The 72,089-nt window shown below is 42.5% G+C and overlaps 1 protein-coding gene across 4 annotated transcripts; it reads right to left on the bottom strand.

The window, feature by feature from the left end:
- Positions 1 to 23,983: 23,983 nt before the first annotated feature.
- LOC147905588 (Transducin/WD40 repeat-like superfamily protein) lies at positions 23,984 to 69,432 on the bottom strand. Of its 4 annotated transcripts, XM_087380755.1 has the most exons (7): positions 69,319 to 69,401; positions 68,961 to 69,168; positions 42,123 to 42,611; positions 34,751 to 34,972; positions 34,496 to 34,580; positions 34,048 to 34,158; positions 23,984 to 24,589 (listed from the first exon to the last, which is right to left on the bottom strand). In XM_087380755.1, the coding sequence occupies exons 2-7, from the start codon at positions 69,075 to 69,077 to the stop codon at positions 24,207 to 24,209; spliced, it is 1,407 nt and encodes a 468-aa protein (XP_087236881.1). In that variant the 5' UTR covers positions 69,078 to 69,168; positions 69,319 to 69,401; the 3' UTR covers positions 23,984 to 24,206. The 4 variants fall into 4 exon arrangements, with proteins under 4 accessions (XP_087236881.1, XP_087236896.1, XP_087236888.1 ...); XM_087380770.1 differs by lacking the exons at positions 68,961 to 69,168; positions 69,319 to 69,401 and adding an exon at positions 69,424 to 69,432; XM_087380762.1 differs by lacking the exon at positions 68,961 to 69,168 and having other exon boundaries at positions 69,319 to 69,417.
- Positions 69,433 to 72,089: the final 2,657 nt, after the last annotated feature.

Here is a 72,089-nt window from a genome sequence, read left to right as displayed (position 1 = left end):
AATTGTTATGCAATGTCTTTTAAGTGAAGAGATTTCCAAATTCTCCTTAGTTTATGCTCTACAATCATTGCATAATAGAGTATCAATCTAGCAGATTATGCTCCAATATCCTTGGACACAAAATGTCTTTCTTTGTGAGGCTTTCAATAATGCACCACATCCAAGAGATACTACTTCTGTTCCTATGCACATGCTTGCCTATGTGCAAGTGCAATGGGATCAATTACTCCTCCAAGTTGGTCTTGCTAAAGAGACACGGTCTTTGCTTCTTAGCTATACTTTTTAGCATAATGCACAGCCCACATATTAAGCCTAATTGAACCACTAGTATATAGTGAATTCACTTGTAATGTGTGGGCTGATTATGCCTTCCCACGTTTAGATCATGTTCCTCTTTAGATGTAGCTATCTTTTTATGATACGCAAAATGGCAGATTACCATATAAAAGGTTGCTTGGCTATAAATGGTTATTTGTAGCATGAGGCATACAAAGATATGGTGTGTGATGCTATTGCCGACTCCCTTTATTACCCATATGTAGCATGTTATTCATGAGTATGGCAAGAACAACATGGATACTCTCAAAGAGGATGTTGCCAAGACAAGCGTTGATGCAAGTCACACAATTTTGGGAATTATCACACCTATGTCTAGGCTAGAGATTTTCTACAACATAATGGCCACAAGAAGAGTGAGAAGTGGGAAACTAAGGCCAAGTAGAGGGCATTTATTGATAAAGGCTATTCCTCCAAGGATTTTCTTAAAGGCTTTGATTATAAGAGTAAGTTGGCTACCTGGCAATTACATGTTCATCTTGACATTGTTCAATCAATCCTGGTTGCCTACCTTTAGTTTTATTTGCAACTAATGATAATTGCCAAGAAGCATATCTCGTGCTTCATGTTTAATATAATGGATCTTTTTGGCAATTATGTCATTGATGTAAAGCCCTCATACTAATTTTTGTGTATCACCTTTGCTCAGCAAAAATGCACGAGGGTTGAATATGCATATTCCAGCTCACAAGGGAAGAATTGAAGGACAAATTGATGTATGTGTGTGTGTGCACCTATGGGCTTGGAGTCCTATGCAAGGAGTGTGTGAGTGTAGGTGTGCTAGAAGGTTCTAGTGACTTGGAAATTAGGTATGTCAGGTTGGTGTGATGTGTGGATTTGGAGTAATCATAGGAGGTGACTGATTGAGATAATCATGGAGATAATTGTGGATCTGGGATCTACCAACATGGAGGCAGTTGCCTATATATGTAACGACTCATGAATGAAGTTTTGTTCATTGTGTTTCATCTTTGCTTCATTGTTCCATCTATGAACCAACATGTGGTATCAGAGCTTGCTGAGAATCCTAGTGCCTAGGAAGAGAATCCACGAGATTCTTTGAAGATTCCCTCTTCTTCCCCAAATGGAGTTCTCTTCTACCTTCCTTCTTGAAATGCCTTAAGCCTATTCTCCACCTACAAGCCACCATTTCTCCTGCCCTTTTAGCTGTAGTTTCCCCTCATTAGGGCACACTTCCACTTGGGAGGAATTGATGAAATAGAGCTTCTACAGCCCATGCTTGCTTCTTGCTTCGTCCCGCTCCATTTCTATAATTTTAGCTTGCTGGAGCCACCATTCCTAAAATGCTCTAAGGTGCACTTAAGTGACCCTATGGGCTACTTGCTGGTGAAATCTGAGAGCAAACAGTCAAGAATGAGGACAAACTGAAGAAAAACCAGTCAGGTTTAGAGAAGACATGGCTTTTACAATTGAAGAAGATGTTGCTGCCCCGGGTGGTGTGACGTGCCATTTTGTCTGAGATTTGTACTGAGTCTTCTCTTGCTAGGTACCTTTGATTATGCAACAAATTCCCTAAGCTTGATGCTGTGTGGAGTGAGGTATCAAGCCTCTAAATTTCCTCTGTTTTCTGCATGCATTTCTAGACTTTTTTTAGTTTGATGCTGCACTAAATGCTAAGGTGATGCTTGAGGAGTTAAAGTACATATTAGAGATTTAGAGATTCCTTTTTTAGTTCAAAGCATGTTTTTTGAAGTTCAGTTGATTGAGATTTCTTGACAACTTGCCAAGTTCTCAATGTTCTTCAAATGCTAAGAAGACTATAAGGACAAAATACAAGGTAAAGAAGACCCCTGTTAAGAGGTTGTGGGAGAAGCCAACTGGTTATGCATATGCCAAACAACTAGGTTTTTTTGAATTTCTATCTAGCAATTTGCATCTATATGGTGAAGGTGATTTCTTTGTTTAGAAAGATTGATCTTTTGTAAAGGGATTAGGCACTGCAATTAAATTGGTAAGACGTTCCCAAATGGCCTCCAAACTCAAGATACATAAATTTGAGGGAGAGGGTTTTCACACTTGGCAGACCAAACTAAAATCTATTCTCATGAAAAAGGGAATATGGAAGGTGGCTAATGGAAAAGAAACTAAACCGACAACTAGGGAAGGAGAAGCTTTATGGCTTCCTAAAGATGAAAAAGCACTAGCCATAATTGCTCTTGGATTGAGTGATTCTTTTATCCACCACATTGATGGCTGCTCATGTTGCATGGACTCATCTTGAGCATGTTTTTGGAGCATAGGGGAGATGTTCTAAGTTTCGCTTGCTCATGAAGTTCTTTGATTTAAAATTGGATAGAGGAGAATCCATCTCTTCACATCTAAATTCAATGAAGAGCATATTGACTCAGTTATTCATAAACCATGGTGCCATACTTAGGATTTGTGCGATAAGGTCCACATAACTTAGGGTGGACACCTTCCCTTATAGGTATCATGTGTACTGCCACATCTAGTGAAATCCCTTTCATCTCTTTGTATGACCATGCTAGGCAGTCATGGTATTCCATTAGGAGTGCTTTGAGTTTGGTTTCATCTTCCTGTCGAAGCTGTTTCCCAATGAAAACCAGTTTTTTTTCCTCCCCTTCAAGGGCAAGGTTTATTGTGCGATTTTTTGCCGGTCCCTCATAGATTGGAGTTTAGCATCAAGTTTAATCTTGATGAAGATATTGTAATTGCTATCTTACTTAGAAGCCTAACTAAGGAATATGGCACTATTGTCACCACACTCACCAATATATCAGAGATTAGTCTGGTGGAAATTGAGGCATCCCTCTTGGAAGAGGAAAGGAAAATCAAACAAAGAAGTGATGATAAAGAACTTGGGGCATATTTGGCGAAAAGCAACTTCAAGGCAAAGAGCAAAATGATGTGCAACTTTTGTGGAAAACCTAGACATTTTGAAAAAGAATGTTATGCAAAGAAGAGATATTCAACAAGCCTTGTTGAAGAAGCAGAGATAGAAGAAGAAGAACTTGAGGATGTTAAAGCTCTCACTCCTTACAACACCCAAGTCAATTCTGACAACGCTGAGGACCCATATGTTTTCTAAACTTGTGTGTGTGAGGTCAATAATGGTTCTCTGCCATGGATAGTCCATCCTTAAATGATTGTTAGTCTTGAGATTTTTCTCATTGTTGGACTCATGGGGATTTCCATACATAGTCATTGTCTATCTCCTAGTTGTAAACCAAGAGTCCTAGGAGTGAGTCACAGGTTGGGGCCATGTGTGTTGCCACATGATGGTGGGCAAGCCATGGAGCATACCATGTACTACTGCTGAGGGATGAGGTCATCAATTCGTGGGGGGGAATAAAGGACAATTTGATGTATGTGTGTGTTTGTGCCTATGGGCTTGGAGTCCTATGCAAGGAGTGTGTGAGTGTAGGTGTGCTAGAAGGTTCTAGTGACTTGGCAATTAGGTATGTCAAGTTGGTGTTATGTGTGGATTTGGAGTGATCATAGGAGGTGACTGATTGAGATAATCATGGAGATAATTGTGGATCTGGGACCTACCAACATGGAGGCAGTTGCCTATATATGTAACCACTCATGAATAAAGCTTTATTCATTGTGTTTCATCTTTACTTCATTGTTCCATCTATGAACCAACAAGCATGATGCTTTAGTAAATGCAGAGTGATTAGTCATAGGTATATATGATGCAACATTTGCTTTTACAATTGTCTACTACAACTTTTGGTCATTGGTGGCCTACCCAATTGGATTTTCTCTTAGGTCACACTAATCCTAATCATAGGGTAAAAATATGTCCTTTTGTCCCTCGCTCTCTGATTGGAAGCATATACTCTCTCACCCACAATAGACATCGAAGTACAGTTGAATTACCATTACTACGGTAGCCTTTTAATCCTTGGAATATTAAGGCTCAAATTAGGGCTATCTTTATCATAGTGGAGGTGGGTATTGAAACCACTTTTGTTGTCTTTGTAGCATATCAACCTAGTTATTTCCCTATTTATAGCCCTTCTTTGATGGCCTTCCTTCTTATAGAAGAAATATGTAGTGTTGAGTTTCATTGTTCTAATTGTTTGATAACTTCTTCTACCCTCCCTCTCTACTTGGTTGACCTCTGTATCTCTTTTTCTTTTGCTGAACTAGTATTCCTCAATGGTTGCATTTTGGTGTAGTATTATCTTGACCTACATTTAGCATCGGTATGCCCATCAATTTTGCACTTGGTGCATTGTACTTCTCCTTTTTTTAAGCTCTTCTTATTCGCAAATCTTTGAGAAGATTTTCAAATCATCCCTATTGTTTTGGGTTCACTAATAATTCTCTTGTCTACCCGATTTCTTTATGTAGCAATTCATCATTTGTTCTTATTAGATTCGTGATTTCCATGCTCCTCAAGTTTGCACCATTGGTGAAAGCAATCATTAAACATGAATGGAGCATTGCTTGATTTGAGGTGGTGGTCAAAGGATTAGTGTGCAACCTCATTTTAAGTACTACACCATCTCCCTAATTTTAACTTGATTCGATCCTAGATCTTCTTTGCGGAACTTGTCGTAAAACCTCTTCAAAAAAACTTCTTTAAATGCATTCCATGTGCTCAAATGAAGAGCCAAATACAGGTCAAACGATTCAATAGTTGTTTCTACAAACATCATAGGAAAATACAAGTACTCCCCCTTTATAGTACATTATTACATTGCAATTCTCCACCATGATCCATTGCACAAAACTCTAGAAATGGGAATAATGGTTTCCACCTCTCCTCTTGTGTATCTCATTCTTACTCCCTCCCATATTGCTCCATAGCTACCCTGATTTCTTTGCCATTCTTGCAAACTAGATCTTACAGTATTGATCTTACAATATTCCTTCATTAACACATCCAACATAGAGATTCCACCTCTCCTCTTGTGTATCTCATTCTTACTCCCTCCCATATTGCTCCATAGCTACCCCAATTTCTTTACCATTATTGCAATCTTGATCTTACAATATTACCTCCTTAACACATCCAATATAGACATTCCCCAACAAGATCAGCAAAAATTTTGGCTATGAATCGTACCCAACAATGTGATTCCTTTTGCTCAAAGGAATGCACCTATTCTAGATGGCCTGATAGAAGAAAGTTTTCATCATAGGATAGATTTACTATATCAATGGCTTCCTTTAAATATAGACGTTCATGAAGGAGACATACCAACTATGAATGCTAATTTATACATGAGTGTCTAGTGCATACATTGTCAACCAACTTAGACTAACTTTGGAGAAGAAGGATACTTATAATTTATGCTAATTTATCCATGAATGTCTAGTGCATACATTAATTTATTTGCAAGATGTAGTACCAGCAACACCACGGCATTTGACACACCCATCCATCCTATCTACACACATGTTCATGAAAGCACATTGAAATCTATATGATGGCTACTATATTGCAAACACTCTCACACTCATCCCACAAAAGCTATGTAACAACTATTCTTGGAACTATGTAATTTTCACACCCTTTTCTATAGACTAGTCCATTCCCTTACAATTGAATCACTACTAACTCAAGGCTAACTCTTAAGTACTCTCCCTCCATTGATCTTGGTACATTATCTACATTGGGTACTCTATCATTGAATTCATTAATCTTTGATCTTTCTATAGTTTGGTCTATTTGACTTGAACTTTTGGTTGTGGTCCATTTTGTCCTTTGTTTAATGCTTCAATTTGGCATATAATTCATCCCTTCATTTATGGGTTCAAAATCTTATGGCAAGGCCCTTCAATCATTTGGCCCTCCATGGATTTATCCATGGCTAAATGGGAGAGAAAAATAACTTAATCGGTTAAACATCTTTGGGAGAAGCTAGATCCCATTTAGCTTGTGTTCAGAGACGAGGTGAAAGTGGTAGTGGAGAAGATGGAGGACAATAGGAAACCCCACAAGTCTTAACATATAATATAATATCCACATTTCTCTATTTCAAAAAGATGACTTACAAGGTTATATACATATCCCTATTTAGAAATATTTTACACACTTGAAATAGTGTCTTATATTATATGACATGACCTATCCTACCACTCTCCATTTACACTTGGCTCCTTGACATGTGCATTGCCCCAATTATGCATAAAGTTCTTTTTTTTCTTTTTCTTTTTTTACAATTTACATTCTTAATACCCGCTCTTAAATTGAACTTTGTAAGAGTTCAGGGTGGCATGCAAAAGGGAAAATCTATATAAGATCAAAACTACAAGATCTAATGCTACTAAGAGTGAACCTCAAATAGCTAGAGAAAAAGTGGAAGCTCATGGAGCAAGCTATCACTCATTACTCCCCTCTTAAGTTGCATTTGTAAGAAAGGGCGGAATACAAAAGCTACTAAGAGTATAAGTAGAGAAAAAGTAGAAACTCATGGAGCAAGATATCACTCCCCATTTTTACACCCCCTCTTAAATTGCATTTTGAAAGAGAAGGGTGGCATACAAAAGGGAAAATAAGTATAAAATCAAAACTGCAAGATATAATGCTACTAAGAGGATACCTAGAGCAAAAGTATAAACTCATGGAGAAAGGTGCCACTTGTTACTCCCTCTCTTAAGTCATACGAGGATTGGAAAACTTTAAGTCAATATCTAAAGTGATACCTTGTTAATGCTCAATGGCTTTGTGAAAATGTTGTCCTCTTGTCCATTTGTGGCAAGTTAAGTTCTCCAAAGAATATCTTTTCTCAAATGAAATAATGGCATGCATTTCTAGAGAAATTGTGTTATATACATGAACATATTAGTGAGGGGTTAAGGCTTCCACTATCCCTTTGTACCTTTCTAGCACTTTATAAAGTATGGATGCTATTCACTAAAGATTGCCATCTCCAATAGCTTCCCTCAAGATCAACCTCATGATCTTAAGAAATGAATTCTATATTGATACTTCTACTAGATCGAAGTTCTTGATGTAGGTGTATCATCCTTCTTGTTTCTTGACAATAAATACCAAATCATATAATACTTGTCTTGTAAAATACACGGGAATATGTGAATGATTCGCTATGCTAATAGGGCCCCCCACTGAGGAAAAATCCCCTGTTAATTAATTAGTTGGTGTGGGGGGAGAGGTATATGATAGCTAAATATTTAGGGGGAGGTCTTCAATTAAATAAAGGGGGAGGGGGAGGGGCAATAATTAGTCTCACTTGTGGGAAGGGGAAGAGCTTGAATTAAATAAAGGGGGGAGGGGCATTAAAGAGGGAGGGACTTGTGAAATTGGGGAAGGGGGGGACAACTTATGAAGAGGAAAGGACATCTTAAAGGGGGAGGGGATTTATAATACTATTATAAGGAAAGGGACATAGAATATTACTTTATATCTAAGGCTCACATGTGGGAAAAAATAAGGTTTTGGGTTCAAATATTTTCTTGAACCATTGGGGAAGCCCCCCTTGGACATAGTCTAAGCATAAAATAAATTAAGTCATGAAGAAACATGGGTTAATTAATGCATAAATAAATTAAGCCATAGAGAAACATAGGTTAATTAAATCATAAATACATTAAGCCATAGATAAATATATGTTAATGGTTAATTAAGCCTCCATGCACCAAAACTAATTAATGAATGGGTTAGAATAGGAGAGGTGAATAGGAGGTGCTAGATCCTGCCATTCCCAAAGCAAAACCAAGATGGGATAAGAAAAGAAAAGTATGCCTATCACTTGATCAAATAAAATGTACAAAATGTTGTACCAAAAATTGTGAAGCACTCCCCAATGATGAGGAGGTTGAAAGCACTGCAAACTACATCAATATTTGGAGTAAATCTGACTTCCTACCCCATGGAATCTTCAATGAAGGTACTATTGGTATTGATATTTCAATTGGCAAGAGTTGTGACATTCCACTTCATGTCGAGGTAGCAAGGAAGTTTCACAGCAAATGTGCTAAAGCCCAAGGCTTGCAAGTGCCTCCAAGTCAATGAGAGCCACATCATAATTTGCACTATGGTTTGTTACCTTGAAATCAGTGTCAGCCTTGGACTTGTACTTGGGATGACAATGATCCTAGCCAATACTTCAATCCATTGGGGCCTAAGCGGGCATGAGAGGAAAGTTGTATTGTATGTTTTGTAAAGAGTGCAAGAGGGAGTAGTGACTCAACATGCCTTTTCTTGGGTGGTCGGGCTGTAGATTTTTGTGCCAAAGGCACTGAGGGCTTAGGTCCTTGCTATTGCTGGAGCTCTTCCTCATCCATATGATTAGGAAATGATATTAAAGAGGTATGGGAAGATGATGGATTACTGGTAGAAGTGGTGGGATTAGAGTTTTGGGCCTCAAATGTGCCTGATAAATACTAATAATCTCTTCTTCAAAATCAAACAGAATCGTCCATTCCATGTTAAATGGGATCTTTAGAAGGTGATCAACAGAAACATTCATTTAGATGACATTTAGATGTTTTTGGTTTGTAGGTATTCAACAAGTCTAGAGAGATTTCGACAGCATAACAATGTAACTGCTAAATTAGTGTCTCAGCCCCCCTGGTGATTTTCTAGGCATGGTAGTGAATCCTAATGGTAAGGTTGACTTTGCATGGAAAGATTATGAAAGAGGATATCATCATTTCTAATGAGGTGCATGTGTTTCATATACAAAGTAGGTGGAAATGGACACATATTCCAATTTTGGTTTTGTACTGCATAGGAATGGCATGCAACAAGAATGTTTTGGTGGACATCATAGAACAATTCAATTTTCATTTGCAAAAGAAAAACACCTACTGTATTCCTTTTTGCCTCTACATATTTATGAGTGGTTTACATATCGACCATGAAGGCATCTACTTTGCATCCTCTTTGGCTACTTTTTGAATTAGATAATAGTATATTGGAGGGTGAGTGGCTTTAGTTTTGCCAAATATGGATTGGATACGTATTCAATATTTCACCTTGGTGGTTTTGTTTGATGGATCTTGCTCACATTTGCTTGCTTGCTTTTCATCAATCGCTTTTTGGTAATCCTCTCTATTGCTTTAGACATAAAAAAATAATGCATATTTTAGCATCACTCGTGCTATTTTTGCAATATGTTTATTCTTTCTTTTTGGAACCCCCCTTTTTTCCAGTGGTATACTTGCAGGAATACATCCTCTGAATTCCTTGTTCTCTTAGTAATCACTGAATTCATATGAGAAGTACTGTCCCCCTCCATCAAAACTTAATAATTCTATCTATGTATTCCTCTTTATTTTTCCACCATGCCTTGAAACTTAGGAACTAGTTGAGACCATTGCGTGGCAAGTAGATTTTACGTTATGCCAGCAGGTGCAATGGATGAACAAGTAATTCTAGGGAGGACATGGTGTTGGACAATCAATTGCCACATTGACTAGCGAGAACAAATGGCTATCCTAACTAACGACGAGCGCACAATGGTGGTCTCGATTGACAACAAGACTTCCATTATGACATCCTTTGAAGTAAGAAAGGTCGACAAGCAGCCGATGGACCTCGTGGTTCCATAAGCTGTCTCCACCGTAGCAACATCAAAGAAGGATGGTGGTCCAACCCCAGCTACATCAAGCATACACCGAGGCAAATGCTCACTTTGGCTCCCAAAGGACTCAAACACCGGGTCTTGTTCCCAAGTTCCACCAAGAGAGAGCCCAAGTACAATCCAGTCTACCCTCTCTCCCGTTGCATCCACAAAAGCTAAAGTTGCACCCTCGAGGGGAAACAATGCACGCGGACACCAACAAATAAAGGTTCAGCAAAAGTGCCACTCCAGGTGGATACCAAAGCGATTATTGGAAGCTCAGGGACTCTATCAGGGCAATAGGTTCATATGGGTACACAAGGCATACACTTTTTAAGGCGGGACCAAGTGCTGGCTCTTTCCCATGGCTTCTACAAGAAGAGCAGGGTATTCTCAGTATGAAGGGTTCCGAGGCTTTTTTCACCTATAGATATATCGGTGTCATCATTTGTAGTATAAGTGTAGCTTTGAACCTCGGGTCGTATTTCGGTGAGAGACGTAGGCTTAAGTGGGGTGAGCAAACATAGAGCATGCATGTGTGAAAGGAATGCACATCATCATGATTGGGATAAGGAAGGCTTTGGGGGTTGAAGGGTTTAGGAGGAGTTTTAAGGGTTAGAGGGAGGTTCACGGTTCAGAAGGAGTTTCCAAGGTTTAGAAGGGGGTCCAGGGTTTAGAAGAGGTTCCAGGGTTCAAAAGGAGGATCCAAATTTTAGGACTAAGTACATGGTGGAAAACTCATCTCCCTCATAGATCATGGAGGTCGAGGGTTGAGGGACTAAGGGTTTAGGGGGAACATACGAGTTTAGGGGGAGCATGCAGGAAGAAGGTGTAAGAGCATGGGGCGGGGAAGAGGGAGGAGAGGAGAGGAGGAGAAGCGAGAAGGGAGGAGGAGAGGGAGGAGAAGGGAGGAGGGAGGAGGAAAGGCAGGATGTGGGAGGAGGAGAGGGAGAGGAGGGGTTGCAATGTTGGAGGAGAGGGAAGGAGGAGTTGGAAGGTTAGGACATGCTTTTGGACATGGAGTGCAAGAAAGCATGGACACTTGGAGACAATTACTTGTTGGAATACCAAAGTAGAACTCAACACAATGCCCCAAAGAGTGTGGGCTTCATTCCATTATGGGGTAGTACAAGGTGGAGACCTTCTCTCTCTACATGTAGGAATTATAAGACATTCTCTCTCTACATGTAGAACTTGCATCTAGAAGTTGCATGTAGGAGTTGCAAGGTACATGTAGGAGTTGCATGTTGCATGTTGTATGTAGGAGTTGCATGTTGCATGGAGGAGTTGCATGTAGGACTTTCATGTAGAACATGCATGTACAAACTGCATGTAGGAATTGTATGTAGAACTTGCATGTTACATGCATGTAGGAGTTGCATGTAGAGCTTTCATGTAGAACGTGCATGTTGGATTCCTAAGAGAGATTATTCCTAGCCTTATGCAAGTACAAGCAGAGCTTTGCCGCTACTCTACACACACATTCTGTGCTACCTAAGTCCATGTTAGCATAGAGACAACACCGAGCAACGTCCTACATTATCTACAGCCTAGAGCCCAGGCCTAGAGCCCAGTAGTTACACAAGAACCACGAGACACACCCTTGTGCCCCTGAATTATTATGTTACAAAAATCAATAATTCGAGCTATTGCAGTTACACAAGAATTTGTCCCTAAAAGGGGGGTAGCAACACAAGAACCTGTTGCACTCAAGGCAAAGATTGAAGCTCGATGGGTTTTGAAGTACCCTTCTCTACAAGCAGCTCAGGATAACCTCTTACAAAGATAACATACATGGTAGTCCCACAAGTACCTACCTCCAAAGCGGGGACAACCCTACAAGAACCTGTCAATGTTTCTACGATGCTAACATCTGAGGCACACGACAATGCTCTCACCAAGTCACCTGGAAATCAATGGATTCCTCATGTCTATGACTAACTCCAAGTGGTACTCCAATCAGTTGAGATCAGTACCATCAAACGTGCAATACCACTTCTAGAGGCTTCATGCACATTCTTCACAAACGCAATAAGCAAGTACGCCATCGAGAGATTCCCGGTACTCCCAGACCTAACACTTCTAGTCCATCGCCCATGCACGAGGTCTAGGTGAAAATAGAAAGTTTACATCTTAGGTAAGAATAGAGTAGGGTCAAGTGAGTCTTCGTCATTCAATGGTCAATCATCCACCCCATAACAGTTTAATCCATATCAATCAAGTGACTAGGCTTCATGTGTCCACTCGCACATCATTCACTAAGTCAGTCACACACCAACACATGACCATGGTATACTGCTTTCTGAGCTGGTTTATTCTTTCATGCATGTCATGATGTACTTCCGCGCTTGAGCTTGCTCTTGCAGTTTTCATTCATACCTAATGAAGTAATCTTTTTGAAAAAAAAAACTATCATATAAGTCATCATGATGACTCACATACCCTCCTCAGTGCATCATGCAAACAACTAGTTTTCTCACTGTGCATTTGAATTTCATTCATAAGCTATGGCTATCAATTAAGTTTGTCTTTTCAAAGTATTCAACTATAATGCATCAAAACAAAGTAGAATACTCATTATTTCATATAATTTGAGGCTTATTTTAGAAATAGTTTATTCAAGCCCTTCTATCTACCATACTACTCCTTATGATGACAGAGGATGTAGCACTATTTTGCATCAGATATCCCTACTCATTAAAAATTAGAGACTTCTTGCACTTTGGTAGCAATAAACAAGCTATCATCATAGTGAGAAAAATGACTTGCACATCCACCATGTTGCAACATGCAAGCAACTAGTACTCCTCCTATGCATTTGTAAACAAATCTTGACAATCACACTCATTACTTTGTTCATCGTGCATAGTTCCTATGTTTTATAGGTAGAAAAACCTTCTTTAACCCTTCATTGCACACCAACACAAGTTATTCAAATGCTAAGGTTAGTGACTACACCATTGGTTATGCCACTCATTAACCATGAATGGAGCATTGTCTTGTTTGGGCTGGTGGTCAAATGACTGGCAACAAACAACCTCATTCTAAGCAGTATAACATCTCTCGTATTTTTTCTTGATTCTTGTTTGCTGAATTTTTGCTAATACCTCCTTAGAAATTCTTCCCTAATTGCATTCCATAATGGGCCACATACAAGTCAAACTATTCATTAGCCTTATCTACAAACATCATGGGAAAACACAAGTACTCCCCCTTTATATTACGTTGCAACAATTCCTTTACATGAAGCTCTATGAATGGCAATGAGGATTTTCACCTCTTTTCTAGTGTATTTTTTAAACCTAATCTTCAACTTTAGTCCTACCATTTCTAGTAGATTCACTTGTGGACTTCCTATTGGAGTCCCTATTGGATCTTCCATCCTCATAGTGTGCTCGGTTGAAACTTGGATCATTTCTTCACCTTCATAGGTTTGGTGGTTTATGGTACTTTCTATCATAATAAAACCTATTTCCCTTTAGAGTTAGAGCCTTGAATCCCTTGGCCTTTCCTTTCTCTCTTGTCTTTGTTGTCCTCAACATCTTGTATAGCTTAAAGCTACATTAACTTCCCACTCTCTTCCCTTGCTTAAATTTCCTCATCTTTCAGTGAAGCTTCCACAAGTATACTTTACTGTTGCTCTCTATTGACATATTTGCTCTCAAATGAGAGATTGAATCCTCTATTGTGCCTAGCATTCATTTCATATTAATTTGCACTATTTTCTTTTGTATTCTTCATTGTTCTCACATCTAGTACTAAGGCATTTTTCTTTGTGTATTTGGACAATAGATCATCACTTAACATTTGCATCAATGCTACATTGAGGATTCATTGGATATCTCAATCATGTATGCCATGAACTCAATCTTCTCATGGTATAGAGTGTCATGGAATAAGAACAACAAAAGCTTCTCTACTTGAAGGTCCACTTGGGCTACACTAACTGTGTAAACTATCGTTCACTCATTATACCCTCCGCACTAGCCTCACCATGTCTTACATCTTGGTACTGATTTGGGCTTGCACCTTTTATGGGAGTTGGTAGTACCCACTTCTTACTCCCTCCCATCTTGCTCCATAACTACACTAATTTCTTTGTCACTCTTATAGACTCCATCTTATCATGTCACTTCCTTATTTGATTTTGCATTCAATTGCAAATGTAGTACAAGAGATTCTATTGGACTTGACACACCTATTCCTTTGTCTTCTCCATATACATGCATCCATCCTATCTGCACACATGTTCATGAAAGCGCATTGCAATATATACGAATGCTACTACTACTTCAAACACTCATCCATAGCAGCAACTATGTAGCTACTTCTCTTTTTTTATAGCCTAGTGCATTCCCATTACAATTCAAAACGGACTCTGAAGGATGCTCCCTCTATTGAGTTTTGTGTATTCTCTACATCAAGTATCATGCTATTGATGCAGCCAAGACCATCGGTATGAGATACAACAAGACTATTAGAAAAACATTTCTTTGACTTTTGGACCCTTCCTCTATAGCTACTTGGTGTGCCTCTGTCACTGAATCCATCAATGTTGGGGCTTATTGTAGTTTGGTCCATTTGCCTCAAACTTCTAGCTATGGTTCATTTATCCTTTGTTTCATCCTTGACTTTGGCATCCAATTCATACTTTGCTTTTTGGGTTTCAATGCTTGTGGCAAGGCCCCCTTTAATCATTGGCCCTTCATGGTCTTATCCATGATTAAATGGGAGGGGGAAATGGACTCAAATGGTTAAACATCATTGACACAACCTTGACCCCATTAACATTTAAGACCTTTTGTTGAGAGAAGTGGTGAAGGTGGGAGAGGAGAAGACGGATGAGGAGATAGGCAACCACCACAAGTCTAACATGTTATATAATGTGCATGCCTCTCTATTTCAAAAAGATGACTTAAAAGGTTATATACATAATTCCACATAGTATCCCATTCACACACTTCTCATATTGTCTTGTATATTTTATCATATGACCTATCCTACCAATCTCCATGTATACTTTGGTCCTTGACATATACATTGCCCCATTTATGCACATAATGCATAATTAACATATACATATTGCATAGTGCATATTAACATATACATTTTCCCAATCGTTCACATAGTGCATATTAACATATACATTTTCCCAATCGTTCACATAGTGCAATTTATATTCTTAACACCCCCTCTTAAATCACACTTTATAAGATGCGCGTGGCATGCAAAAGGGGAAACTGGTATTAAATCAAAACTACAAAATCTAATGATACTAAGATCATACCTTCACCAAATAGAGATAAAATGGAAACTTTCACAACAGGTTTGTTACTCCCACTCTTAAGTTATAGGAGGATTGGTAGAGCTTGAGTCAATCTCTAAAGTGTGAGACCTTATTAAATCTCAATGGCTTTGTGAAAATGTTTTCCAGTCATCCATTTGTGGGGAAATAGACCAAGTTAACTTCTCTATGGAATGAAATAGTCATGTATCGTTATAGATAAAATAGTGGTATATACATGAACCTATTAGTGTAGGGTTAGGGATTCCGTTCCCTTGTCCCTTTGTGTTTTTTAGCATCTTATAGAGTATGGACACTAATCGATGAAAAATTTCATCTCCAACACATTTTGTCATTATATAATGATTGCATTTATTTTTAATCTCACAAGCTCTCAACTACAATATACATATTTTCCCTACTATTTCCATGACACTTTATTGGTTGATTGGCATGATGACCATGAACTCGGAGGATGATTTTTTCTAAAGTTTCTTATATATTGTTGTATTGACCTCCTTGGTTGTTCTACTTTTTGCAATCTCTTTCATAATGAAAAGGTTTGTGATGTAAATGGTAGTGTATGCTTCTTGGATGAATTCCCTATTTTCCTCTATTTGAAGGATTTACTTTGGTGTTGATAAATTTTGATGCCTACTTAATTTATATTTGAGTGTTTATGTTGATGTTGATGTTGATGTCCTCTTTTATGTAATAAATTACCTCTTCATGTACATTGGTTTGAGGGGCTTGAATTGCTTGTGTTCTCAAAAATTCACCAAGATTATTTGCAATTCTACTTTTTGTACAAATATACAGTAAATTCTATGTTGATTTCTTTAAATCTTATTATGTTTGCATGTCCAAATTCATTCCTATGTCAGAAGCCTTGATTGATTTGATTCTTTTGTATCAAAATCCAGGAAGTTCTCTTTAACTTATACAATGTTTCATACATGTCCAACGCTCCTTCCAATGTTTTAAATGTATTCCATTGATCAAGCATAACATCTTGTATGTTTTATTTTAGCAAGTGATAGGCATACTTCTCTTTTCTTATCCCATTTTGGTTGATCTTTAGAAATGGTAGGATCTACCATAGTGAAACATTCACATATTCCCATATATTTTACTAGATAAGCATTATTTCCATTTGATATTTATAGTAAAAAATGGAGAAGGATGATACACCTAGACATCAAGAAATTCCAAACTAGGAGAAGTATCTATATGGAATTGATTTCTTAAGATCGCTATGTTGATCGCTTGCTGAGCCAGCTAAGTCTCCAGACACATATTACAAACCTTTACTAGCTCATGCTGCTACCGATCAAGTTTGGCTTGGCATTAGAGGGATTCATTGTCCGCTTGCATCGCTTCTACTCTAGATCACTTTGTGGTGAGAGCTTCTTCTCTTTCTTGTAGTTTGACATGGAGCTCCTTGGCTATTTCCATGGCTAGTGGCTTTGATGACTGGTCAGCCTTCTCTTTCTCTTGTGCGGCTTCTATTCTTCGAGTTGGTGGTGGTGTCTATTGCTTTGCAACCAAGCATTGTGTGCAGCAAAGGCTTGGTCGGCTGCACACTCTTGCTTTCGGGCTAGGATGTTTTGGGTTGTATGCACCATGGCTGCTAGGGCCTCCATAAAAAAATGCTCTTTCTCCTCCCTCATTAGATGAGCATATTGTTGTGGAGATTTATAAGTAGCGGAGTTGCAATGGTTGAGCACCTCAAGTGTCAATGGGTGACGAGGCGGGTACTGCTGTGCCTGACTTTGCTCTTGTGCTTGAAGCTTTGTTGCTGGTTCTTGAACATGTTCCATCGTAAGATTTTTTGCCTTACCGCCATTGAGAGAGGTCTATGAGAGGTTTATCCTGAGTTGTTGGCTTCTTTGAAGCTCGTTCCTTCCTGAGCCTCTTGGCTGCCTCGGCATCCCTTTTCTTGGTCTGTTCTTCCTACTTTTGCCTTACCTCTTGTTTTTTGGCCTGACCTGTGTGGGAAGACGATTCCTCTCCTTCCAAAGGTAAAATATGTTATTTTTGAATTTTTTATACTTGCACACGTGGAAATATTCGATTGGGTTCTCTATGCATCAGTTAATTGAGGTTATTAAGGTTCTGACAGAGAGGATTACAGAGGCGGCGTTTCTTTATGGGGCTGTTGTCTTCTATTACTTTCGCTGGTAACAGGCCCGCATATGTTGCCTCATGGGTTGTGGGAGGTTTTGGGGTAGACTATTATCTCCGAGGGTTCTGTGATCAAGTTTATAGGAGATCTGGTTCTTTTCGGTGGATTTTCCAGGATCCGCAGGACATACTCGACGAAGATCTTTTGGTGCTTATGCTGGAGCTTATGCTGGAGATACGTGCTGGATGAATCTGTTGAAAAAGCGACAAGACATGTCGCATCAGAAAAGTGCCGAGCGAGGAGGCAGCTCGGGAGGAGGGCTGTAGAAGGTTCGCAGGAGGTCCTCTGCCTGTTCACATCCCATTCGTCTCTTTGTTGAAGGACTTGGTAATCCATTAGAATGCATCCACAGCTCAGGAAACCCCATATCCGAAACTCGTATAGATGAAGGTCTCAATTGTCATTCCAGTGCTCCAAGACTATCTTCCAAGGGCTTATCTTCTTGTCAGCTTAGATGAACGTGCATGCGACTTACGACTTTCCCTTTCGTAAGCTTCTGTCATAGGGTTTAAAGGCGTTACGAATCGCCCACATGGGGAGAATATTTGATCAATTCGGTTTGACCTCTCGCAGTGGAGTGGAAGCTGTGGATATGAGAACATCAAGTCAGGTTCTTGCGGTTGTGTCGTCCTTTCAATCAGAAGAGCAAGCGGGATTGATGGCAAGTATTTGCATGCCGTGGACCGCAAGTTGGATAGGTTATTGAAGCGATCCAGGCAACGATCCTTTGACAAAGTTCGAAGGAGCTTTGATAAAAGGACAAGCGCTTTACGAATCGCCTTCACCACAGATTCTGACCCGCCATTCAGGTCTCATGTTTTGGAAAGATCTAATCCATCCCACCACGGGTCCATCTTTTGGAGTGGCAAATGCTTTTGTCAAGGCTAGGATAGGTAGGCAGGGAGCTCTCTGTGAAATCTTTGGCAGCTCAGAGGCCGAGCCATCAAATGTGTGTTTTATAGTAGAAGCCTTGTGGTTTGCAGCTGCTGTCCGTATAATGCAGGAGTTGGGAATCTTTGTGCAGTATATATTTCGAGAACTCTCAATTAAGTGCATTGAAGCTGGAATGGCGAGGTCTTCCTAGGCGAAGTTGATAATAGGTGGATGTTCAGGGTTACAAACCAAACGTTGCTTCTGTGACGCAGGGGTCTAACAGACACAGTAGATTCAAGCAACCAGCGAGCCATGGCTAGACTACTGCCGACGAACGGGTTACTTTACTTTGTCCATTCCATGCCTTTTATTCTCAGTAGTTGAGATGAAATGCCAGGACCAACCTCCTAACGGGTAGGTGTATCCATGGATCTGAGGGCCACAGTGGGAACTTATAAAGCTTCCAAAATAATTAGCCCTATATTAGGCTCAGGTGGACCTTCCTTTCTGTGAATGAGCTTATGATGCCCTTAATATTAATCATGACGCCTTGTTCCAGAGGAGAAATTGGTATTTCATGTTGGGAGGAGTTTATTCTCTGCATTCTTTTCACCTGGGTTCTGAAGCCAAGTCTTGATCACCATGTGGTAGAAGCTGAAGGAGCTTTTGTCTCTGATGAAGGAATTGGTTTTCCTGATTAGTGAACGTCCTCTCCTTTTACAGGCTGGTTGGATACAGCAGCCAAGATTCAATATGTATTATGTTAAATATTGAAGAGATTCTTGCCATCGGGTTGGAAGGACACACTTTAGTCTTGGGCATGTCACGTAATGGAGGGTTGCCTTAGGCATGCATGGGAATGGAGGGGTGTTCTTTATTGAGACACAGAGGCTGAACATCCTGTAGGAGGATGCAGGATAATATTCTGATTTGTACGATTAGATTAACTAGATTAAATAGAGCCCTGATTTAAACAGAGAGTCGCAAACAGATTCCATGATTGTCAACCTGACAGGGAGCCTTGGTGCTTTCCTTTAGTATGGCTAGTATTACACGCAAACAGGGATGGATGGAATTCTTATCAGCCGAAGGCTGAAAGGCAGATATATTAGGAGCTGTGGGTGCCTTTGGCTATTCCTCTTTCTTTTCTGCTTAAGGTTCCTTACAACAGACAATGCTCTACTGCTTTATGCCTTCAATTGAAAGAGACCTTTTATGGTGTATAACCTCATGTATTCAAGATAATGTCCTTCAGATGAAGGCACTGGCAGCCTATCATAAAGTGAAATATACTCCTTTGTCACGAATGAAATGATAATGTCCTTCAGATGAAGGCACTGGCAGCCTATCATAGAGTGAAATATACTTCTTTGTCATGAACAAAATCTTTTTGGTTTTTTAGTAAGTTCCCCTCTCTCTCACTCTCCTCAATTTCTCTCTATCACTTTAGGCAGGCCTGTTGAATACTAAAAAGTATTCACCTTGTTAAGAGCCAATTGCTCTTTTTTTTCTTTTTGCCTCTGCCTCTGACTGTGCTTCCTGAACTTTTGCTGGCTGGTTTGGCCTTCTCTCTTCTTCTTGGGATGGGTTTTGTGGGTGTGGGCCGTAGAGGGGCCAAAGATGATAACGGTGTTTTGTCCTTAAAGGCATTGCCAAGGTTGTCTAGGATGGGGGGGATTCTCTCTTCAGAAGCCCCCACGCAATACTAGAGTCCCCTTGTTAGAAAGCATGGATCACCTCATCTAGCCTATGCGAAAGGAAAGCCCGCCTCTTACGACGTATAAGACGACATGAGATCTGCCTCGAATATGGGTTCTAGGGCATCTTCCAGCCATGTTGCAGATTGAGTCGTGGAGAGTGATCAAGTACCAGCATGTTAACCCACTGCTACAAGAGTGCTTGAGGAATGAGCAAAGTCAGGGGGGAGGGCAAGGGGATTGCATCATTTGTTTGGTGTGTAGCAGTCGAGATGTTGAATGCTAGGTGGAAGTAGTCAATGTTGAGTGAAGAGGGGGGGGAGGGGGGGGACTATAAAGTCATGCGCTCATGACACAGAGGACTTGTCCCCCTCCATGCGGGAATTAAGCAAGGCCGTTAGCTAATGGCCATCTTCGAAGACCATTATATACGATCAAGTCATGTATTGCCTCCATCTCCAATAAATGTTGCCCATACTGTATCATGTGTAGAGGATCTTCTGAGTGCCTTACCATCGCAAAGATATGCTAGGTATCCATCTCTAGTACTTTAATGGGGCCCGATCCAAGGTCTAGTAAGATCATCTATAAGTCAGCTAAAAGGAGTATCTCTCCCCATCTAGAGAACTCCATGATATCATCGTGTATTATCTCATATAGGTTGTGCCCCTTTGTAGTTACCTCATGCGCATAGGATGATGTATTCAAAGAGATGAAGCACTCTGCAATGAATAGTGGATGTGCATCAAGTGACTGAATTTGTATCCATATGCCGTGCATGCTCTTTGTCTGTAAGTTGTCTCAGATGTGATCTAAAAAGAATTGCTACGCCCCCAAAGCCTCGTATCTCACAGTCTACCTCATCTTCTTCCTATGAGCCAACTCCCAGGTTTGTTCCATCACTTCGGGTAGTCCTCTTTGTAAACTCTGGTATGGTCTCAATGCAGAAGACAACATCTCTATCAATGTAAGTCTTTGAGAACCCTCTTGGGTCAAACCAAAGGGTACCATTGCAATTCCACACAGCCAACTCAATCTGTTTTGTATCCCCATTCCATAAGCCTTATGACATTGTCATGTGTTGTCTGCATCCCTCTCTTCTCTTTGTACTTTTTCTCAAATAGTTACCTTGCCATCTTTGTATGCAACCCACTTCCCTTGCTATCTTGCTACCATCACTCGAACCATCCCCTCCCTCCGACACTTTTCTCTTAGGAGCATGAGACTAAGTATGTGATGCTCCCCTTCAATGTTGCCCTCATACCCATGTAGTGGATCTGCATGTTGCTGTCCGAAACCTCACTAGCATTGGCCTTGTTGGTGCATTGGCCTTTCCTCCTTCCAAGCTCCCTCAAAGGTGAGGCTCTCATCTTGGTAATCAATGCTTCAACATCCACCATCGGGTATCCCCCATTGCTAATCCTCTAATAAGGACATTTAGAGCCTTGATGTTCCTTCTCTAATCCTCCTCTAGGGAAACAAATGCTTACACTATCCCCTCCCTCCGATCTTGGCGATCAATGCTTCAGCAATCATCATCAGGTATCCCCCATTGCAAATCCTCTAATAAGGACATTTAGAGCCTTGATGTTCGTTCTATTATCCTCCTCTAGTGCATTGGGGCGTGAGACTAAGTATGTCCTCCCCTTCAATATTGCCCTCATATCCATGCAGGTGGATCTGTCCACCGATGTCCCGAATCTCACTACCATTGGCCATGTCGGTGCATCAGCCTCTAACAAGGACATTTAGAGCCTTGTTACTCCTCTTATCCTCCTCCAAGGCATTTGGATGCCCGAACCATTTCCTCCCTTCAATCCTTTTCTAGTCTCCAAGCTGCCTCGAAGGTGAGGTTGACACCCCATTGCTAATCCTCTACCAATGATATTTAGAGCCTTGTTGTTCCTTCTCTCATATCCTTCAAGGCATTGGACATGAACTCTTTCTTTGGGGCTGACGTGCCCTTTTTGACTACTACTTCCCATTCTCACATCTCTACCTTCCCTTTAATTATTTGTTGGGAGAATTTAGTGTGCTTTCCCTACATAGCGGCCTACATCAACATTTCCTTCATGAGCTCTTCATTTTCTGATTTAAACTCTTCAATTGTCTTGCATGCCTTTGTCTCCTCTTGTTCTTGGAGAATAATCATTTTCTCTTTAAGTGTATTCAGATCATCATTGATGGGTGGTTGAATCTCCCCTTTTTTGAGTTGAGTATATGCCCTCAAGGTCATTGAGACATGGTTGTTGGCTTTTGCATCCAACACTAGGACCATTTTCTCTTGCATCTTGCTTAGTTGGGACCCCATGTCCACCTTGATTTTTGCCTTCCACTTGTCAATCTCCTCTTGCATGGAGAGACACAACCTACACTTGAGCTCATCATTGTCCTTTTTCTCCCCGACTTCTTTCGTAGGTGGCATTTTGTAGACCTCTTTCATGGTGGTCTAGCATGTTTTGTATGGTCACTCATCTCCACTGTAGTTACTCAAATGAAGCTATATTTTGTCTCTCACCCCTCTAGTCCTTTTATCTAGCCAGCTATCCATGCTGGACACAATTTTGCACTTATTACTCTGAAAGACTCGAATGCAATTCATCCCTTACATATTAGATCACCTTGCATATAGATTATCTAGTGCCTTTTACATTGTTGCTAATCTTCCCTCACCATTGAATTAGCAACGACAACAGAATGTAATAGCAATTCACACTGAATTAGCAACAATAGCATGTCTCCATTTTTCATTGTCCCTCCTTGAGGTCCTTCAGCATGAGATTTGTGCAATCTTGGAGAGGGGTTGCGATTAAGGACTTAATGCTTAATTTTTTGGGTGTACAAAGCTTAGCTTGATTGGCCACCCCGCTCCCCCTCCACAACTAATTAATTAATAGGTGGTTTTTACCAATTGGGGGGCCTATTGAGACAGTACATGTGATCTTTTACCACTAGTGGAACCCCTTACCAACCCCTCTCCTCTCCCCTTCTTATCACACTGCTTCACCTTTTTTGACCATACTGCAATGCTGGATGTAAGGATACAAGTTCCCTATGCGTCTCACTTTCAAGGTTCGAAGTGCTTGCTGCATACTCCCTCTTCCATGACTCTTTCTTTTGACACAACCACTCCGACCATAGATCCACACCACTCAAGGAAAACAAGGGCATGAAAACAAGCAAGCAGCTGACTGTCCAGCCACTTGGCTTGGTTAGAGAGCCCGTTGTGCCCATTTTCCAAGGGCATGAAAATGGCAAGTGTCTTGTTGGTACAGCCATGTCCAAGCTCTGACAACCCATGCTTACCCCTCCAACCAAACCAAACTACCGAGAGCCTATGGGAGCTTTTGCTGAACTATGGGTTCTTTAGCGCAAGCAACTAAGCTTAAGCATGGCGAAGCAACAACCCAACACAAAATAATAGACTCGCATGCAAAACAAGAGGTTGCTATGAAGAGCTCAATGAGGAGAGAAGTGCATGAAGGGTTGCCACGAAGTGAGGGGGGATTGCAAAGTCGTGAACTCGGTGAAGGTGAGTAAATATAAGGGAGATGGTAAAGTTCACAAGCTAATGTTTCATTTAGGCATAGCATGGAGGATTACACAGGTCTATATGTCATAGGTTGCCACATAGGCATAGTCACATCACCACTGAGTACATACACGTACACGCAACCACTAAGGCTAAGGCCTTCGTGTAGTAGTCTGTCCCACCCATGGCCAAATTGCGCATCACCAACGTTATGGCAGTATTCACAAATCTGTTGGGACTTCCAAGTCATCCCCAAGTCTGCCACCTCATCTAGACGGGTTGCCTTGTCATCCGTGGGGCTGCCACCTCATCTAGAGGACTGCTATATCATTTGCAGGGCTTCCACCTCATCCAGAGAACAGCGAAGTACCACACGCTCCATTATAAAAATTAGATAAGGGAAACACCTGAATTTACCTTATATGAATAGCAGTCTTTTCATACCCCGTTCTCGGATTTATGCATGGCTTGTCAGTAGAATAAGTTTACACGCATGTTAAAATTTCATACTTGCATGTATTAATTATTATTTGGCCCATGAGAACACGGTGAGAGAATAATTAAAATAAAAGTCGTTTTCTAAAGTAAAGTGTCCTGCCCTGAACAACAGGTTCACCTTATCCTCTAATAAAACCAGCCCCGGTCTGTTCAAGAAAATATAAAACATCTTTCTCTTTCTTTCCCCGTGTTGCTTACCTTCCTGTACGTGTAGATAGTAACTGCTCTGAAGTTTTCTGAGTATTTTAAAATCTGTGGTAAAGACAAAGGCAAATTAATCTCCATCCGACACTTCAGGAGATTCACTAGTATCAAAATCAGGAAGCATGGGCACGAAGGTACAACAAAATGCTTCCCGGTCTTTTAAAAGTAGTGATGTTCCCTCAGGATTCCATTTCAGATCGGACACCACAAACTGAGGAAGTGGAACGTTTACACAGCAAGCACCAGCAGGGGTCCACATGTACAAATGGGAGCTACCAGTACAAAGAGCAAGACGAGGATAGATTGGATCCCACGCTGCTGCTCGAATAGGCTCTTTCTGAATCAGAAGGGCAGCAAGTTCAAGTCGAGATATATCCCAAATCCAGAGTACTGTTGGCATATTGTCATTGCGTGTAAGAAGATAATGACTGTCCATGCTCCACGCCAACAAACCTGTAAGAAGCAGCTCACATGACTAGCATAACACAGAATGCTTTGATTTGGTCGTCTAGCTAGAAAATTGACAATTGTTCCTGATGTGATAGTCCCAGTATGGTCTATACCTTATACACAGCACTAGTGATGCCATTGCTATCTAAAACATGATGTCACTAGAACTTCACATCTCTGGTTTTCATCCAGATAAGCACATACCAATGAGAAGTTTCCAAACTTACCAACAACGTCAGAAAGAACATGCATGCAATTTGACAAGCGTCTCCATTCACGAAGAAAAAAAAAATCTCACCATGCAAAATTAGTCTCCATTCCATAACATCCCTATCCCTATCACAGTGTTACATAGGTCAAAGATGCACTTTTGTTCTTTTATGGAAGAGAGGAGAGAAAATTGGATCAGATTTTCTAGACTTCGGAATGGATTTGATCTAACCTTGTACCTAGTGTTGGATCCTACTAAGGTCAATGATGGCGGTTACCTAAGCGGGTGGTCGTAGTCATATGGAACACTATAGAAACTATCGTTGGATGCATGGGAACTCCTCTTAAGTAGTGGAATTCAAACCTTTATCAATGATGTGGAATGAATCTATCTTGGATGATCATGGTAGACCTCTGGCTGCTTTGGCTTATATGGAGTGGTCCAAATGGGAGAGGTCTCTTGCATCTTCTGTGGGATCTTGGAGCATTTAAGAACCTGCTTGAAGAGCAAAAAAAACGCATGGTTAGTCATCACAAAGGGAGTGGTGGAAGAACTGGTTAGATATATGCAGCTATCCCTTTGGAATGGGCCAAAACAATGAATCCACATACATAGCACAAGCTAGCTGGCGAGATTAGGAGGTGTGAGGGAGAAGTCACTCTTTAACCTCTCTTAAGGGTCGAGTCATGTGGCATTGACACAATGTGCCTAACCATGATGCAACAAGACACATGCATGGACGCCATATATCACCGGGACATGAATTTCTAAGCTTTAGGAATTTACGGTGACTGCCCTAGCCTCCAACTGATTAAAACAGTTCCACGAGCCACGTTTGGCTAGCTGGCTTGGAAAGCAAGCAGAAAAGTTGAAATTTGCATTCAGGGCTGTAATCTAGACCATAGAAGAACATGAAGAGGCAAGTCACAGGCTGGGAAAGTGCTCCAGGGCTATTCTATCACATCGCCTTGCTGATTTTTGACTACCAGGGCAGTCTGTGGGCTGTTGGTGGGCTGTTAGAGCTGCTAGAAGCTCAAAAACGAAATTCCTTTTTGTGCCAAGAGCCTCCAAATCAGTTCGTTTTTGCAGCATGCCTATTGTTCATGCCTTCCCAGAGGCCCAAATCTGATTCGCACTTCTTCCAAGAGTTTTCCAAGCTAGGTGCCTATCAAAATCACAATTTTCCAAGCAATTTGAAGCTTCCAAAACTCGATTTGCTTCCAGACTTGGCGATTCTCTTCGAGTAGGTTTTCTGGGGTTGCTTATGCTGATTTTCACCTGCCAGGGTGCCAGAGATCTTGCCAAGGAGTTTCATTTTTCCATGTTTGCTGATTTCCCAAGTTTTCCTGAGCTTTCTGATCGGTTGATTGCTTTCCTACTGCCTCAGAACCTTCAGATCCTTTTGCTTTGTTCAGCTGGTCTTTCTGTTTGCCAAGAGCAACCAAGTGTGGTTGTTTTGATGGCCGCTGTCTTGCTAGGACTCCCTTGACGGGTATTCTGAGCTACCAAGACAGACTGAGTTGTTTTGCTGGCCTCTGTCCTGCTAGGACTCCCTTGACGGGTATTCAGAGCTACCAAGACGGATTGGGCTGATTTTCTCCTACCAGAACTCCCCTAGTGGGTATCAAAGCTGCTAGGTTAGAACCCTCAGCCAGATTTGGAAGAAGCGCTGCCATGAAATGTTGCAATGGACCGGGATACCTTTTCTGTGATTGCATAGAAGGACAGAAGTGCTTGTGATCGGATTATTCAGTTGGCTGTTTGTGGGCTGATGCACTACGGTGCTATTCTTGTATTTGTAAGTCTTCTAAATAAAAGATAAAGAAATACCGAAAGGGGTGCTAAGTTTAGGGCCAATCTAGTCTCCGGCTTCGCGACAGGGGCAATCTAGCTCCTTGTCCTTAATCTATGATTATTTGTTTGACAGTTATTGTTTTCTCGTTGGCTATAACAAGGTCTCACAGGACTAGCATACAACATAATGCTGCAAGTCGTGCATGAGCATAATGGAATCGTACGATGAGGCGCTGCTCTCAGTTGGAGTCTCTCCCCACTCGACAAGCCCTCTCAATCTCGTGCTATGCCACCCCCAGAGTGGTAGCCACAAAGGTAGTCACATCGCTCATCGATGTTGCTTCAGTGCACGAGATGCCACGTACTCTAACGTTGAGAGCCTTACTAGCCCTATACTGCTGCTCCATGAGTGTGGCTGAAACGGTTGCATTCTTGTTTCGTCACATCCACCCACCTGGATGACGGTAAGGCTTTCCTCATAAGTGTCCTTGAAGTAGATGATGAAAGGTTGCTCTCATGTGGGGTCTTGCCCTACTCAATAGAGTCTCTCAATTTACTATGTTTCGAGCCTTGTAGCATAAAAGCCACAAAGTTGGTTACATTCTTGATGGAAGTGGATGCTGTATGGGGGATCCCTTTGACTTTATTGTTCAGAGCCTTATTTTACCTCTACTAATGATTTGGAATGGTGGATGAAGCCACGGCCTTTGAAGGCTCCCGTTTTGTAACTTCTACCCATCTAGCAGTTTCTATAATAGTCGATTACATGGTGTCTATCTATGCCTCAGCTGCTAGCCCATTGCTCGAGGTTATCACTATGGATGCCACCTCCTTAAAGACTATAATATCTATTGACCAAGGTTGTGAATGAGGGAATCCTACTCCATCTCTCAATTACAGATAGCATACTCACAATCTGTGCCTCCGCCACTGTTGTACTTCCCGGAGCTGTATGTGGTGACCTCCTTCCGCAGCTACGAAATGTCATGTCTAAGTCTCGGGATGAGGCCATTCTGCTCTTGAATAATGCAAGCATGCTCCTGTATGACACGAGCTTGCTGCTGGGGTGAAACAGTCCTGCTCTTGTGTGAAGCGAGTTAACTCCACCTCCTGTGCTCGTACACTGTGCACCTCCAATGAGCAGAGACTCCCAAGCATTTGGTGGCTCAGCTCGTGGGAGCTCAGGTCTCCGAGCAATCTGAAACTGAAAAGGGCGTGGTATGAAAGTAGGGGGTGGGGCTAGATGGTAGGCAGGTGCTTGATGGGTGAGATATGGAGATGACTGAGACCAAGGTGAGATGATTCTAGTTGGAGGCGGGAGAGACGGCAGATTGAAAGGGAGAGGTGAGAGGAAGGATGAGGAGTAATGTGGGCTTGTGTAAGTGATCTCCGATGTGGATGACATAAGTGATGAATCCGATGACGAATCTGAGGGTTTATGGCTAATGCACGCCGTGCATATGAGCGCCCGTTTTTTGGACCCTTGCATGCACCCCAACATGAGATTATATTGATTTGGGTGATGCCTTTCTGTGCCGCAGAGCACTTCCTTGATGAATGCCAGGCCACCTTTCGGCTCATAGTTTTTTGCTTCTACGCAAGCTGAGCCATCTATATTGGGCCAACCTACGGGTATGCATCCGTTCAGTACTGCACCAACGAGTATGCCTGGATTTAGTATTGGGTTGCAAGGCAGCTGCAAGGACGAGATTCAGAGTAATGTATAGGCGATCGCAACCATATCCACGAGATCTGGCTCTTCTCTTCCGTTACGACTTTGCAACTGTGGTGAAGAAGCTCCCTTCAAATCAGCCAAAGGGGACGGGGACGGGGACGGGGTTGTAGTGCAGTCGAGGTGGAGGGCTTAAGGCAAGGTGCTGTAGAAGCGGTCTGCGCAACCGTACAGAGGGTAGGAGAAGGGCTGTGGGTTGGGGGCGGAGCCCATGGAGGAGAGGCTAGCATGGTGCGACAGAGGCATCCCAAGCGGGGGGGGTGTGTGTGTGTGTGTGTGTGTGTGTTTGGAGGTTGGGGGGGGGGGGGGGGGGCTAGCAAGGTAAGGAGCACATGACAACTGACTAAAGTCCGCATGAGACCCTTTCGAATCTTGGGACTAGCGAGCACTATCAACTAATAGTAATCCCTTACATCCAACGAGAAAATATTACAAACTTGTTATGCAGTGAGTACTTGTCCGACTAGTTTGTGTACGAGTCCCAGTACCTTGTTGCGGTGTTCGAAAATCTCCTTCCAAGTAGCTTCCTAGCTTTTTCGCTGAGATGGGCAGACTCTCCATTGTGCATGCTCTGGCTAACCTATGCATCATGTGTGGTCTCTGTGTCCTTGGCTCCACTACTCCATCCCGTCTCTTCCCACTGATCCATGATGTCCTCGTGTTGGATGTCTCCTCCTCTACTCCACTGTGTCTTGGGGCTGACAATAAAGCCTAAAAATATGGGACATGGGTTCTTGCACATGGTCAACCTCTTGTGGCACTCTCACCTCCTACTGCCTGATCTACTGCAATAAGGTCTCTCTGCGTCGCCACGTCTCCATCAAGTAGAAGCCATCACAAACCTGGTCATGAAAGTGGATCAGCCAAGAGAGTGGCCCAAAACCGTGTCCCTCCTAAAAAAGACAATGGTACCGTCCTCAAATCTCATAGTATGCAATGCATAGGACGTGCTCCTCTATCTCTTACCTCACATGAGCATAGCCTACATATCCTCTGCTCCCTAGGCGTGTATGTGGCTCTCGCTGCCTCAATCCTCAACTAGTGGGAGAAGACCCATATCTGTCTGATGGTAATCCTCAATGCATGTGAGACCCATCTGTCCTCTGGACATGAGCTTCTGATAATCATCCTGTCCTCTGATACTCTTAAGAGATCGTTGCAGTAAATTTGGATCTTGGTGGGGAACTCCTACCCCCCCCCTAACTCTGCGATGTGTATAGCTGGAGTAGATCCAACCGTATGATACGGTTGATCTCATCTCGTGAAATCTAGAGGGACGGGGCGTCCAAACTGTACTGGGAGGGGTGAAGGAGGTCAAACCGAATACCCTGGCTAGCAAACCATTTGGATATGCGTGCATAGCACGCCTTGCGAACCCCGATCTCGACTAATCGCCTAGATGATTTGGTGCCACTCTCAATAGTCTCCAGCTGGACAAGGGCCCAGACCCTGTGAAGATATGTCAACGTTTGAAAGATGGCATCGATCTAGAGAGGGAGTATCAAGGTCTTCAAAGACCAAAGGGTGTATGAGAAAGAAAGAAAGTAATTTATAGTCTACGAAAGACCGAAATGTCGATGCAAACTAAAGTACCCATTGTCTTCCTCCCATGAAGCCAGAAGTATTTCAACTGCAAGTTCAAGTGAGACTAAAAAACAGAATCACTAAAGGATTGAGAGTCCATCAAAACCAAAATGTCAATTAAGGACTTAGAGTCCATCCTAGTGTCTTAGAAGACTTTATGTATTACATCAATTAAGGACTAAGTGCCTCCACATCCACATTGGTGTCTTAGCCAATTCGAATCTTCAATGAGAGCAATGCCTTAACGATATACTACCCACTTGCCATTCTTTCAAGTTGTTCAGGAGCAAGGTCTTCTACTATCCATATCTTGGAGCCTTCTAAGACTTTTGTTTGGCAAAGGATTGCAGACCTATCCTCTTGTGTCTTGAATGTGACAATGGCATGATTTCGTGGTGCGCATTGGAATGCCTCAACTACTGTAGTATCCCAAGTGAGCATGAGCATGGCGTTTGCTATAGTTTCACGACATTGCTCACATGGTAAAAGAAACTTTTAAATCCTCTCTTACCCAATGCTCCCCGACAAACCCCCAATACACACATTAAGTGCAAACTTCTCCCTAGCTTTCTCCTCCTTAGACGCTCATCTACATTCTTCTGATGCTTTGCTTTGCTGTTTTGTAATTTTTTGATGGCTTCCTTCCGGCAAGATGTGATGAAGACTATGCAAGTGGTGTGACGAGGGATGTCGTCTAAGATGGGTGTGGGCTGGTCACGAGCGTCATGCAGTGTGTCCATATAAACTTCCAAAGACTAGGGTCCTTCATAAGACACAATGACATCCTTTCACAGAGCTTCATTCAAAACTTTGGATTTATTGCTATTCAGGATACCCAAGAGCTCTTGTTCATGTTAAGGCAAGAAACCACTGTTTCTTTCATTGCACTAAGCATCGATACTCTTTTCTGGTTTGTTCTTGGTGAGGGTATCCTTGTTGGCCTTGAAGTGCCAATGTTGCCTAAACACTTTGCACTTCCACATGTTTTTTAAGCTTTCATTTGAAATCAAATTATCAAGCTTGGAAATAACCTGCTAAGGGGAATCGCTCACACATTGGTATACAACTTCTTGAATGCGTTCTTGCCTAGATTGCTTCTCTAGCTAGGTCTCCAGTGTGGCTAGGCGCTTGCTTACACTAACCATCTACCGTTTTTGGTCACGGTTCTTCCTTTGGAGGTTCTCAATTTGTTCTTGTGGACTCCGTGTGCTTGAGTTCACCCTGTTGTGTTATGTCTACAACCACAAAGGGCCCTACAGAAGAACTCACAACTTGTGCAAAGGACTTAATCTTTATTTTGGTCATTTTGGGTAAAATGGTCAATGTTATGTATTTCAGTCAACTATGTATTTCTGTCAAAAGATCACTGTCGAGTTCCATCAAGAAGTTTGTCTCATTCCGGCAGGCAAACCCTTTTCCCCTTGCTATAAAGAGCGCACGGTGCGACATGAAAGATCTGCAATCAACGACCATCTCACCTCCATATAACGACAACAAGAGCATGTAGCCTGCATTTTGTTGGGGAGTGGGAGAGAAAAAATGGATCATGACAATAGGAAGTGAGAACACAAATGAGCCAAAAGAGTGTTCCATTGATTTGAGAGGGAAGCCTCTCTTTTATGCAATGAGAGAGAGGTGGCCTAAATCATAGGCACCTCTCCTACATCAAAGGAGATAACTCCTACATCATAGCGACTCCTACATCATAAGCATCTCCCCAAGTGGGGGCCTTGTACTGCATCACCACGTGTCATGGTCCATAGCACTAAGTGTGCTTCTCTACACACACACACACAATCATCTACTAGAGCAAGCCCTTGATCACACATATCCCAACACATTTCCACTAGTCTAGTTCATCAATGCACAGTCCAAATAGTGTTGGTGAGAGGGGACATCCTTGCTTGGCACCTATATCACTGCATATAGTGACTTTTTCGCTAGGGGGAGAGAGAGAGAGAGAGAGAGAGAGAGAGAGAGAGTGGACCCACTAAAGCGGTAGAGAGAGAGAGAGAGTGGACCCACTAAAGCGGGCCACCACACCCAAGGCTGATGTCTGAGACAAGAAAGAACGCACCATCTCGAGGGGAGGATACACAACTGACTGTCCATATGAGAACCAAAACACTAAAGAGGAGGAGAGAGATCTCCCTCAATGGGGCAGTTGGTCAATTGTGCATCTGAGTGTTGGAACCTATGTATGATGTCCAAGGAACTAACTCTACACACCGACTAAGAATAGAAGAGATGATATCAGCCAACAATGGCTTTGGGGAGGGCTGGTGTCGTCAAGAAAGAAAGTCAATAATAGAATGTTGCTGGTGCTCAAGCTGATGAATCTGTTTGGGCCCCTCTCTCCTCCTTTGTGATCTCGTGGTCTTTGAGAGATAGCTATCATCTAGTGAGCACCTTGTGTAATTTCCTGGTTCCGAGCAACCGTCAAGAAATTGGAAAGAAGGTTTTTGGCGGCATCTTCATAATGACGTCCACCACCATGTCACGCATTGCCAGGTGTGCCAAAAGGTCAAAGTAGCTCATGGGCAGTTGCCTAGTCTACTCCAACCCCTTGAGATTCCTGACCAACCCTTGGAGCAGATCAGCATGGACTGGAGAAGAAGAAAAAAAGGAGCAGCTGTCTCTCTCCATCTCCATCTCCATCTCCAAGAAGGGTCAGCCCTTTCATCTACAGCCTTGTACTTTAAGCCTTTTTGGCAACACTTTAGCTCAGCCTATTGGCAGATAGTAATAAACAGCAAATACTCTCTACAGACAGGGGTGGGTAGGTGGGGCAATTGCAACCCGAACCCGCATTCTCTCTCTTACATGAGATTAGTGTGTCTTTTATTTTACTTTACGCTTCCGCATCTAGAGTTAGATAACAGGTAGAGAGAGTGTGAGTTAGCTCCCTTGTTTGTTACAGGTCATGATTCTATCATGCTTGATTCAAGGAAAGAGATGTTCTCCTCATCACATGCACACGGACACGTCCGCGCACATACTTTTTTTTTGTGAAACCCATGGAAATTTATATTATAAGAGGCAGTTTGCAAAGAGGGAACTTGCAATTACAGCATCAGAAAACCTCAATATAGGACAAGTAAACATTGGAATCTATATGTCGCGAACACACAGACAATCATAGAAAGATTGCCTAAGCGACATCCGGAAGTAGTGCATCTTGGAATAAGTTGAATCTCCAAAAACTCTATGATTTATGTCTTTCCGTAGAGTCTAGAGTTCCCAATATCGAACCCAAGTGAAGAAAAGATCAAATCCCGGCCTCCATGGATGAATCCCGAAAAGCCATAACAGCTTGCCAAAGCAAGCATTAGAAAATTGAGCTTGGAGATGATGCTGTAGGAAAGGAGAAAATGACGAGTCATAGGGCATTGCCAAAAAAGATGAAGCAAAGATTCTCATGGAGCCTGGCATCTATGACAAACAGCAGGAGCAATGTTCTTCGTGCCAGGAGTTGTCCAAACGGAATGACTCCAAGCATATCATACACACTCTCTCTTTTCATGGAGTTCAAATTTTCCACAATCACATGGTTTGAGCTGTGAAGAAGAACCCCTATCTTAGGGCAAGATCCACTATGGAGATTAAAGGTCTGATTCTGCTTTCCGAATTCCAATTGTACACTCTCTGAGAGCCATTTCATTACAAGGGACTCATTCTGCTTCATCAGAAGGTGCTCATTTTGTTGAAAAAATGGCCATGTTTCCGTGTTACTGGTTCTTATTTTTGTTGCTTAATAATCTAAACAATTCCCTCAGGAATCTTCTGACTATAATCCCTTGTAACAAGTATACTCTGTTCGCAAAACTCATATTACAACTTAAAATCCATCAGATGCCTCTAGATCCATATATGCAAAATACAATTGGAATAGTCGAGACTGAGCTGCACCAGACTCCGGACTCTAAGCAAGCAAAACCTGCATGATGCTTTCAAATCACATATAGCAGTAGAATCCAAATTGCTTTCGCATTTAAGCACAGTGTGCATACCCATAATGGAAACTTGTTTTAAAATTTCACAATTCAAAAGATATACAACAGAAACTGTATATTCAAGTTAAACATTGCAGGCCAATTGAGTTCATATTCAGCTTATAGATAGGTTTACTTAAAATCTTACCAACTCCTTGCTTGGGATTTGGCTTGTCCACAAGAGGCCTCTGGTAAGGCAATGTTACTGGAAATTCTATAACTTTATAGCGAACCCTTACATGGCCCTCATTTGGATTCTCTACAAATGCAAAAGCCATCATTAATAATTACCTTGTCAAAGACAATTCCAGTAATAATAACGAGTGCTCAACATACTCTCACAAACATGACTAGTTTCATCCTATATCACTTTTTAAGATTCCACTACCATCACTTCTTAGTCCTATCAACTATTGCCTACTGTCAATAGCAGTAGAAGAGAAAGGGCATTGATTTTAAGCATGGATTACCACAACCATAAGAGGTAACATCAGTTAAAGCAACCACCTAGTATCTTGAAGCCTTGTATTCGTAAGCTGGCCAGAACTCAGAATAACCCAGGATCAAATTGTTCACAAGGGTTTGATAAAACTCACCACTTCCATTTTGAACCATACTATGCATGCCATCTTCACCAAGATACAAAGTAGACATGTCAGGTTGCCAAGGTTCTTCGATTTCCTGAATTTTCGAATGAAGAACTTGTCAATTTATGCTTACATAATACCCAGTCATTACAAGGAGCCTACCAAAGCATATGCAATCCAAACAATAAAAAACTGTTGGCTAACAAAAGAAAGGGCACAGCTCCATGACAGGATTAACGTATGCATGTTTGATGCTTCCAGTACCTTGAACACCACTGCAGTAGCAGGGGTACGGACCACATTGGAGTGGACAAACTCTGCTACAGGTTTCCAGGTAAGATGATTCAAAACACGAACTGCTTGATCATAGCTTCCAACAGCAAGAAATTGACCACATGGAGACCATGCAACTGTCTTAACACCAAGACCATTTTCATATGCTTGGTACTTGAATACGCACCGGCCATCTGGTGAATATATAAGCACCTACATAATTGATTTTTCAGAATTTTCAAAGATTGAACGATTGACCATTCAAAAGAGGGCAACACTCAAGCCTTAAACCCATCCAAAAGAGAAATGGAACAAAATGCTGGTGTCCACAGGAGACAAGACCGATAGGACAAAGCATAAACAAAATGAAGTCACATAATCAGCTCTTAATAGCTGTTCCACTTACTTCCAAAGCATAGATTGCAAATTGAAATTTCTTCCTAAGCTATTTGTTTTTGTAAATCCAAACAATCCAGTGATTGCTCTTTGTGCTTCCCAACCTTCAAAATGTATTCATGCAAGTATGTTTGGGAGATAATTCAAAGTGGCTTCAAAGGGTAGGGGTTGAAAGAAGAAAAGCAAGAAAGACAGAACGTGGCTACAAAGGGTAGGGGTTGAAAGAAGAAAAGCAAGAAAGATAGAACGTGGCTACAAAGGGTAGGGGTTGAAAGAAGAAAAGAAAGAAAGACAGAACGTGGCTACAAAGGGTAGGGGTTGAAAGTCCAATATGAGCACGAACACATCATCACATATATGGTGATGAAGGCTATGTATAAGCTCTCTTTATGCAATGATATCTTTAATAACCTTCATGTCTCTGATGAAGCCCTCAAAGTTTTAATGAAAAGTTATTACAAAAGGGAATAAATATCTAGTAATTATTAGACAACTTCTGGAATCTCAAATTTCTTTGAAACAATTAAACCTTTTATATATGCAAATTTTTTTACAAAAGAAAATTACTTCATTAAGTATGAATGAAAACTGAGAGCAAGCTCAAAAGCGGGAGTACATCATGCAATGCATGAAAAAACAGCTCAAAGTGAGCTAATAAAGAACCAAGGCGGAGGCTGAAAAAGCCATCTCAACCCTAAAGACAACTCAGAGAAGAAGGGAGATCCCCTCCAAACTCTAAAAAAAGTAACTCTCCTGGCAGTGGCTGCTCTGAAGGATCCATGCATGCTCGCCCAAATGGCCATTAGAGTGTGTACTATGTCAGTCCAAATACTGGCCATAGTTTGGGAAGGGTGAACCTGGATAACCTCCATCGCCTTTGTACACCTGGCTCTCCAAATATGCCAAGCTGCAATGCTAGCAAAAGTCTCCCAAGACGTGTCTACTGAGGCATGAGCAACTCTGAAAGGAGTGTGGGGAACATCCTGGAGGGAGCAAGACTCCACTGAATGTCGCCGTACAATGAAAGCTGGATCTGGATCATGTCTCTCGAAGAACACCTGTGGGCCAATAAGAGATAACCAAGCCACTGAACCCCAGGTCCTATAGAAAGGTGATGTATGAAAGATGCTGAAAATCCTAGCAACACCTTTCCAGATCATCCTCGCCTGTCTGCACTCCCAAAGACAATGCTATACTGACTCTCAACTGCCATGTGACGACGAGGACAAGTAGGGTCAGCCCCGAACCTGGGTCTCCACAGGTTCACTACAATCCCTCGATGAATAGAAAGCCAAAAGAAAAGAGTGACCTTTCTATTCCTAAGGGGTTTCCAGAGCCTACACCAAAAGTTCTTCCGCACATCTGCGGAAATCTGAAAACTATCCCAGTGTGGTGCTCTAGAGGGCCTCCAACCTCTACTGCAGAGCTGAAATCTCCGGGCATTCCTAACTGTAAATCGAAAGAAGGGAAAGCTCTTCTCTCGGTGCCCCTCCTCAATCCATTCCAACTCCCTTGGGTCCCACTGCAAGAACCTAATAGGGGAACCACCATATAGCCAGAGTCTCCAAGACCCCAACGCAAGGAGAATAGGATCAAGGTCAAGATACCACTGTGAATCCTTGCCCCACTCCATAAATCATGCAATCATGACAGACTGAAATGCAACCTCCAAAAGAATATCATCAGAAGATCTAATAAGTCTACCTCCAGACTGAACATCAAAGACAAGGGTTCCTCATGTGCATCCTACAATGCAATGACCTGTAATGGAATGCCCGTCCTTGAGAACGCTCCCCACCAAATGGACTCTATAAGCGGCATGTCATCTGTATCAATCCACTCTGGCGGAATGACTTCCTATATCTGTTGTATCCTGAGTGCACTTCCTTTTCCTTTTCCTGGGCCCCTTCCCTTGTCAGTTATACCATTTGCTACCGTTTTCCAGCTCCTTTGGGGCTTTCTCTTTTGCTGTCAATTATCCTCAGCTTGCTTGTTCTACATGGCTTCAATGAAGACTCATTCACACAAAAAGCAAAAGCAGGACTTGGGTCAGGATGACCCTGTGCATGCCTCGCTTGAGGCTCAACTATTTACGATGTTATTCATGAGGGCTTTGAAGATACATGCAAGGATTGGAAGGATTATACCCCCACTGTTAGGATTATGGTGGAGGTTGATGACATAGTAGATCAGTGCGAGAATATGCAAAACATGCTGTAATTATTTTTTCCCCAACACGTATGCTGGTTGCAGCAGATGTGGGTAACTGGTTAACCAAAACATTAGGTGGTTGTTTTGTTCGCAAGGTGAATAATGCAGCCCGGGGCTTTTTTGAAGTTATAATGGTTGATGAACAGCAAAGCAGATGCTCCTTGAACATTCTCCACTTCTTTATGGACAATAGATGGTCCATGTGTCACGAGGGCGTGATTTCTAGTGCATGCATGTTGGCCTGCATGTGGGCAGGATCCTGGAAAAACAAGGGGCGAGGTCAAGGGTTGCTTGATGTGCTAGAACCCGTAGCATTTGTGCCTTGGAGGAAAATGTACGGTCTAGGGCCAAGAGGGACCCAAAGAACCTTAGAAATCGAAGTTTGTCATTGGTTTGGTCCCACTAGAGGGGGCAAGGGGCAAATGAGCTCTAAGTTGGTCATTGGTGTTGACCAACTATGGGCTTAGGGGCAAATGAAAGCCCCTAGGGGAAAACTAAAATGTGGGGTAGCAAGATCATGTATGGGACAACGGGATCTCCCAGGCTCTTCCGCACGGGCAAAAGGAGAATCAAGATAGCTAGTGCCCGTACGACAATATGGAAGGGAATTGAGAAGTTGTGTACGACCTACGGGTCCATTAATTGATGCTAGTACAGAATCGTACAGCAATTGGTACAGCCTGCCATACGGTTCAGTTGTTCGCTGCTACAACAGGTAGTATGCATGGTTTGCAGTATGGATTCTCCAAGCTTGTGCACGATGCTCTTGGCTGTTGCTGAATGCATTCTCGTGGCTTTCTTGACAAAGCTGAATTCTTCTGCACAAATTTGCCGTACAATTTGTACGGGTGAAGGGGCTGGTGCTGGCCTATTACTCAGCTCATGTGAGCTATTTGCAAAGACTTTGGGCTGCATGTATAGGCATTTGGGTCAAGGGTGCTTGGTGTAGCTAACTACGTGGCCATGTGAGCTGAAAAACTAGCAGGGAGTTGTGAATTGGCTTGTGGAAGAGATTGGGATTAACTCCAGGCTGGTAAAGGGTTCACACATGCTCTCTTGTGTTTGCTCGCGAGCATTGGGTTGTTTTTTTTAAGAGACTTGCTTGGTAGGATGATCACAATGAATGCTTGTAGAGGTTGTTCGTGCTTCTGACCATCATGGGCAGTTTAGTTATGCTTTCACTGATTGTTTGGATATACCAGTGACTCTATGGACACTTGTGGTTGTGTAGAGAGCGGGTGGCCTTGTTAGGGCTGCTAGTAACCACTCCCAGGTTAAATGCAAGTGTTTGCACTGAGAATGGTGGCCTATGGTCACATGGGGCTAATGTGTTGTGATATTGATCCCTATTATGAGTGGGAAGAGCACTGAATGCAATTGAGTTCGAATTCATTGTGTATCCTATTTGCTGGCTTTGGCAGGTAACATATTCTGTGTGGGAATATGTTTTTGGTTTCTTTAGGAGATGGGTCACATGCAGGCAATGGTTGCTAGGCAGACGGCACATCTTTGGTACAGCCTCATTGCTGAGTAGGCAGGGGTCCGGAATCCATGCTTGGAATGGGAAGTATCCCTAGAACCCCGAGAGGGATGGTACATGTATGACTGCCATAGTGTTTGCTGTGTTGTGGTGCCAGTTCTCTTATGAAAAACAAGTTTTTTTATCAAGATATGTGCGACCCCTAGGGTGAGAGACTACTAGTCATGGCAGTCCTAGTCAGAGTAGAAAGCTTGTGTATGCTTCCTTTTTCTGCTTTGAGCACATAGTTGGCTAATTGGGCACTAGTGACAGCTGTGGGGAACTGAGGGGCTGAGTGGGCTGCTAGTAACAGTTCCAGGCTGAGTGCAGTCAGTCTGGAATAGAGATGGATTCTTATTGCCAGGTTTAGTGAGAGAGGTGAACAGTAAAGGCTATGCAAGGTATGTGGATGCCCAATGGGATGTGCAATGCCCCAATTGTAAGAAGGAATGTATCCTTTATGTAGCCTAGAATTCAGCGCCTCTCACTTAACTAAAGAAATACCGAAAGGGGCGCCAAGGTTTGGGGCCAATCTGTGTCTTTGTCTTGGTGCAGGGGCACTCTAGCTCCCAATCTACTGGTAATACTTTTGCTGAATTGTTAATGTAATAGTGTTGACTGGTTACTTGTTAGTTTACTGCACTTTAATTTATTGAGGGCCGGTTTCACCATGTTTTGCCATGGTCACCCACAAGGGATTATCAAGCTTTGATTCGTCATCTCTATCCGGTGTGGGTGAAGTAGTTGATTTTCCTCAATGTTTGGCCTTGCTTTTGCCAAAAATTGCAGCTTATTTAGGCAAGGTGGTGTGTCCACTAAGACCAAATGGGAATTCAAATAGGTTTTGCATCCTGTGGGATACTAAAAATCCCACTCCAGAATCTTATTCTATTACAGTGAATCATGTTGCTATGGGGAGTGCATTTTATAAGCTCAAATGGGGGTTGTTTGCAAGAACTTGCTTTGAATGTAAAAACTTTGGGCACATGGCCACCTCCCAATGTCCTCTCGTGTTATACAAAAATGCCTCCGGATGCTATGCATGTTCATATGCAAACTAAACACACTGCTGGTTCTTCTGTAGGCAAAAATAAGGCCAACAAGCCAATCATTGCAACCTAGGAAAAGGAAAAAGCACCAGTTATTTCAAATGGGAATGCTTCTACCTCTATGCCTTCCACTTCTCAACCCAAGGGGCGGAGTGATCATCAAACCCCCAGTATCTGGAGGACACGCGAGTATCACATGCTCTTAGGATTGCTATTGGGCAGATGCGAGTCTCATCCCATCAGCTGAGCATTGAGACACGGAGAGCTGTAGGTACACCTAGGGAGCAACGGATCTGCAAATTATGCACATTGGGTGACGTAGAGACAGAGGAGCATTTCTTATGTGTATGCCCTGTTTACTATGAGATCCGAGGACGCTACCACTGCCTTTTCCAAGAGGGGCTTGGATTCGGGCCTCTATAGATTGATTCAATTCCAGGACCAAGTCTGCATTGGTCTCTACTTGATGGAGATGAGACGTCATAGAGAGGCTCCTTCGCCAAATCATAGAGGGAGAGAGGGCAACCCAGCAAGGGGTTGAGATGGATCGAGGTCAACGACACATCACAGATTTCTACACATTCGAGTCTGGCCTTGGACATGTCACATGTCGGGATAGAGGATGAGGAGATCGACGACATGAGGGGCAGTATGGACCACAGTGAGACGAGACAACGATGAGGGGAGACACAGCCAGAGATTGTAGAGCCACCCATGATGTGGTGACGGACTAGAGCACGTGTGATGGAGGTTCAGCCTCTCACTGTTCTACTAGGAGGAGATCGCTCAACCAGAGGTGTCACTATTGACATGGCCCATAGGATACAGAGAGCCCGAAGACCATGCCCCCCACCGCAGCGTGAGACGGCTAGACAGACAGAGATACGAGACATTTTTGCAGCTCACAGGAGAGCCCCATGGCACCTGGATATGTCTTCTGAGTCGTTATATGAGATTGATTGAGTACAGCTATTGATAACTACTTCTAGATTTGGAGATTACATGTTTTTTGTATTTTAGTATAGTACCAGCAAAGGGTCTTAGTGTGCCCTTTGGCTCAGCCCTTTGCGGCTTGTACGAGTATGTGTCACTTTTGATTCTGCACTTTGTCTCATAGGCCTGCGAGGCCTCTCGAAGAAGTTAATATACCTTTCTTTCTTTCTTTCTTTCTCTACCAATGCTAAGGTCTGCCTATGAGTTTACAAAATGCCAGACAATATCCTCAGTTTATCAGAGGAAATTCGTGATACTCATAAACTTCAGTTTCTTCAAATAGTGGCCATAAATCATCAGCCCCACAAGAACTGCATAGATAATTTTAAAAGCACATCATCCGAGATGAAAGGATGATCCTTCTATAATTTTCTTCGCATCATCCTTGTATAATTTTAAAAGCACATCATCCGAGATGAAATAATAATCCTTGTATAATTTTCTATTGCTTTCTCTAGGGACTAGGAAATACAAAAGGATGATTGCCAAAAGAATTGCATGTACATGAGGATAGATTTGAAACAAAATAGCTAGCAAGTATCACCTTGCAACTTGGCATGATCCTATGCACTTAGCTATCTATCTATATGCGTATGTATATATATTACATACCTACCTATTTATCCACCATCAATCTATCTATCTACTTATAGAGTTTCTCATGCATGCATGCATGCATGCACACATGAGCACATACTATATGAAAACTTTTCATGCCACTTCAAACTTTTTTCTGTGGAAGATGTAAATTGAAAATCCATGCAACTTGCTTTTTAGTGTGTTGCAAGGGAATTTTTTAAATCCTGGAAGACTGGTTACCAACTTTCTGCTTTTACGAGTAGGAGAACGAGACCAAAAGTGTCTAAGATTCTTTCATGTGTATACAAAATCCATAAATTCATGAAGATGACAAGCATGCCAATAATCAAATTTATCTTTCTCAGACACAATCATGGCATTGTATCAAAGCAAGAAAGTGGCCTTTTACCATTACAAATTATTAAAACTTAGCCCTTTCAAACAGTTCCTCAGGTTGCCTTAGCTAAGAATAGGGAAAAGATAATACAAATATATCATACAAATACTTTTGCTCCCAAAAAAAAAAAAAGAATAGGGAAAAGATGAAAATGCAATTTTTCACCCGATTAATGATTTAAAGTGCAGCAAAACATGCAACCAACAGAATCATACGTACCTTATACTCAAGTGAGCAATCCCAAACAGCAATAGTGCTGTCACTAGGAGACCACTCCAGATCAGAAAGTTCAATTGTATCAACAGAAAATGTGCCCATGACCTCCCACGAATGACAGGCTAACAGATTGATATAATCCTTGCAGTCTTTCCGAGTTGCAATTGCAGCAAACTTGCCATCCCTTGTAAAGGAGATGCCTCGAGAGGCGTGTTTAGGCCACTGCACATGCACACAAGCAGTGTTTACCAATGACCATACTGTTAACCGTAACTGAAAGTCTGAAGTGGTAATTATGTGCCGGCTGTCAGGGCTCCATCGTGCATGAGAGATTCCTGCAAGACCCTCATCGATTTTGCATGTCCACTCAGGCTGTGATACAGACCAGGCTTGCACCATTGCACGTTTGTAAAGGCCACACAGGATATACTCTGAGTCAGGTGCCCATTCCACTGAGCTAATTTTGTCCAAGCATGAGTACAGTTGCACAACCTACACAAATCAATATAAGTCTTAACCCTAGCATATAGGGTGTCACAAGCACCAAATAATATGACTATACATTCTCATGCTCAACTTTTTCAAGGTACCTTTCGTCATAGCAAGTCAGTCTCAAGCTTGACAACTCTGCTTCAAAGAGCCAGAAAAAAAACAATTTTAAAAACTTCACTGCAATTATGATGGTCATGCTTCATTTAGTTCTTAGATAGGATGAGATTTGAATGCAGCTATACAGTTTTGTGGCCCTGTTGCTCATTTATCCCAGTGCCTGTTTGAAGGAAGGGAAATCTCTAACTTAAACAGAAGCAAAGCTGAACAAAAAGAACAAAGCCAGGAAAGCAGGGAGTGGATAGTTTAGACAGAAGGGAAGGCTCTATTAGAAAATTAAATTCGGGCACCACCTTTAAGTCTATACCTATGTCAATAAAGACTCCAACTCCATGATAGATGTGAAAAAACATACATTCTATAACTGATGTGACCTCCCAGTCTCCTCTTGTATCTTCTGGTAGGTAGGAGATTTGAGCAACATATTTTACGTACTAGAGATGATACAATAGGCAGTCCCTTTTGAATTGAGGTATTGAATTTCATACAACCCAGAGGATTGCAGTATACGGTAGTAATCTCTTCAAGCAATGGGAGAGCTCTTGTTCTGGAAGAGATACTAAGTGAACATATGCTTCTGTTTAGTGACACTTCAACATACTGTAAACGATATGGGCCTCACCTAAAGTAGAGGAGACACCGAAAACAGTTGGGCATAAAAATATAGGGTCAAAATTTTCACCCATGAGCTCACTGCTCTCTTTGGACCCCCTCACGAACACACTAGCTTGAATCTTTTGGCTAGTGGCATATGGACATCGACCATTGGGCCCTTGGTTGAAGCATATGTAGGTAGAAGGCAGAGGGCCATACTCACAATAAAAATGTTTCATTGAAACAGTACTTGCGTGAGCGCGCGGCGCCCGCGCGCGCAAGCGCGTGTGTGTGTGTGTACATTAGGCAAATTTCCTGCGTACATATTATATGAAATTTCTAATAGATGAAACATCTCAGATATACGATATACAAATTCGTTAATACAAATTATGTGAAATAAATTATAAATGAAACATCTCAAAGATATACACACAAAAATTAACATATATATTATTTATTTTTAACATACAAATTACATATGAAACGCTTAAAACATATAAACATGTCATATATATAATATATGTTAGGAATGTGTGTGTGTGTGTGTGTGTGTACACAATCAACATGTCTATGCAGGAAAGACAGGTCATTACTGCGGCTATGATATCTTTTAAGCTGGGGAGCACTCTTTCTCAGGCGTAGTCATTCTGATTAAGCATGAGCTTCAGCCAGTTATTGCTTTAAATGACAATCAAGGCAGATGGATTATTCTTCAATGCATCATTCAAGGCGAGGTGTTTGAATTTGCTTCTGTATATGCACCTCAATCTTCTCGGGATAGAAGTGCAATCTGGGATGCCATGCAATGATATCCTTGGAGATATCATGCCTTTATATGTGGGGATTTCAATACTGCTCCGCAACAAGGTGACAATACATCAGGAAATACTCATATGTTAACCTCTGAAAGGCATGCATGGTCTCAATTACTGATTCATCTTGATTTGGTTGATCTTTGGAAGGAATTGCAACCTGTCACCTGGATACACTTTTCAACATAATGCCATTTCTTCTTATCAGGCACGTTTGGATCACTGGTATAGTGTAGCTCTGCAACAAAATGATGATTTTACATGCAAAATGTGGGTTGACTATGCCTTTGTGCATTCAAATCATGCACCGTTATGGTTGAGGCTATCTTTTCATGATATGCCAGATGATGGACTGCCTCAAAGGCAACATCTGATTGTGAACAATAGCTATTTGCAGCATGTTGCTTTCAAGGCAATGGTTGCTAAAGCCTATCAATCTCTGTCTTCTCAGAGCCACTTTGATATTGATAATGCATGGGATTCTTTTGTTTCCAAAATGCAAGTTGTAATTAGAGGTTATGGCAAGTCTTACATGAAGACTCTGAGAGAAACTGTTGCTCAGGCTAAATTGACTTGCCAAGACTTCACTAAACTCAAGTCACTTTCGTCCTTTGTCCTTGCATGAGCAACAATACTATGCCAAGCTAAACATTGTCTCCAAATCAATGATCACAGGAAACTTGCTAAATGGGAGACCAGAGCAAGACGAAGAGCTTTCTTAGATAAAGGTTGTTCTTCCAAACAATTTTTTAAAAGCCTGCATCAGAAGAGATTAAAAACAAACATTTGCAAGGTGCTTATCCCTGATGGTTGATGGACTACATCACGGTCACAGCTTCCTTCTATCTATGTACATCATTTCTCTCAACAATTTGGTGATGCAGATCCTCCCTTGCAACAGGTTTTGTCTGCAAGAAATTTACTTTTACAGCATGTTTCTCCTATTATCTCCACTACTCAAGCTTTGGAATTGGAGGAACCTTTCACTGAGAGGGAATTGTCAGATGCAATTAAATCCTGTGGTAGATGGAAATCTCCAGGATGGAATGGTCTTATAGTTGAGTTTTTTTTAGAATATTGGCCTCTTTTGAAGCATACTTTGCTGCATATGGTGAATTCTGCTTGGCAAAATCAGAAAATGCTAGACACATGGAAGAGAGATCTTATTAAACTCCTTCCAAAAAAGCACATCTGTGAATCTTTGGCTGATTGGAGACCTATCATGCTTATGCCAATCATTTACAAATTTACTACCAAAATGATTGTTGATCGAATTAAAGGCTATTTGCATGATGGATTGCATCCTGCGCAATATGGTTTTATTCCTCGTAGGCATATCACAGACAACATTGCTAATGCCTATGTTGGAATAGAATATGCCAAATATATGCAGCAGGATGTTTTGCTATTGCAAGTTGATATTGCCAAAGCTTTTGATACTGTTCAGTGGGACTTTATTTCACAAACGATGCAGGGCTTGGGATTTGGCACAAAAATGCAGCAAGTTATCAATTGGCTATATCAAGATAGTAAAGCTACCTACATACTTTTAGGGGATATTTCTACAACCTAGACTCTTGGTTGTTCTGTTCGGCAAGGCTGTCCCCTTAGTGCTTTACTATTTGCCATAGCCACTCATCCAATGCTTCAATATATGGACCACCTTTTGGACACTAGCATGTTGCATGGATTGGAAATTCCTGGCAGACGTAGCATGATCGCTTAAGCATATGCTGATGATTCTTTCTTTACCCCGCAAAATACTCAAAGTGATCTCTTTTTAATTATGCAGGTCCTTTCCACATATGGCTTAGCTGCTGGTTTTCATGTGAATTTTCAGAAATCCAAGCTATTGCCGTTGCATGCTAAAGGTTGGCATAATCTTTTATGGCCTGGGGAAATTGTTCCACCTTCTCAATTGATTCGACATCTTAGCTATCCTCTAGGTTGGGGACTCACTCGTTCTCAATAAACTGATTGGGTGCTCACAAAGCTTAGGAAAAAACTTGAATATTGGAAGCTTGCAACTTGGCCATTACATGTTCGTTTGCGAATAACGCAATCCATTTTGATTGCATACATACAATTCTCTCTGCCCCTCATCATGTTTACTAAGGCAAATCTGGTTTCCTTTATGTCTGCTATCATGGATATTTTCTAGCGTTCAAAAAATGGCAAGAAAAGTCTCAGATTACTCTCTATGCATCGTCTCTATTCTCCAAAGATGCACAGGGGTTTGAACATACTCAATATTCAAATGCATATAATTGCTCACAGGGGAAAAATGATGTTGCACTTTATGCAAGGGGATCAGCCTTGGGCTTACATGATCCGCTCTCTTTTGTTGCATATTGATACTTCTGCTTTTGGGCATTGGCAGCCTACACAGTGGGATTTTCTATTTGGCTCTATTCAAGGCAAGATCAGAGGCTACCCTTTTGTCTCTCGTTTGCTTCTTGATAGGAAGCATATCTTATCTCACTTGGAATGGAATGGTAGGGATTCTTTGTTGGGAAATTCCTTGAGGGCTGAGAATATTTATTGGTCCAAAGTATTTCACCCTCCTTTGGCTATACAAGAACCCAAGCGTTTATTTTATATCTTTCAAAGGTATTGCTTCTGTGACGGATGTACTTCAGGATGATAACACTCTTTTATCTTTTTCTGCGGCTGCTAGCAAGTATGGTTTGGGAGCTCATTATCGTCCTTTATGGCACAAAATTTCAGAAATGCTTCAACCTTTCTTGCCGATACCTCGTTTGGAACTTCAAGATAGGCTTGAGGATTGGACTCTTCATTCTTCCTCTTCTTCAACTCGTCCTTTTAAGCTGTCACATATCACAGTGCCTTCTCTGTATAAAGTGTTGTTACCTCCGTCTTGGGTTTTTGACAGAGCCAATTCTGTTTGGCATATGGATCACCCATCAAAGTGGTGGAGAAAGCGGCTGCGTCTCCTTTGGCCTTATAAAGTCCCTCTTCGGCAACAACTTTTCCTCTGGCGAGTCCTACTTGGCATTTTTCCATCTAGGCACTTACTCGCGCATAGACATATTGCCCCGGCTGTTTGCCACAAATGTCTACATCCTGCTGAATCATTGCCTCACATTTTCTCGCACTGTCCACATACTTGTGATTTCCTCGCTCTCATTCGTCAGGGGCTTCGAGCGAGATTTCCTACTGTTACTCTTTTGGTAGGTTCTTCTGGTTATTTGGTTTTCATCCCGCTAGACACGGTTTTGATTTATTTTTTGTTTGGGTGCGCTACTGGGCACTTTGGGCTCTATGGATGAACAGAAATCATAGAGTCTTTAGTGATCCTACTTTTCCATCTTTAGTTTTTTCCAAAAGATCTCTGCGGCAATCGTTTTATGATTGCTTTCAGACTCATTTGATTGATCATGATGTATACATGGCTTATACTAAGATTTTCGGTGAGTAGTAGTTACTCCGTTTTTGGAGTAACTATGAATGTAATTATTTCACAACAATAAAATATTTCTTCTTACCAAAAAAAAAAAGTGTGTATATGTGTGTGTGTGTGTGTGTGTGTGTGTGTGTGTGTGTGTGTATTCACCTTGTGGTTACAGGATCACTTCATGGCTTGGAATTGGATGCTAATACCAGCATGGTTGCTCAAGCTTATGCTGATGATTCTTTCTTTACCCCGAAGAATACGCCCCATGATCTTGGTGCCTTGATGCAGGCCCTCTCTATTTATGGTTTGGCAACTGGTCTTCATCTTAATTTTCAGAAATCTAAGCTGCTCCCTTTGCATTCCAAAGACTGGCATAATCTATTATGACCCGAGGATATCATTCCACCCACTCAGTTTGTTCGTCATCTTGGTTACCCTTTGGGGTGGGAACTCACTCGCCGACAACAAACTGATTGGGTTTTGGCTAAGCTTCGGAAAAAGCTTGAGTATTGGAAACTGGCAACCTTGCCGTTACATGTTCGTCTTCGAATAGCGCAATCCATCCTTGTGGCATATATTCAATTTTACTTGCCATTGATCATGTTCACTAAAGCAGATCTTACATCTTTCATGTCTGTCTTTATGGAAATCTTATGGCAATCCAAACATGGCAGAAAATCTCAGGCTGCTTTCGATGCATCACATTTGTTCTCCCAAGATGCATGGTGGATTGAACATCACGGATATTCATGTGCATATTCTTGCCCACAGGGGGAAAATGTTGCTGCAATTTCTGCAAGGTGATCAGCCTTGGGCTCTTATGATTAGGACTCCAAGACCGCTGGAAAGATTGGACTTTGACTTCTCTAGGATTCTCTTCTCGTCCTTTGAGGCTATCTCAGATTACTGTACCTGCATTGTATAAAATCCTTATGCCTCAACCTTGGGTTTCAAAGAGAGGTGATTCTGTTTGGCGAATGCATCGCCCAGACAAGTGGTGGAGGAAAAGATTACAACTTTGGGCCTATAAAGTACTGCTTCGGCAATAGGTTTTCTTTTGGCGAGTTCTTTTGGGAGTATTTCCATCTAGACAACTATTAGCTCATCAACACATTGCTCCTGCACTTTGTCCCAAATGTTATGCTTCTTCGGAGACTGTGCACTTGTTTTGGCATTGTCCGTGCTCTCGTGAGTTTTTTTATTTGCTTCGACAGCGACTACGAGCAAGATTCCCATCTGTTCCTTTTGAAAAGTTCTTCTGGTTATTTGGGTTTCATCCCATCCAGAGCGGAGTTTCGCCTTTTCTTCGTTTGGGTTCGCTACTGGGCACCATGGACTTTATGGACATGTAGGAATTGTAAAGTCTTTAGTGATCCTGCTTTCTCTCTATTTGGCTCTTTTAGGCGTTCTCTGTAGCAATCTTTCTTTGATTGCTTGTGAGATGGAGAGTGTGAGGGAGAGATAGAGTAGGGAGTAGAGAGACACACTCACAGTAGTCACACACCAGTGGGTGGGGATAAAGGAATGAGTGGTACCTCCCCAAGTACACACACTAGTATATATATGGATAAGACTAGGGCCACTAAGTACCTAAGTACAATGTGTACTTAGTGTACTTAGTAGTACTAGATTAATACTGTTACAAGGGTGGCCAGTGCCTTTACCCCAACAACCTCCCACTTAAAGGCAGTGTGCCCATAAGAGAGAGTAAAAGAAAAAACAGCAATATACATCATCATGTACAGGACCAGTTGGTCTGCTTATCCAATACCCATGAGCCGTCTGCAGTGTGCAAACCGCTCAGCAGCCAATCCTTTTGTCAACAGATCTGCTGGATTGTCATCAGTGTGAACTTTCACAAGCTGAAGTTGCTTGTTCTCAAGCACCTCCCTGATAAAATGATACTTCACGTCGATGTGCTTCGTCTTTGCATGAAAAACAGGATTTCGTGCCAACTGTATGGCACTCTGACTGTCACAATGCAACAATGGAGTATCACTAGAGTAGCCCAAATCTGCCACTAGCCGAGATAGCCATATAGCTTCCTTGCACGCCTCAGTGGCTGCAATATATTCAGCTTCTGTAGTAGACAAAGCAACGCATTGCTGCATTCTAGATACCCACGACACTGCACCTCCAGTGAAAGTGAAAACATAGCCGGTAGTAGACTTCCGGGTATCAGGGTGACCGGCATAATCAGAGTCTGTATAACCCTGCACTTTTGCATCTTGACTGCCGAAACATATACACAAGTCCTGTGTACCCTTTAGGTATCTCATGACACCTTTCACTGCATTCCAATGCTTCTTGCCAGGTTTAGCCATGTATCTGCTAACCACTCCCACTGCAAACGCAATATCGGGCCTGGTTGCAACCATAGCATACATGAGACTGCCACAAGCTGATGCATACGGAATCTTTGACATTTCAGCTCTCTCAGCATCTGTCTGAGGGCTGTCCAAAGCGCTGATTTTCACATAAGGAGGTAATGGAGTACCAATACTCTTCCCCCCCTCCATGTGAAATCTCTGCAAGACCTTGCCAATGTATTCCTTCTGAGACAAGTATAGCAACCGCTTTTCCCTATCCCGAAGTATGCGCATACCCAATATATGGTTGGCATCACCAAGATCCTTCATATCAAAGGTCTGGTGCAATCTCTTTTTCAAGGCATTCATTTCCTTATGAGATTTTCCAGCAATTAACATGTCATCCACATACAAAATGAGGATAAGTAAACTGCCATCTGAAGCTTTCTTGGTATATAAGCAGTGATCAATGTCACTTCTCCTGTAACCCTGGGTTCGCATGAATGTATCAAACTTATGATACCATTCCCTGGGTGCCTGCTTTAGACCATAAAGACTTTTCTTTAGTCTGCATACAAGCTTCTCTTTGCCCTTCACTGTAAAACCCTCTGGCTGCTGCATAAAAATTTCCTCATGTAAATCACCATGAAGAAATGCTGTTTTGACATCCATTTGGACCAAATCCATATCTGCATGTGCAACCAATGCTAATACAGTTCTGAGTGTTGTCATCTTGACAACGGGAGAGAATATCTCCTCAAAGTCAACACCATATTCCTGCTTGAACCCTTTGGCAACCAGTCTGGCTTTATGCCTTGGCTTTTCACCAGGTGTGACTTTAAGTCTATAAACCCATTTGCATGGCAGTACCTTTTTACCAGTAGGCAAGGGTACCAATTCCCAAGTGCCATTCTTGTGAAGACTGTCCATTTCAGACTTCATAGCAAGATCCCATTGAACCTTGTCTGCCCTCTGCCTAGCCTCTTTGTAGCATGAAGGCTCTCCACAATCAGTGAGCATCAAATAATCAATGCCTGGAACAAATCTTTCTGGCTGCCGTCTGTCTGGTTGACCTTCTAACCCAAAGACCATCATCTTGAGCTGGCTGTCCAGCCTGTTCATCACCCAGATAAGGTGGCTGTTCCATGATTCCTGGCTGCATTTGCATGTCAGGAAGATCACCTAACTGTGCCTCATCCATTGGGATGTTTTCTCCCATAACTGGCTGTCCATTAGGATCTGCTGCAGCATCATTTAATGGCTGATTATGCTGCTGTTGTGGCTGATTTACAGCCTGTCTGTGTTGCCCATGATGCCTGTCATCATCAATAGTTACTTTTAAAGGTTCCTGCTGTACAACAGGTTCCTTGAACATGATGGTTTCATCAAACACGACATCATTGCTGCGTATAAGTTTTCTGTTCTTGGGATCCCAAATCCTGTAGCCCATCTCACCTTTGTCACCGTAACCTAGGAATATGCATTTAAGAGACTTTGGATCCAGTTTAGTTCTGTCCTCCCTGCGTACATGCACATACGCGACACAACCAAAGACCCGTAGGTGTTTGTAAGACGGAGGCTTGCCCGTCCATGCTTGTTCAGGCACACCACCACATAGTCTCTTGTTTGGTGACCTGTTAATAAGGTGCACAGCTGTCTTTACAGCTTCAGCCCAAAATGTGTGGGGCAATGCAGCATGTGACAACATGGATCTGACTTTCTCTTGAATGGTCCTGAACATTTTTTCAGCTGTACCATTCTGTGGAGGATCATATGGTGCAGACAAAACCCTTTGGATACCCTTTGCCTCACAGAATTCTTGAAATTCTTTGGACAAGTACTCTCCACCATTGTCAGATCGTAAGGCTTTCAGTTTTTTGCCTGTCTCATTTTCAACTAGTGCAACAAACTTAGTGAAAGCCTTAAACGTATCACTCTTCTTTCTGAGAGTGTAAACCCACACTTTGCGGGTGGCGTCATCTATGAATGACAATATGTACTTTGAACCTCCTAAAGAGAGTGTAGGCATCTCACACACATCTGTATGTACTAGCTCCAAGAGCTGTAATTTCTGATTTGACCTTCTCTTATGAGGTATCTGTACTTGACGACCGTAGAGACAAAATTCACATTTCTGCAAATCTGAATATTTTAGACTCGGCAAGTAACCAAAATGAGCCAATTGCTCCATTCCCTTAATACTCATATGGCCAAGCCGGCTATGCCACAATGAAATCTTTGGCAGCTCGGTGGCATTTACATCAGAATGCGGACAATGTCCAGCATGAAGTGAGTACAAAGTATCAACCTTAGGACCCCTGGCAATAGCCATTGCCCCTTTGCTGATTTTCCATTTCTGATTACCAAAGGTGGTAAGATAACCATCATCATCCAACAACCCTGTGGAAATCAAGTTCTTCTCCACCTCAGGAACATGCCTGACCCCTTTAAGCATTAACTGCTGGCCATTTTCAAGAACAAGCCTGACATCACCTATACCAATGATAGAACATGCATGGTTATCACCAAGAAAGACAACTCCCTTCTGCCCTCCTGCATATCTGACAAACAGATCTCTGTAGGATGTCACATGAAAGGAAGCACCTGAATCTATAATCCAGGAAAACATATCTGATCCATCACCAGCATGAAGTGTATGAGCCTCCAGTGAAGAGGTGAAACATATCTCATGTCCACTGTCACTGTCACTAACATAAGTAACATTCAGCTCTTCTTTTTCTTTGCCCTTAGACTTGCCTTGAGCCTTGCCTTCTTTGGCTCTCTGGTCATTCTTCTTTTAAAAACACTTTTTCTCAATATGTCCCTTCTTGCCACAATAGTTGCATACAAGATCACTCTTAGAGCGGGACTTGCTCCTCTCTCTTTCTTTGTCTTTACCACGTGTTTTGGACCTGCTGCGTGCATTCAAAGCATTTGACTTCCCAATAGCATTGTTCTTTCTGTTCATCTCTTCCTGTAGAAGAGCACTCTCCACATCTGCAAATACCAGAATGGTTTTTGAGTTGCTGGTAGAAGTCCTGAATGTGTCCCATGACTCAGGTAGAGAACATAGGATGAGTGTAGCTTTCAGCTCATCATCGAGCTTCAACCCCTGGTTGATCACCTGGCTGAATATGCTGTTAAACTCAATAATATGAGTGGACATAGCTGTCCCCTCCTTCATTTGAAGACCAACAAGCTTTTTAGCCAGTAAGCTTTTCCCGTGGCACTTTTCTTGGCATAAGTATCCTCAAGACGTTGCCACATCTCCCACGCAGTAGGTTCATCCCTGATGCCTACAACCAGTGAATCAACAACTGTAAGCATAATGGTCGACCTGGCCAAGCCGTCCATCTTCTCCCACTGCTCATCAGTAATGTTGGAGGGCTTAACACCCTTCTCCTTTATAGGTTTGTACTGGTCCTTCTGCATCAACACATTGTAGCATTGTGTCCTCCATATGTCGTAATTTTTAGCTCCTTCGAGCTTCTTTATCTGAAACAAGGACGACACATCGCTGCCGGAACTCATGGTAAAGAAAATAGAGTTTGACTCCCTGTAGTCGTGCAATTAAGCACTAGTTACTCCAAGAAAATTCCCCCGCAGCGGAAGTACGATCAGAAAATGAACTTGGTACTGTTTCAGTGGCATAAAACCGACTGAATGTCTTTCTCCCACTTGCTGCAGAAACAGTACAGCAATCTGTCCTGTGTTTTTTGCTGGCGAAAGTGCGGTACAGCTCCTTCAAAGTGCTCCAGAAAAAACCCAGAACTGTTTTCTGAAAAGGTAGCAGTACTTTTTGACCTTTTTGACAGTGAAATCTGGTCAAACTTGCTGGTTGACAGTCCCGGACTGTCAAAAAACAGTGAATCTCAGATTGTGGATGAAGATCTCTGATTTTAGATCTCCATATGCTCCAGAAACTTCCCCCCCAACTGAATTCACAGTGTGGAAGTGAGATTGCTCAAAAGCCCTTTGAAAGCATGAAGAAAATCAGAGATTTGACCCCAATTAAAAGATTGACATTTGACCAAAAAAAAAAACTGTAAGTCAAATTTGCACTTTCAAAGCATAGTAGTGCTTTACGAGATAGCCTGATGCATGTAGAGTGCTCCCACTTGACAGATTTCCGGTCAGGCTACAAAAGCCCCAAATTTGACTAAAGTCAAACTTGGCCAAAATCGACCAAATCTGTACCAAAAGTGATTGTACTTGCAGCAACAAGCTAAAGCATTTGTCCCAAGCATAATAGCATCAAAAGCCCTTTGAATTGGCAGCACATTCCGTGCATTAACACAGTAAATGGCATCAACTGCTACTGCTCACAAGGCATCTGACTGCAAATCCATTTAGGTGCATCCAGCAAGGCATACACTGCAAGTATCAAGTACAGATCTGTGCACGGTACATTGCCTGCTGGCTGTACTTGTACGGTGTACTTGTCACTGACTGTCTTCAAGAACAGCTCCCACTTCAAAAGTCATCACATGAGCAGTCATCCCGGAGGAGAAAAAACCACTTCACAGGCCTGCTTGTTTTCGGTGTCGTCTCAATAGGCGATGAAGTCCGCCTTGGTCCACATGTTACAAGTGAATCCACCGCACTTTCTTCTGGCTCTACTAGCATAAGGACCTTGGCCTCTACGTCGACGTAAGCCGCATTGGATTCTCCGATGAGTTCGTCGCCGCCATGGAGCCCCGCTTCCAGCGCGCCTTACGCTCTATGGCGGAGCTCGAGGGCGGGGTTATCGCGGATCCGGACGAGAGTCGCCTGGTTGGGCACTATTGGCTTCGAAAGCCCGAGCTGGCGCCCAATGTTCTCTTGACCTTAGTATATATATGGATAAGACTAGGGCCACTAAGTACCTAAGTACAATGTGTACTTAGTGTACTTAGTAGTACTAGATTAATACTGTTACAAGGGTGGCCAGTGCCTTTACCCCAACAGCTTGCAGACCCGCTGCATAGATCATGAGGTCTTTTTGGCATATACTGAAATTTTCAGTTGATGTAACTGTAGCACCTTATTTTGAGGTTGCTACTCATATAATATAATCAATCAAAGATTTCACCCCACCAAAAAAAAAAAAAAAAGGTGTGAGTTTACCAAGTAAGCTGAAGTGAGTGTGGCAAGGTGTGGTGTGTAGTGTGTGTGTTTGCGTACTCACTTGCAGCCAGCACCCTGCGTGCCCTTTGTTTAGGGCTTCCTGCACCCTTTTTGGGTTCCCGCGCCAATCCACGTGCTCCCACACTACAGTTGCTCGTTTCTCCCGCCGTTTGATGCCTTCGAGGTTCTGTTGTGGTTCCGTTTCGGATCCGTACATTCCTGTTTTTGTTCCATACGTTTTTTGTCAACCCGTCCATACAGGTGTCTATACTGAGTCCGTATGCTTTCCGTGATGTGTCAGGTGTCCGTACAAGTGTCCATATTGTGTCAAGCTGTACGCCCGTCCGTATGCTTTCCGTATTGTGTCAAGTGTCTGTACTGTGTCAGGGGTCCGTACAAGTATCAGGTGTCCGTACTTTTTATGTCAGGTTGTCCGTACTGTGTCTGTACTGTTAGGTTGGCTATACTATCCGTACAAGCCGTACTGTCAAACCGTCCGTATAATTTTTGCGGCTAATGTACCTGATGTGCTTTCCTCTTTGTAAAGCCTTGCTGCTTCCAAGCCTTCCAGATTCAAATGGCGGATTATTCCTATGAGAAAACCTTTCACAAAGACAAGTTGGTTTCCAACAAGAAACAAAAGCAGGTGATGAATTCAGATGATTCCCTTCATGCCTCTGCTGAGGCTCAGCTTGTTTATGAGGTTAAGCATGGTGGACGTGGATGATATCTTTGATTCACTTAAGGAGTATGCAAAGCATGCCATTATAATTTTCTTCCCAAGACGGATGCCTATTGCAGCGGATGTTGGGAATTAGCTGACTCGAACCCTGGGTGGTGGTTCTTATGTCGAATTCTTATGTCAAAAAAGTTCATTATGCAGCGAGGGGTTTTTTGAGATCATCATGGCTGATGAGGAGCACCGTCAGGTTTTGCTCGACCTCTCTCCTCTCTTCTATGGCCAGCAGATGGTACATGTCTTGCCTTGGTCTCCCACCCGGGATTATCAAGCATTGATTCGGCATCGTTGCCTTGTTTGGGTAGAAGTTGTGGATTTTCCTCAATGCTTGTCTTCTCTTATACCTAAAATTGCAGCTTCCCTCGGTAAGGTGGTATGTCCACTGTGACCCAATGGAAATTCGAATCGCTTCTGTATTTTGTGGGACACACATCATCCCACTCCAGCTTCATATTCGATTACCGTAAATAATGTTTCCATGGGGAGTGCCTTTTACAAGCTCAAGTGGGGGCTGTTTGCAAGTGCTTGCTAAATGCAAGCAATTTGGGCACATGGCTTCACGATGCCCTTCTCGAGCTCCACGGATGCCAGTGCAAGCTGAAATGGTTCATCCTTTGAATAAGAATGAAAATGCCTCTTCTGTGGTAAAAAACAAAGGGGTCAAACAGTTTTTCTATGTTCAAGACAAAGGCAAAGCCCCGGCTGTCTCAAATGATAATGCTTCTCTTCCTGTGCCTTTGTCCTCTCCACCTCAGGGGAAGGACAAAAATTTGACTGATGGATGGCAAACTCCTCACAAAGTGATCTCCCCCAAGCGACCTTTGCCTTCTCGCACTCTCGTGAGAAAACACTTGGAGTGGTGCATCCTCTCATGAGAAAACACCTGCTAAAAACTCTGGTGTTGGCTTGACCTGGGCTACTGTGACCGCAAATCGGACCTTGTTTCTTGAAGAGGAAGTTGCTGCACTTTTGTCCTCTCCTCAGGCTGATGCTTCATCCCAGGGCAGAGGCCCGGACATTGAGGTGGAAACGCACACGTAGACAGCCCGTTAGTTGCTGTACATACCTGTCCCATAACTGTAAATATGCTTGATCATCTGAAGTGTGTTACTCTCAATGTACATGGAATGTGTGATGGTCGCAAATTGAAACTGTTTTGGATGTATATCAAGCAATTGCAGCCTGATATAGTTGCTTTGCAAGAGCATACTCAGCATATGTATGCTGCTCAGATAGGCCATTTTGCTAGTTATGATATCTTCTAGGCTGGAGAACACTCCTTTTCTGGCGTGGCTTTTTTGGTAAAGCACGACCTTCAACTTGTTGTGGCTCTCAATGATCGCCATGGTAGATGGATTATTGTTCAATGCCTTGTTCAAGGAGAAATTTTTGAATTTGCATCAGTTTATGCCTCCCAATCTCCTCATGATAGAGCTTTGATCTTTGCTGCCATGCATAGCTATCCATAGCGACAACATGCCTTCATTTGTGGTGACTTTCATAATGCCCCTCAATCGGGTGACAACACCTCAGGCCACACTCATATGTTGGCTTCTGAAACACATGCATGGTCTGATTTTTTGCTTCAATTGCACCTGGTTGATCTCTGGAAGGAATTACAGCCCATGCTTCCGAGCTATACCTTTCAGCATAATGCTCGATCTTCTTATCAGGCATGCTTGGACAGATGGTATCAGGTTGATCCACAGCATTGTGATGCCTTTACTTGTCAAATTGGGTTGATCATGCTTTCACACATTCGGATCATGCTCCTCTTTGGTTGAGGCTTTCCTTACATGATTTTCCCACTGACAGATTGCCTTGCCGAAGGCTTTTGCTGATTAATGATAGTTATCTGGAGCATGCTGACTTTAAAGCCTTGGTCTCTGATGCTATTCAGCCTCTCTCTCGTCAGATACACATTGATTTGGACTATGCCTGGCAGGCTTTTGTTGCTCGAATGCAAGCAGTTCTTCAAGATTGTGGCAAATCCTATATGCAAGCCACAAGGGAGACTGTAGCACATGCCAAATTTACTTGTCAGAGTTAGACTAAGCTTGCTCATCTTCGCCCTTTGTCTTCAGAGGAAAGCATGCTCTTATGTCAGGCTGAATTCTCTCTTCAATCCAATGATTGCAAAAAGCTTTCTAAATGGGAAGCCCGATCCAAACAACGGGCTTTTTTGGATAAAGGCTGCTCTTCCTAGCAATTTTTAAAGAGCTTACACTGCAAAAGACAAGCTACCAATATCTGTCAGATCCGGATGCCTAATGGTTCTTGGTCAACATCTCGTCCAGAGCTTGTTGATTTTTGTGTGCAGCACTTCTCCACTCATTTTGAGCATGTGGATACTCTTTCTCCTCAGGTCGTGTCTGCACACCAGCTTCTTTTGCAGCATGTTCATCCAATTCTGTCTAATGCTCAGGCTTTGGACCTTGAACATGCATTCACTGAAAGGGAATTGTCTGATGCACTAAGATCCTGTTGCAGATAAAAATTTCCAAGATGGGATGGTCTCACTGTTGAATTCTTTCTTGCTTTCTGAGATCTTCTTAAATTCACCTTGCTGCAAATGGTAAATGCAACATGGCAAAATCAACAAATGCCTGTGTCATGGAAAAAGGATCTTCTCAAGCTGATTCCAAAGAAGCAGCTATGTGATTCACTTGGTGATTGGAAGCCAATCACGCTCATGCTAGTCATTTACAAGATCATTGCCAAAATGGTGGTTGATCGTATTAAAGGTTATTTGCATGATGGGTTGCATCCCTCCCAATATGGCTTTGTTCCACGTCACCATATCACAGATAACATTGCCAATGCTTATATTGGGATTGAATATGCCAAATACACGTAGCAGGATGTTCTACTCTTGCAGGTAGATATTGTAAAAGCCTTTGACACAGTTCAATGGAATTTCATCTCGCAAAGTATGCGAGCTTTGGGGTTTGGACCAAAAATGCAGCAAGTTATTCACTGGCTTTACACAGATAGCAATGCAACTTGCACTCTTTCTGGGGATATCTCTGATGAGTGGACTCTTCGTTGTTCAGTCCGCCAAGGATGCCCTCTCAGTGCTTTATTGTATGCCATCGCTTGTTACCACTATTTACTATCCTAGTCTCTAGTTCCGATCACGGGAGTAGCACCTTGATCTTCCACCCAGCCAAACTGCCAAAGCTTCACAGCAAGAGAGAGAGAGAGAGAGAGCTATCTCAAAATCACGTAAATCCCTTTATTCTCCCCTTCTCTCTCAAGCTTTGACAGACCCCAAATCCCTAGATAGATCTAGATGCCACATGTCATCCATATAGGGCCTTTCTAATGCAACATTTCACCCCTCTCTTGGGATGCATTTAATTCCTTGCCCCTAGGCACATTCTTTGCACTAGGCCCCTGGTCTCAGATCTATCTAGTCTGGTGCTATCAGCCCTCACCTAGGACCTTGACATTAATCCCTCCCGATCATTTACATAAAGCGCAAACACATAGATTACAAAAATAGATCCTATAAGGGAAATGTCGACTGATTCTTCCGAGGTCATGCTACCTCGGCTAGAGCGTTTAAAAAAAAAAAAAACCCCAAAAACAAAACACCTACTGAACAAATGGAAGCAGAAGAAGGAGCTTCCAAGAGGGACCCTGGTGAATCAGGAGTCCGGCCGACCCAGCAGGGATCGCGCCCAGTAGCTCATACGTTATCTGGCAGGATTGCATTGCTGGAAGATGCCTTGCAACAGTTGTTAGCACAGCAGTTACAAGCCAATGCAGGGCAGTCCGAACTTAGGAGAGCACTCCAGAGTATGTCTGCCAGACCTTCTCGAGAGGAGAAGGGAAAGGCTCCGATGGAACCGGAGTCTAGTGTCCATACGGTCGAGCCTAGGAAGGCTAAAGTGCCAAATATTGCTAATTACAGACCGGAAAAGTATTCTGGTCGGATGAACGACCGTAGCTCCGATGTCATTGAGACCTGGCTACACAAATGGGACGAGGCGTTCGCCATTTGTGAGATCAGAAATGACATCAAAAAGATCCGCGAGGCCACCCATATGTTTAGTGAGGCGGCGGATCGGTGGTGGATTAAACAACAAAAAGACGGTATAGCATCCACTACCTGGGAGGGGTTTAAAAGAGAGTTCAGGAAACACTTCTTACCTCCTGACGAGGCATCCCGAGCTTGGGATCAATATAGGAACCTGCGTCAGAGAAATTTATCAGTGGCAGAATACACTGATAAGTTTCGAGAGAGTGTAATGAAGGTTGACGAACCCCTGCCTCAATCAATCCAAGTGAAAGATTTCATATTTGGATTGAATGACCGAATAAAAATGGAAGTTCGAGCTAAGTACGCGAACACGCTAGATGATGCAATAGCTATAGCCTTGAACTACGAGGATGCCAAGGGCAGCAAGCCAAGTGGGTTTGCACAGGTCGGAACCCAGTATGGGTATCCGAAGAAATCTGGGTTTAAGAAGAAGTGGACTAGTAAAGGGAGTGGTTCGCAGCCGAGTGGTCAAGCCAAGCAGGCGAGACCGGCTGAAACTCCCAAACCAAGTACCACCATTGGAGTGAAGAGAAAAGTAACTCCAATGGCAGCCCGAGCTTGGTCTAAGTCTCCCTTGAACCCGAAACAAAGGGAAAAAGCGAGAGAAGGCTTATGCTTTGGTTGCCTTCAACCTCATCAGTGGAGAGATTGTCCACGTAATAAAGATCGTCGGATGGCTGAGATGGTGATCTCAGAGTGCGACGTGGAGATGCAGGGAAGTCCCAGAGCGGAAGAGATGCAGATTCAGCTAGCGGGATCTTCTCAGAGGTTAGTACCTTGTTTGTTCTGTGTGTCTGTTACTAAGTTAGTGACGAGTGCACCTGATAACATCCTATCTAAGCCCGCAGCAACGGGGTATACAGCCTTCAATGATACGGAGTTAATCAAAATGAAAGGGCAAGTGGCCAGTCATGATGTCATTGTGTTGTTTGACTCAGCGTCAACTCACAATGTGATTAACTCCAAGCTCGTGAAGAGGCTGAAATTAAAGACAAGTCCATCTGACTATGCGTATACAGTCAGGATGGCTGATGGAAGTTCAACTGAAGTATGGGACCAAAGGGTTACCCAGTTGGAGCTTCGGATTCAGGACTATACTGAGAAGCTTGATTTTGAAATAACCAAGCTTGCTCATGCGGATATAGCCCTGGGAATGGCGTGGCATTCTAGGAAGAATCCAGCCATTGATTGGAAAAAGCACGTATACCAATTCAAGATGAATGATGTGCTTTATGTCTTGCGAGGTGAAAGAGATATACCTCAGGGACCGTTGGTTTCCGTGATGGAAATCAGAAAGGCTCAAGTAGAGTCTTTATACCTTTGCACAGCATCGGTAGAGTCGGTGGATGAGTCTTCGGCTAGCACTGATGTTACGCAAAGTGATGAGATGGCCAAGCTGGCTAATCTTATAACAGAGGAGTTCTCTGAATGCTTTAGGGATGAACTACCTTATGGGTTACCTCCAGAGCGGAAAGTTCAGCATAAGATTGAACTGATCCCGGGGGCAGAGCCTGTAAATAGACCTCCCTATAGAATGAGTTTTACTGAGGAAGCGGAGGTGCGTAGGCAACTGGAAGAATACCTCAAGCTGGGACAGATTCAACCAAGTTTCTCACCTTTTGCTTCACCAGTGATATTAAAGAGGAAAAAGGATGATACGTTTCGCCTCTGTATAGATTACAGAGCATTGAATAATATCACTGTCAAGCACAGGTATCCGATGGCTCGGATTGATGATTTGCTAGATGCATTACATGGAGCCGTGATTTTCAGCAAGATAGATCTTAAGTGCGGCTATCATCAGATCCGGATTAGAGCCGAGGATGTGCATAAAACCGCTTTTAGGAGCAGGTTTGGTCATTATGAGTTTTGGGTAATGCCCTTCGGACTTACCAATGCTCCAGCGACCTTTGTCATGCTTATGAACGACTTACTACGACCGTATATCGAAAAGTTCGTGGTACATTTTATTGACGACATTTTGATATTCAGTAAAAGTCTTACTGAACATCGTGAACACTTAAGGATAGTGTTCAGTACTTTGAGGAAAGCCAGTCTTTATGTGAATAAAAAGAAAACTATACTGTGTATGGTTAGGCTTGAGTATCTAGGGTTCATAATTACTCCACAGGGGGTAGAAATGGATCCGAAGAAAGTGGCTGCGATACTAACTTGGCCAATCCCTCAGAGTCTGACCGCGTTGCGATCATTCTTGGGATTTGTCCAGTTTTATAGAAGGCATATCAAAGGATATTCCGAAATAATATCGCCATTGACTGATCTGACCTCAGATAAAGTACCTTTTATTTGGGGACAGAATCAACAGGAAAGTTTTAACACCATAAAACAAGCTGTGGTCTCAGGACCGGTGTTAAAAATAGTTGATCCCCAGAAACCGTTGTTCCTAGAAACCGATGCAAGTGGCATTGCGGTAGGAGCAGTCCTCCTTCAAGAGGGAAGGCCAGTAGCCTTCGAAAGCAAGAAGCTTTCTCCCTCTCAAAGGAATTGGCCAACTCATGAATTGGAGTTGTATGCTGTTATCCATGCTTTGGAAACATGGAGGCATTATCTATATGGTTCAGAGTTTTATGTGGATGTGGATCATGATACTCTGAAACATTTTTGTAAACAGCCTGACTTGAGGGGCCGCCAAGCTAGGTGGGCAGAGCTCATGCAGGAGTTTAATCTAACGATTCGGTACCGAAGAGGAAAAGACAATAAGGTAGCTGATGCGTTGTCTCGCATTATGCACAACCTGAGTTTCACGGTATTAGAGAGTGCTCTAATGACCGAGATCAGAGAAACTCAGAAGGTGGACGAGTTTGTCCAGAGCTTATGGCCTAAGGCTCATGTGTTAAAACCCGGGGAAAATGAAAAGGATGACCTGGCATCCAAAAAAGGCCAAACTTATGCAAGATATACCATAAGGGATGGTATGCTAGTTAGAAATGGCAAGGTTGTAGTACCTGGTCAGAATGATCTCAGGCAGAGAGTCATCCGACAATGCCATGATGATAGCCCATGTGCGGGACATCCAGGAGTCGAGAAGACATATGATCTCGTGAAGCGAGATTTCTTTTGGCCAAAGATGAAAAAGCATATTCATGAATATGTGACACGGTGTTTCTCGTGTCAGGTAAGTAAGGCCGAACGGGTGAAGCCACCCGGACTTTTACAGCCCTTGGAAATACCACTAAGCAAGTGGGAGAGCATTTCCATGGATTTTATTGTAGGACTACCTGCAACACAAGGAGGGTATAATTCTATCCTTGTGGTGGTTGATCGTCTAACCAAGATGGCTCACTTCATTCCGACTAGAGAGTCTATTAGTGCCCCGCAAGTAGCGGAGTTGTTTATTAGACATATATTTCGTCTGCATGGATTGCCTAGATCCATAGTGTCAGACAGAGATGTCAGGTTTACCGGTCACTTTTGGACAGCGGTATTTGAGACACTAAGGACTGAGTTGGGAATGAGTAGTGGGGATCATCCTGAGACGGATGGTCAGACGGAGAGAGTCAACCAGACTTTAGAGGATATGCTGAGAGCATATGTGTCATTGAGGCAACATACATGGGACAAGTGGTTGCCATTGTTGGAGTTTGCCTACAATGATAGGAAACATTCATCTACTAGGTTCAGTCCGTTTGAGCTGAACTATGGTTATAGACCAGCCAATCCAACTATAGTTGGAGTACCTCAGAAAGTGCCTAGTGCCGCGAACTTTGTAGTTCAGATGCGGGAGATGCTAGCACTTGCGAGAGCTAACATCCACCAGGCTATGGATAGAGCCAAGGTGTATGCGGATGAAAATCGGTCTATAAGAGTATTTGAAGAAGGAGAAAAAGTTTTTCTCAGAATTCCTTCGCACTCGAAGTCGTTGACTTCAGGAGAGTGTGCTAAGTTATCACCTCGATACTGTGGGCCGTGGTTAATTCTAAAGAGAGTAGGCAGTGTAGCCTATAAATTAGAATTACCACAGGGGTGTAAGGTGCACCCGGTTTTTCATGTTTCACGTTTAAAGAAATTTTTACATACTGGTGACTCACTAATCGAAGGTGTGGTTTTGTTTCAGGAGATAGAGGATATTGCAAGGCGCAAACCAACAAGAATCCTGGACCGAGGAACAATGCAAATACGAAATCGGAAGATACCCACGGTGTTGGTTGCATGGCATGGTCAGCGTCTATCCGAAGCTACCTGGGAATCCGTATATCAGTTGCGGAGAGTGTTCCCAGACTTTATCATCGAGGACGCTGATGTCTGAAGAGGGAAGGAATGTTACGCTCTAGCCGAGGTAGCATGACCTCGGAAGAATCAGTCGACATTTCCCTTATAGGATCTATTTTTGTAATCTATGTGTTTGCGCTTTATGTAAATGATCGGGAGGGATTAATGTCAAGGTCCTAGGTGAGGGCTGATAGCACCAGACTAGATAGATCTGAGACCAGGGGCCTAGTGCAAAGAATGTGCCTAGGGGCAAGGAATTAAATGCATCCCAAGAGAGGGGTGAAATGTTGCATTAGAAAGGCCCTATATGGATGACATGTGGCATCTAGATCTATCTAGGGATTTGGGATCTGTCAAAGCTTGAGAGAGAAGGGGAGAATAAAGGGATTTACGTGATTTTGAGATAGCTCTCTCTCTCTCTCTCTCTTGCTGTGAAGCTTTGGCAGTTTGGCTGGGTGGAAGATCAAGGTGCTACTCCCATGATCGGAACTAGAGACTAGGATAGTAAATAGTGGTAACAATTAACCTGGCTCTGATACCAAATTGTTACCACTATTTACTATCCTAGTCTCTAGTTCCGATCACGGGAGTAGCACCTTGATCTTCCACCCAGCCAAACTGCCAAAGCTTCACAGCAAGAGAGAGAGAGAGAGAGAGCTATCTCAAAATCACGTAAATCCCTTTATTCTCCCCTTCTCTCTCAAGCTTTGACAGACCCCAAATCCCTAGATAGATCTAGATGCCACATGTCATCCATATAGGGCCTTTCTAATGCAACATTTCACCCCTCTCTTGGGATGCATTTAATTCCTTGCCCCTAGGCACATTCTTTGCACTAGGCCCCTGGTCTCAGATCTATCTAGTCTGGTGCTATCAGCCCTCACCTAGGACCTTGACATTAATCCCTCCCGATCATTTACATAAAGCGCAAACACATAGATTACAAAAATAGATCCTATAAGGGAAATGTCGACTGATTCTTCCGAGGTCATGCTACCTCGGCTAGAGCGTAACATCGCTACTCATCCTATGCTGCAATATATTGATCATCTTGTGGCTACAGGGTCACTTCATGGCTTGGAATCAGATGCTAATCGCAGCATGGTTGCTCAAGCTTATGCTGATGATTCTTTCTTTACCCCGAAGAATATGCCCCATGATCTTGGTGCCTTGATGCAGGCCCTCTCTGTTTATGGTTTGGCAGCTGGTCTTCATGTTAATTTTCAAAAATCTAAGCTGCTCCCTTTGCATTCCAAAGACTAGCATAGTCTATTATGGCCCGGGGATATCATTCCACCCACTCAATTCGTTCGTCATCTTGGTTACCCTTTCGGGTAGGAACTCACTCGCCGACAACAAACTGATTGGGTTTTGGCTAAGCTTCGGAAAAAGCTTGAGTATTGGAAACTCGCAACCTAGCCTTTGCACATTCGTCTTTGAATAGTGCAGTCCATCGTTGTGGCATATATTCAATTTTACTTGCCATACGACAGCGCTTGCAAGCAGGATTCCCATCTGTTCCGTTTGGGAAGTTCTTCTGGCTATTTGGGTTTCATCCATCCAAACAGGAGTTTCATCTTTTCTTTGTTTGGGTTCACTACTGGGCACTATGGACTTTATGGACATATAGAAATTGTAAAGTCTTTGGTGATCCTACTTTCTCTCTGTTTGGCTTTTTCAGGTGTTCTCTGTAGCAATCTTTCTTTGATTGCTTGCAAACCCACTGCATAGATCACGAGCTCTTTTTGGCATATACTGAAATTTTCAGTTGATGTAATTGTAGCACCTTTTTTTAAGGTTGCAACTCATGTAATATAATCAATCAAAGATTTCACCCCAAAAAAAAAAATGTGTGTGTGTGTATGAGAGAGAGAGAGAGAGAGAATAGAGAAAGAAAGAAAGTTTATTACAGTCTACGAAAGACCGATGGGTCTATGAGAATGGTAGAAAACCTGATACAACAAGCAGAAAGGGTGGAGCTACCAAACAAGCATCATCACCCATGCTGAATGCTAAGTCCTAAGTAGCACATAGTCATATCATCAATAAGATGACATCATCATCATTATCACAATCCTCATCATCATGTCGATCAATCCATGTAAACAGGCCATGCTGGCTCTAGCCAGTAAAATGGGCCCTCACAAGGTGCAAATGTCATGGGGAGCTCGAGAGGGGGCAAGGTCCTACTAATGCATAGCCAGTGATGTAGTGCTGGCCACTGTCCGTCTCAATCTTCCAGCAGCGGCTTTGCTCCTAACCAAAGCTACTGTAACACAAGTTTGGGGTCAGCACATGTGTAGCCCGAAATAGACTCAACACAAATGCAGCTGCTATAAATACTAGCAATCCCTCACTAGGGCACAACTGCGTGAATCTTGGTCACCTTCTTCTCATAGATGTACCTATCCTTCAAACATGGGCGTTGACTAGGTAGTACCTAGCTCCTAGATGATGGCACATTGAGCACACTTTTGTATGTGGCATTGGAGCAATCTATAATACATATTTCGTTGTTCCACTCCTTTATGCGTTGTTCAAGATTTGTGTCTACATCTATCTCTATCTACAATCGTGTGCACGATAGAACAGAGCAAGACTTGATTTTAGCATTGTGTGATTCATGTGCCACATTTCTATACATTCTTCTGTTCCAAGAGCCCTGAGGAAGATTCACAAGTGTGTGGAACTTGGAGATGAGAACTTTTGCGAGGAGATCTCAATGAAAATTGAAGTCAATTCTTTTGGTTGAAGGACATGTACATTTGTGAGAAGGAAGGTGACCAAGATTCAGACAGTTGTGCCCTAGTGAGGGATGGCTAGTATTTGTATCAGGTGCATCTAAGTTGAGTCTATTTCAGGAACTTCACAAGCCTGAACTGAGATCTCCTTTCAAAGGTTCTCATCTCCAAGCTCCGTGCACTTGTGAGCCTTCCTCGTCGTGGCTCTGATACCAACATTACCCCAATAGAAGAATGTATACAAATGCACAGGAATCACACAATGCTAAAATCAAATCTCACTCCTTTCTAACTGCACACAATTGTAGATAGAGATAGATACAGACACAAATCTTGAACAATGCATCGTAGAGTGGAACAACAAAATATGTATTACAGATTGCTTTAATGATGGACAAAACCTGATACAAAAGCGTGCTCAATGTGCTACCATCTAGCAGCTAAGTTACTGCCTAGATGTGGACGCCTAGCACCTTCAGAACTGCGTTCTACCTCCTCCTAGCACTTCCGATCATCTGTCAGCCTTCGTGCTCCAGTGGGCTGCTTAAATGCCCCACAAGCACACCCCTTGCTGCTCTGGAAACCAGTCAATGGTGATCAACACCACATGTCATTCTGGATATGTCTTCCTGCTTGCTCATTTTGTGCTGCAATCTGTCATTTGCTCTTTTGGACTGCAATACATAAGATGAATTTCTCCATTCTTTTTGTAATAAGTTGGTGTTGAAGCTCGGTGCGCTTGATTCTGATGTGGATGGCAGGATACTTCGTCCAAAACCTTTGATTGTCACACCAGTGGGCGGTAGCATCAGCCAGCATGGTCTCTTCTCCATAATTTGAAGTACCTGTGGTGTATCCTTATAGCCTTTTGGCTGCCTTCCAATGGGCCACTGTCAAAACCTCATTAATCTCTGTCCATATTGCTTTAATCCCCCACTTCTTCCACGAAAACTGTGCCTTCCCCTCCAATTTTAGGGCATGTCTTGTATGTGTAAGACAGACAAAGATAAAGAGGTCTGCCTAATAGGTGCCTATGAAGGTTTTCCATCTATTGCTTCTGGATCCTTGTAAAAAAATGTTCACCTCTCTCAACTCATAGGGCCATATGTAATTTAGTATTCTAAGGCTTTAAACAACTTATCTCGGTTGCACATTTCACGAGCCAAAGAATGTCAACACAACCAGAGGTAGGACACCACAAGAGGGAATGTAATCCCTAGTTGGTGAAGCACCACGCAACGGATGACGAGTGCCACTATTTTATGCATGCTAGTGGAAAAAGAAACCATTTCTCCAATCTTTGAGGCTGCCTCCCATTGTGCCTAGAATTCAGCATATCATCTCTCCTATAGACTGAAAGAGAGCCACAATCAACGCTACAGATTTCAAAGCTGAGGTAACACCACTCCCATTTCCTTATATTGCCAAGCTATCGAGTATCTCCTGAAATCAATGGCTTGCGAGGCAGGACAACTCATCCCCACCTCTGCCTAGGTGCCAAGCTATACCTAGTGGCTGTTCTTCGTAATGAAGAGTAATCACCCGATGATGGCCGTGGCTTTGGGAAAGAGCAGATGCCATGTGTAGACCTACCCCTACATCATGCGCAGGCCACGGCTTGGGAAATGATGGGCAGCTTGGAATCCTAATCCATATCTTTGGTGCCACCGGGGAGGAATAACCCAGACATTCACCTCAAGGTCGACGTGAGCCTTTCTTGCCAACATGAAGCGAAGCTTTTTTTCCTCCGATGAGAGGCTACAACGGTATTCGCTTGGCTATTTGTGTGAAAAACCTTTTACTATTTGAACTTTGACTCGCTCTAAAGAATGTACGTTCCTACTTCAATCTAATATGTGTTGAGAGAACGAGAGGGTAACAGCTTTCAACGCAACCGCTTTAGCTTCAAGGCCTCTCAACAGGAAAAGGCTTCACATCTCCAAAAAACGAGCTTTTATGACCCTCTAACCGCCAGGACATAATAACACCACCCAGGTCGGGGATGAAGAACAGGGTTTCTCCGGCCTATACGAAACAAAGAAACAAACGGGCACTCGGAGACTCGTTGGAAATCACTAATCGTTATAACAGCAACCATGGCTAAGCGACCTCCTAGAAGGACCTGGATACCCAGAACTCGGAGTACAGTGTGGTACCGTGATTGGGATGTCCTGCATTTAAACTCCGACAGGAAACAGGATTCTGAGGAAGAATAGAGGAGGAGAACACAAAGAAGACCTTGAGTGAGACAACGTCGCGGATCACAAGTCGGTAATCCACGGCAACCGCCAGCAACCGAGCATCTGGAGAAAAGGCGCAAGGACCAGTGTGCTTATAGGTGTCGCTGAACTCCATTGCACCAGATCGCCTCAAGAGTCACGCGTGACAAAACGCTCCATCGTGATGGGAAGGCTGTGGGAATTCGGACGCCAGTGGAGAGAATGAACTGTTCAAAATTCGGAGCGTGTATGTAACAGCAAGATCGGGAAGGTAATGTGGAAATGGAAGCAGGATCGACAGCACAAATGCTATGTGATCTGGTGCGCCATAGCCAACAACAACAAGAGAAGGCTGGAGGAGCACGGACAAGATTTACCCCAGGATGGCGGGAATCGTGAACTTCTTCGAATACACAAAATCAATACATCCACAAAATCGTGAACTTCTTCGAATACACAAAATCTGCCTTTAGAGAACGCACCTTATAATGTGAGGCCTCCAAAGGCGAATCTTTTGTTTTACTTCGAATCTTTCAAAATGCTACTTAACACAGTTTCTCTCTCTCTTGCTCCCGCGGCGGCCGCCGCATAGTGGCAGGGCGGTTCGAGCGTTGCCACTATGCGGTTCGAGCGTTTGCCCACCTTCGCTAGCTGCCTGCATTCCATTCACCTGCTGCCTCTCGGCATAGGCCATGGACAATTGCCCATGTACATGCCGAGAGAGAGAGAGAGAGAGAGAGAGAGAGCAATTTATCACCGCCTTCATAAGGGGAATCTTTGTTTCAGCTGGAATTTTTCGAAATGCTACTTAAAAGAGTGCTAGTTTGCGGACTACCTGTGTCGGTCCCCTCCAGAAGATCACCTACTGCGTGTCGAGAGCCTTCAAAAGAGGAATCTTCGTTTTACTTCGAATCTTTCAAAATGCTACTTAAAAGAGTGCTCCTTTGAGGAGCAACCGGCTGACTGTCTGCTCTCGATTCCCTCAAGAAGATCACCTTTTGCCTCTCAGCATAAGCCACAAGTGGTTGGCCTATCATAATTGGCCAAAAGTGTGTGGGTGTGGAAAAAAAGAAAAGAAAAAGGAGTGCTTGCTTTGAGCCACAATACACACCCTATGAGGTGCTTACATAATCCGAGTAATAAAAAGCTATTGGGATCTAATGGTCACATTTAATGTGGGAGGTTAGGGGTTTCATTATGTAAGCACGGCAATGTAACAATTCCATAAACGTTCAATTCAAAAGACTTTTGTGTTGATAATAGTAGAGCAAAAGAGAGTGGAATGAGGGACTAAACGGAGGAAAGAAGAAGAAAAGCTGAGGGAGAAAGCAAGTTGAGATATGGAACCCTTGGTGGTAATTTGGATCAAGGGAGGGATTTTGGGCATGTTCCAAAGGGGGAGCATTCACACAACATATGGAAAGTAGTATATTTCATACCTATTTTCCTCATGACATACACCCAAAATTGTGGAACTTTGGCCACATGTGATAGGTTTTATTTGCTCCTTTTTGCTTCTTTTATTCTTGCTCTTTTCTCAACCTTGTTTCACTCTTGCCTTAGTGAATGGTGTCCTCTCCTTTACTACAATCTTTTTCTAAGTTCAGCAGCTAGTGGGTTTCCTTTCTCAAGAGACAAGTGTGTGCTTTGGAGCTTCACATTGCATATCTAGCTACCTATGGTCCTAGTACATCACTTCTAATTTTTTAATTAGATGGTTGTGTAATTGGTTAGCAATATGCCCAAAGCTACTTGAGGTCCTGTTGAGGTGTAGGATTAGTCAATCTTGTCCAAATAAATAGGGAGCTTTGCATTATCGCAATAGGAAGTGCTGTGAGGGGCATATTTTATTCTTAGAAATGCCCTTTCCTAGTACAATACCATGTAAGCATACAAGTAGGTCATTTCTATGCCTGCCACTTTTTGGCAATGTCTCTAGTAAAGCGATTGTGCCATATGACGGCTTCTATATGGATGATGAAGGGCTTATTTGTAGATAGGCAACATGTCTTATAGTATCTAACGAAGAATGCGATGAATTTGAAGAAAATGAATCTCATGACCTTGAAGGTCATGGAGTTTCAAGCTCAACTAAATTGGATCAAATGGGGAAAAAATAGGAAATGTGAATGAGAGTAGTTCTTAAATCAGAGGTTTTATGATTTGAATGACTCAAACGTGCAAACTCAAGCATGTAACGATTGGAAAAACTATGAGATAGAGCCGGATTCACTAGTATAGTTGCCATTATGATGGCAAAAATGCACAAGAAGCACGATCAAGGATCTTTTGTCCCACTTTAAGGAAAGAGGCATGCAAATCTAGATACTCACAGTTTATTTAGATCCTTCTACACTATCAAAGGTATGCATATGATAAGGACCCTATCAATTTGTTCCCACTTAGTTTGCAAGGTGCAACCATGAATCTATTTGTTTGGTATGAAACTTAATATTTCACTAAATGGGATGTCTTTTTAGATGCCATATTAATATAGCATTTTTAGAAAGATAAGATGATAGTATAGCTATTGTAGAAGTTATAATGCACGATCAAGTGCACAAGAGTAGCTAGTGACATATTATGTTGGGAGGTTTTAGCCCCTTGTTGAGAAGACTTTCAAGTAGGAACTCTTCTCATAAGGGTCTAGAATCTTCTGAGATAATCTTCCACCCATTCATGCTTCCTATGCTTGATTTTGTACAACTTTTACAATATCTATAGTATTCTTTCAAATATGCTACAAGAACACACCTTTCAAGACAACCCATTTACTAAAACGTTTAGTTTCATAATGCTAAATGAAGACATCTTTGACGACATTCCACTTAGTGAAATGTTAAATGAAGACATCTTTGACGACATTCCACTTAGTTTCATTTTGGAACCTATGAAAACATCTATCAAAAGCTACATGAATGAGCATTAAGCTTGCTCTATCATCTACTTCGAATGACAAAAAAGCTAGTTGTTTTACCAAAGGACTCACACAATGTGTAGCTAAAATTCCTTTAACCCAATCATGTTACTAGGTGAAGTCAACTACACAACAATCTTACTTGTTTATAGACTACATGGGCTGTATTCAAATAGATTTATCATATTTTGAGAGCACATAAACTAAGAAAATCAAATAAAGTCTTTCTCT

The sequence above is a fragment of the Dipteris shenzhenensis genome, chromosome 1, assembly GCF_047967505.1.
Source record: "Dipteris shenzhenensis isolate YYH24624 ecotype China chromosome 1, Dip_SZ_1.0, whole genome shotgun sequence".
In the NCBI taxonomy this organism is placed as follows: domain Eukaryota; kingdom Viridiplantae; phylum Streptophyta; class Polypodiopsida; order Gleicheniales; family Dipteridaceae; genus Dipteris; species Dipteris shenzhenensis.
Note: the sequence above shows the minus strand (reverse complement) of the source record. Positions and strands in the feature narration are given on the sequence as shown.

Excerpts from the sequence above, each read along its gene's own strand:
- LOC147905588 (XM_087380755.1), bottom strand. The coding sequence starts at position 69,077 with ATGGAGTTCAGCGACACCTATAAGCACACTGGTCCTTGCGCCTTTTCT. Across the intron at positions 34,973-42,122 it reads ATTGCTCACTTGAGTATAAG|GTGCTTATATATTCACCAGA; the intron begins GTACGTATGATT and ends TCAATTATGTAG. Across the intron at positions 34,581-34,750 it reads CTACTGCAGTGGTGTTCAAG|GAAATCGAAGAACCTTGGCA; the intron begins GTACTGGAAGCA and ends TCGAAAATTCAG.